The sequence below is a fragment of the Bemisia tabaci genome, chromosome 2, assembly GCF_918797505.1.
Source record: "Bemisia tabaci chromosome 2, PGI_BMITA_v3".
Taxonomy (NCBI): Eukaryota; Metazoa; Arthropoda; class Insecta; order Hemiptera; family Aleyrodidae; genus Bemisia; species Bemisia tabaci.
The window spans coordinates 15,123,299-15,192,290 of NC_092794.1; the positions used below are offsets into that span (position 1 = coordinate 15,123,299).

The 68,992-nt window shown below is 37.3% G+C and overlaps 5 protein-coding genes across 12 annotated transcripts; 2 read left to right on the forward strand and 3 right to left on the reverse strand.

Moving 5' to 3' along the window:
* Positions 1-392: 392 nt before the first annotated feature.
* On the reverse strand, positions 393-9,861 carry LOC109033774 (uncharacterized). 4 transcript variants are annotated; one of them, XM_072296746.1, is made up of 6 exons: positions 9,712-9,849; positions 6,958-7,060; positions 5,756-6,176; positions 3,729-4,175; positions 3,191-3,289; positions 393-2,277 (listed from the first exon to the last, which is right to left on the reverse strand). In XM_072296746.1, exons 3-6 carry the CDS (start codon positions 6,014-6,016, stop codon positions 1,864-1,866), a joined length of 1,221 nt encoding a protein of 406 aa, XP_072152847.1. In that variant the 5' UTR covers positions 6,017-6,176; positions 6,958-7,060; positions 9,712-9,849; the 3' UTR covers positions 393-1,863. The 4 variants fall into 4 exon arrangements, with proteins under 4 accessions (XP_072152847.1, XP_072152846.1, XP_072152848.1 ...); XM_072296745.1 differs by lacking the exon at positions 6,958-7,060 and having other exon boundaries at positions 9,712-9,861; XM_072296747.1 differs by lacking the exons at positions 6,958-7,060; positions 9,712-9,849 and adding an exon at positions 6,793-6,950.
* Positions 9,862-9,907: 46 nt separating this feature from the next.
* Positions 9,908-18,348, forward strand: LOC109033775 (uncharacterized). 4 transcript variants are annotated; one of them, XM_072296742.1, is made up of 5 exons: positions 9,908-10,052; positions 10,829-11,113; positions 11,985-12,446; positions 14,482-14,586; positions 16,168-18,348. In XM_072296742.1, the coding sequence occupies exons 2-5, from the start codon at positions 10,898-10,900 to the stop codon at positions 16,573-16,575; spliced, it is 1,191 nt and encodes a 396-aa protein (XP_072152843.1). In that variant the 5' UTR covers positions 9,908-10,052; positions 10,829-10,897; the 3' UTR covers positions 16,576-18,348. The 4 variants fall into 4 exon arrangements, with proteins under 4 accessions (XP_072152843.1, XP_072152844.1, XP_072152842.1 ...); XM_072296741.1 differs by having other exon boundaries at positions 9,947-10,144; XM_072296743.1 differs by lacking the exon at positions 14,482-14,586 and having other exon boundaries at positions 9,934-10,144.
* Positions 18,349-34,230: 15,882 nt separating this feature from the next.
* LOC109033722 (mitochondrial import inner membrane translocase subunit Tim22) lies at positions 34,231-37,855 on the reverse strand. Its single transcript, XM_019046457.2, has 4 exons — positions 37,532-37,855; positions 36,456-36,649; positions 35,970-36,042; positions 34,231-34,920 (listed from the first exon to the last, which is right to left on the reverse strand). Exons 1-4 carry the CDS (start codon positions 37,740-37,742, stop codon positions 34,841-34,843), a joined length of 558 nt encoding a protein of 185 aa, XP_018902002.1. The 5' UTR covers positions 37,743-37,855; the 3' UTR covers positions 34,231-34,840.
* A 151-nt stretch (positions 37,856-38,006) lies between these two features.
* Positions 38,007-46,821, forward strand: LOC109033721 (abasic site processing protein HMCES). 2 transcript variants are annotated; one of them, XM_019046456.2, is made up of 7 exons: positions 38,007-38,114; positions 40,403-40,637; positions 41,509-41,703; positions 42,715-42,831; positions 43,592-43,699; positions 44,481-44,635; positions 45,366-46,821. In XM_019046456.2, the coding sequence occupies exons 1-7, from the start codon at positions 38,095-38,097 to the stop codon at positions 45,484-45,486; spliced, it is 951 nt and encodes a 316-aa protein (XP_018902001.2). In that variant the 5' UTR covers positions 38,007-38,094; the 3' UTR covers positions 45,487-46,821. The 2 variants fall into 2 exon arrangements, with proteins under 2 accessions (XP_018902001.2, XP_072152850.1); XM_072296749.1 differs by lacking the exon at positions 38,007-38,114 and adding an exon at positions 38,193-38,383.
* An 8,819-nt stretch (positions 46,822-55,640) lies between these two features.
* On the reverse strand, positions 55,641-65,174 carry LOC109033720 (uncharacterized). The gene is given in 10 exon segments (XM_019046455.2): positions 55,641-56,068; positions 56,071-56,116; positions 56,119-56,209; positions 56,657-56,765; positions 57,604-57,832; positions 58,931-58,998; positions 59,907-60,728; positions 61,474-61,630; positions 63,213-63,373; positions 64,970-65,174. Coding segments are annotated over 10 exon segments (1,815 nt in total). The 5' UTR covers positions 65,031-65,174; the 3' UTR covers positions 55,641-55,997.
* Between the last annotated feature and the right edge of the window lie 3,818 nt (positions 65,175-68,992).

The window sequence follows — 68,992 nt, forward strand, 5'->3', positions numbered from 1 at the left end:
GGCCAAATTACGTGTTTGGTTTCTCTCTTAACTCAACTAATTAAAGGTGCGCACTCTTTTGTATCACCGAAATGCGACAAAATTAGAAATCAATGAACTCTCAGGAAGTGGGAGATTTTGTCACCTTTTCTTGTTTGTAATTTTATTCTGAATCCGATTTTTTTGTACCTGCATTTAAAAAAATTGCAAAATTTGCCGCCCCCTAATTTTGCCGCCATGGGCCGCGGCCCGTGTGGCTACCCCCTTAATCCGGCCCTGTATAACAGCTCATATACTTTTAATGGTTACTTATCTATGCATTGCTATGCTATTTTTTGTTTAAAAATATATTTAAGGAACTTAAGAACTTTCCCAACAAAACGGCATAGAGCAGACAAAAACAGGTTTGAGAATATTGTATCCAAGGTTTTTATTCTTGCGTAAGTAGCGATCGCTTTATGTGAAGTAACCGACAAACCATGCTATTTATTAAATATATCCTTGCAAATATATCTAGAGATACTCAAAACCAAAATATAAAATCAGATTTCTAGTTCGTAATATTTAATACGGGATTTTTGTAATATTATGCTTGATCAGGAAGAATGTGTCTTTGAGGGATACACTAAAAACGGTAAACAAAAAAAAAAAACTAGTTGATGTAAAGTACCTCTTATGGAGATTTTATAATAGTAAGAAAAGCAATAAAATGAAACAACATCAAAAAGTTTCGTAAAATCCTAGGAACAAAATAAAGAGTCTGTCTTGCTTGACTATACGTTAGCTAAACGAAACAGTACAGTCCTATACTTATTTTACACGCAGCCACAACCGGTATACAGTCTAAATCTGTAAAAATGCTATTTTGTGCTGTTTGTACTTTAGGTAGATTTCAGGGTCCTGTGAACTAAAGTCAAACAATCGGCTCATCATCTGTGGCGCGGATGTTCACCTAATATTACGTGATACGACGGGAAGAGAGTTCGCGACTTGTGGATGCAGATAAATGCAACGATATGATAAGCAACCGTCTCCTGTGATAATATCCGTGCGTGCATCGATTTGCAGGGTTCGATGTTGAATGAACGGGAAGCATCGCGAAAGAATAAGTTTTTCGGATGGGTTTTAAATTTATTTATGGAAATTTCATACCTCGTCCCTTTACTTCATCACCCAAATTATTCACAGGGGTTATATATACTGCCGCGCTAACGCAGAGTGCCGTATGAGCCTTTAGACGTTCCCAACTTTCCTTAGATAAAACATGAATCTTTAGAGAAATATTTGAATGTCTCTTTTTGAATTTTTCATAGAATTTCGTTCGGAACTAGATCTAAATGGACGTATTTCTATCAAACGGACCTAAGCGCCATAGGGTGAGGAAGGTAAAGGGGGGCTTGGATTGGCGGCGGAATCGGGCGTCCGGCTTATTCCGTCCTATGCTCGCAATGCTTTTCAATGGCGCTTAGGTCCGTTTGACAGAACGCGCTATCCGGGATTCTAAATACCTCATAAGGAACTCAAATTTGCGCTTAGTTCCGTTTGATAGAAATACGTCCAAATTATCTGAACATTTCAAGAGAGAATATTCATGGCTCTTATGGAAAATGAAAATTTCATCGTAGGAAATTTGGCAACTCTTGAATGTGCATTCGATGTTTTTCCTCAGTACGGTAAAGTATCGTCGCTCTACTGATGTAAGAGCAAATCTCAATTTCTGCAGGAGAACTGACCTACATTTTGCAATAAGGAGCTACTATTTTTGACTCGTTTTAGAAACAAAGGCACGTGCCACAAAAGTTTCGTGGTTCACATAGGTTCTTTTATGAGTGAGCCAAAAATAGTGGTTCCTTTTTGCAGAATGTAGTCAAAGTCAGTCCAGAATCAGGTTATTGGACGGCAGGCATGCGTATCATTGTACTGCTGCATGTTGAACACGTTGACACAGTAGCGAAGCGAGAAGGAGAGACGGTAAGAGGTGGTTTTCCTGAGGCAGTAGCACCTATCTCCACGGCATTGTCCGCCGTGTATTTTGTTGCCGGCGTCCATAAAATAGCAGATCTTGGAAGCGGAGTCTTGGTAGAGGTTGGCGACGGCGTGCGAGAAGCGGCAGAAGACGGCGCAGAGCATATCCTCCGGTCGACCGAGGAACTGCTCATCCCTGAACACGACTTTGTTCGGGAAGAAACTTGCGACGTCCTGCAGGAAACACGGGTCGATCATCTTGCTCATCAGAACGGGGATCATTTTCCGAAACCGCGACTCAAGCAACGGATCCAACAGCCATAACCCATGCATCTGCAGCGAAAGAGTAAAGCGGTATAGAAGGGCTTGCCAAGGGTAGTTTGCACAAATTATGTATGTGCTAGGGGGTACGCCACCTGGCCGCCACGTGGCTCAATTCTGGTTGGCGTTTCGTGGGTCTCCATGAGTAAATCTAAATAGAACTGGCTCAGGGCTCATCTAAGAAATATCTCCTATCAATAGCTGCAAAATAAATGAAAATTTGCTCGGTATATATTTGGACGCACTTCTGCCAAACGGAACTATAGACGAGTGGGAACAATGGGACGCGTTTGCTACAGCGCCTTGATACAACTATACAACTTCGACGGATGTCCGTATTGCGTTCAAAAAATTGAAGGCGTTTTGACTCCCTGCTCATACTACCTGTAGTTGATTCGATCGACAGACGCGTTGGTCGGCGGTGACGGGGACTTGATGCAACCATTTGAACTTGATGGATGTCCGTATCGCACCGACTGAAGTGCGAAACCACGCATCTCCATTGCGGTGTTTAAAAATTTCCGTTCTTATTTCATGAGAAACAATCCGAATTTACGACTATAGATTTTGAACCATTTCTTCTGCTATCGAATACAAAAAAAATTTTGGCGAAAACCAGTCGCCATCTTGCAATCAATGAGTATTTGATGGGTTCATTTGATCATGGGACATAGGCTTCAGCGCGTCGTCAAAGAAGACATTCTTTTCAAGCCTTACCTTCCATTCACATGTCTAGAAAGCAACTTAGCCTGTTTTACCCCCTGAAATGCAATTTATTTTTCATAAAAGTGCGGAGGAAAACAATTTGCAGGCCACGCACAGTTGATCGAGTCGATCAGGAAGGTTGGACACGTTGGACGAAGGTTTGACTGTTCTGTGGACTTAAGCAACTGAACTCTGAAACATTCACGAGTTTTAGATTTACCTTATCTGTTTTCTTCCGGTACAAGCTGTACACTTTCTTTGCGGGCTTTAAAAGTTTCCAGTCGAGCCAAGCTGGTCCCCTCCAGTCCAATGAAACATCCTGGTAAATGAAAGTATGTGCATAATAATTGATAACTTGTTATGAAACTGATCATTAATTTCCTATGAACCATTGACGTCAAAGGCTACAATGCCGTATGAGGCAGATTCTCGCCTTGTTTACCTAATAATTTGAGCATTTCACTATTTTATAAAATTTGCCAGGCTTCCTGATACGAAGGATGGTAGTAACTATTGATGGCATACGCCCTCAGATGCAAGCCAGTCCAATCCTGATCAAATGATCAAAACAAAATTTAATAAATAAAAGCAATGAAAAGGCTAACGATGAGTTCAAAACTGTCAAAATATACACTGCACTTTTAAAGCTACTATATCGATATATGTAAATCCAGATATCATCATCATCGAGATGAGAGCATAATATTAATCATAGTACAATAATCGAGCACTGTTTTACTTTTTGGATACATACTAACCGGAATTTTCATTGGCCGATCTTTAACTAGCATGTAGACATCGTACTCCGTAACAACTACGCCTAGATAAGCTACGTAGGCGTGGATGTAGGCGGCGGTGACGTTCGGCCTTCCGAAAGCCCAACTGAGATCCGGGGTGGCCAGATAGTCGACCAGGTTCTCTTGCACTGCCTTGTCCGGGATCATAGACAACCAATCTTCCGTCTTTTTTCTGTAAAACTCCAGCTTCTCTGGCGCGCATTCAAACTGAGGGACTTGGACCACATGTTCAGATCCGACCCACAACTCAGCTGGTAGTTCGTCCCTTTTCATGTCCGAAAACTCATAGTGGCCTCCGTCGCTGTCCAGAGGCCGGTGCGTTGCGTAGAAAGTATTTTCCGAGTAAAAATTAAATCGGTCGATGAATTTTGGAAAGCTGAAAGTAAACCGCATGCATTGGACAACCGCCTAAAAAAGATAGAAACAGAGTCGGACTGTATAAGTGCGCAAAAAAGCTGGGTTCCCTTTGCAGCTAACTAAGAAAAATAGCTCGATCATATAAACCTGGTGGAAGGCACAATGTTCAATATCGGCAGTACTGTTCGGTTCATGTACCCGCACTTTTGGTTCTAAGAAACGTATCCTCGGTTCGTGCAACCGAGCTTATTGTAATGTTTGGTTTGGTTTTGTTTAAAGCTCAGTTATAGGATAACCGAATGTACGGTTCTTAAAACCGAGAGAGAGCGATTAGATGAACTGAACAGTGCGGCCGATATTGAACGCCGTACTTACGGTACATGTGACCAAAATTTTTTGTCTTTATGTAGTGTCTGGGATACCACGATAAAATTAATACTGATTTAGGTATTATTTTCTCACTCAATTTCACGGATGAGAGTCGTGATGCATGCTACAAGCTCCTAGTGCAGGATACTCGAGGTTAAGAAAGAGCCAAGCACGTTAAGTTGCATATCTCGACGTTTGAAGGGACTTGGTGACGAGTTGTACATGCACAACGGTACACACTGAGAAAAAACTATGGCTTATAAACCTATTAGAGGTAAATATGGAACACCACTAATAGTAGTACCTCTACATATAATAATAGCACATATACCTTAGTTATGGTACGGGGTACCTTAATTAGGTACAGAGACCTTAGTATGGTTCACAGACCGAGAATCATTAGTTTATTTACGACTATTATAGGTGTTCCATATTTACCTCTAATACGTTTATAAACCATAGTTTTTTCTCAGTGCATGTCAGTGATGGGTATAACTCTATCCCAGTTATTCCTATTATTTTTAACTTTGAGTAAAATCAATGGAAGGAATATGCGACTTATGTGCTCCCGTAAAAATCAAGAAGTCTTGGCGGAGGAAATTAGCTACGCATGGTCATGAAGTGACTTTTTTAGACATTTTATGAACAACTGTGAAATGAGACTTTCCCCCGTAATTTCTTTTTCTACTCTTTCTGATTGACATTGAAAATTGATCATTGCATGATTAACTCTATATATATATATATATATATATATATATATATATATATATATATATATATATACACTTATGTATATTCGCTTAAATTTTGAAATATTGGATGAACAACGGGTAATGACGGAATTTGCTTGAATGTCTTTATATGCATCCTACAAAAATAAAAACTTGTGGAAAAGATGTGAAAAGTGACTTTTACAAGTGCGTTTTGACGATGAGACCTCATTATCTAAAACATTAACGAGAACACACGTAATTTTTGGCAAAAACTCACTATAGAACGTAACTAAATTTCAATGTTGCCAAATTTTTCCTCCCAAAATGCATTTTTACGAAGAAGAACATGAATATCTTTAACTGCAAATTTCACTGATTTTCCTTCTGATCTCATACAAAAATCAGACAAATTTCGAAGAAAAATTGCTCAAGTTCATTTTCGTAAAAATCTGAATTGTGTGAGTCAATTTGGCAACCTTGGGATAGAGTTACGTTTCTTCGTCTGGGAAACGCCGAGATTGGTTACTCAAAATGAATGATTCTCACAGTATTATTAAGGGATGCTCGGCGCTTATCTCCACGATCTCCACGATCTCCACGATCTCCACGATCTCCATGATCCTCGGAATCCCGGCAAGAGTATATTCGCCATTCAGGATGATCGTAGTAATCGTTGCCCAGGATTTTTCCGACGAGAGACTTATTCCGATCGAGCCTGAACTGGATGTAGAACTCGGTGAGAACGTGGACTAGAAAATTAGCCAGGAGGACCCAGATGCAGGCGGCCATCCGCCACCCACGAGGCATCGTGGATGACCCTTGCCCTTCCACGATTCAGAAAAAGTGGCTCGAATTCAGGGTTCCGTGAAAAAGTCCCAACTCGATCGCGCTTCAGAAATTCCACGATGCATTGCATGTTGCGCCAACAGAGCAGGTCAAGCCGGCCATTCTCCACCAATTGATAACACTGTAAAACATGAAAATTGCGGATCAAAATGCGTATGAACCTGTTGCATACTGGCAGAAACAAGGCAATGATCTCTTCGCATCAAAACTCAAAAGGAAACTCCACTTTCAGGATTCAACATTTCCTCGTGGACTTTTATGGAAACTGCCCCTCGGCGTGGAAAATTTGATAAAACGTGTCCTGGATCAGAAATAGAGCGTTAAAGAGTAGATTTAAGACTCTTTAAAGTAACCACCATGATTTTCATGCCAAATTAACGTGCAAATGAGGAGCTTGGAGGGCAAGTGTAGTTTTTGCTTCTCCAAGAAATACGTGTTTGAAGTTTCAAAATTACACGGATCATTCTGGAGGGAAAAAAGTTGAAACTGACTTTTTGATGCTTAAAAGCTGCAATTTTGAAGCGAATGTTTGACAAATAATACACTAAGATTAGCCATACTTGAAATCATTAATATCTCACTTTTATCAATGACTGCACTTATGCGCCTTATCCTTTAAGCCCCTCAAATGTCTATTCGCGTGGGTGAATATCTTGCGTGCAACAGAACCATTGACTTATTAATTTTCTTTCAATTTTAATTTTTTTGACTAAAAAATTAACTATTTGACTGGATACCCTGGTTCATGAAGAGAATACTCGTAAATTTCAGAGTTTCCGTGTTGATTTGTTTATTTAAAAAAATTGAACACGACAGGAAACTAGGCATAGTTCGTGTAGTTCGGTTGAATCTAGTTAAATCCACTTGCGTTTTACATGATTTGAACTTTCACTTGATTTTACTTTCCTGGAATGAAGGTCGTGCGCGATTCTATTTTTGAGTAATGCTTTTTGACAGAACAGATAAACAAGGACCGACGCGCACACAACTGACAGTTACTCCAGTCTGAAAATCCAAAATGTCATGTTCATTACATACAACGCTCTTAGGCTTGAGGCAAATTCAAAATTATGAATAAAAAAGAACATGAAAAAAAATTGGGAAAAAAGGGGGAAAGTCCTCATACAAGTTGCTGCTGTCAGTTCGGTTTTTTTTTCTTCCTTTCTTTGCATATTTTCATGAGGACTAATGTTCAATGCACTTAGAGGCAATCTGATGGTGAAAAAGAGTCTATCGTCGTTGCAATCCCATGGATTTTTTCAGCATTCAACCAGTAACACTGATTAATAATACTCCTAACGACAAGATTTTCTTGGAATGTAAAGTATTTTTTTGTTCGTTTTTACAATTCAGCACCCTTCTATTCAAGTACGATGCACATTGCACATTGTTAGGCATGTGATGCAAGCTTGTTAGGCGTTAGTGCTTATGATCGTAGAAATTTCACGGAATTCTGAAGCGAATATTGGTTTGATCAAATATAATCTGAATTTTGGACATTCTAAACATTTTTTCTTCCAAGTTTTCAAACTGAGGGGAATATCAACTGACTCATGGTATTACTTTCTTATATAAGGCTTTAAAATGATAGTCTGAATGATAATCGAATCTTAGGCCAGCATTTGAATATATTCCTCTAAAACATCACTTTAGAATTTTTTTAACAGTCCCCTACGGGACTAATGGGTCTCTTATGGGTTCCTTATGCACCTATTGCATGAGTGGAGCATGAAGCTAAGCTAGGAGGTTCCAAAGGGACCAGGAGCCGGGCCTCTTTCTCAAAGAACTGGTTGCCATCTAGAAAAGTCGAGACCGTGTGTGATCACTCAATGATACCAGGACCTCGCACATGAAGGGCATATGGGCCTTGCCTCCTTTCCGAACATAAAAACCTCCAAGCCATTGATTTTAAGCGTGCCAGTAGGGCTCGCTTTTTGAAATCACTCGGATGTACCATAGTACAGCACACAGATCAACCAATGCTATTCAACGGGTCGTCCAAATACTTTTTTCCTCGCACCCGTTTCTTTGTCTTTGAACCATTACACTGTCAAGCCCTGATGGTCTTTTACCAAAAAATCTAATGAACTGCTAATTGGAAACCCTTGAGAACATTTTTCTGTCAAAACCGTATTATTCAATTTGACAGAAACCTCATAGGAGCTTTCTTACGCTCGGAGGACTCAACTCTAGAGCCTTCTTTCCCGCCAAAACTCTATAGCCAATGAGCGTTTTGCACTGTAAGTGCAATCTGTGATGAGCCTCGTGACTCATTATACTATGTACTAACCATGGCCCCTGCCGAAATCCGCTTAAACCACTACAGTTATCTGGCGATATAGCGCTTTGGGTGTCCGGTTTCGAGCAAGGCAATAAAAGACGGCGAGGCGATTAACCGATTAACCATTCACCGTGATGCCAGGATCCACCAAATTTTCTCAAAAATGGTTTCCGTCTATTTAGCGAGTTTTTCTTTACTTTCTGTTGAAGTACAAATAAAAAGAGACCTCATTTGTACAAATCGGCCGTATAGGAGAGAAGTTACAGTTCGAAATCCAAAGAGATTAACTGAACGCGATTTCGATGCACGGCAGTTCGCCCAAATCACGGTCGTGCGCAAATGCCGCATATCAGCTTAAAATCAAGATAATTGGACGGAATCTTTAAAATTCATTTACATTCAACGTTCATGAATCAATATTTTCTCCCAAATTTAGCAAAAAGTACCAATTGATGCAAAAAGCAAAGACGTGAAAATTTGAGGTAAAAAAACAAAGAGGTATTTGTCCAACATTTCAGTTATTCGGCACGCTTTTCCAACATACTCATGTTGGATTTTTTCTTCTTGTTTTATTAATCCAACGGCTGAATATTGGTTGCTGGGACGAGACCGATCAAAGCCCCCAAGGAAGTCTCGAATGGAGAATTTGCATGCAAATTTTTTATCGCTTCATATGAAAGTGCGCTTATAGAGCTGATTTCACAGTATTTTTTATAATTTTTTTCTGATATGGGAAGTATAATGAAAATAGATTTTAAAGTGAGAAAATGTACCGCCTAGTGACGTCATCTGGCGGCATTTTTCATTTAAACAAACGTATTTTCGCAGATTAGATAATTTTGTCATATCTTCTCCAAAAATTGTTCAATTCATGAACCTAGGGTATCTTCGTGTTCACTTTACTCGGTAGTTTCCACTTGAACACGAAATTTATCAAATTTCAGACACCTGCGAATTCTCTATTCTGATTTGTAGAATTTTGTCACCGACTGATAAATTTAAGATAGAAGAAATTACGACACCTAAGTAGTGGCAAAGAGATCACGAGTGTTTCCTGTATTTAATGTACGGTTTGTAAGACGAGTTCCTTCGACGGGGCGTGACGTCACATTCGGTTGCCAACTTGCGCGCCTTAAATCTCAGCATTTAAGAAGCATGTTCAAGGGATCCAGAGATTATCCCTACCTGATTATTCAGGAAAGCGTAAAAAGAGGGGCAGAGAGGGTTCAATAAATCAGAGAAAAAGTTTTTTTTTTTTTTTTTCTAGGTTAAAGAAGTAGCTCGCCCTACCCGTGCGAACGGCTAGATCCGACTGTGTTAAGACTAACAAGACTGAATCCTTATATTGATAAATGTATAAACAGATGAACCTTACTTTTTATCACAGCAATCTGAGTCCCACAAGAAGACATTTTCCTTATGTTTTAAGTTTTACGGGGTAAATATAGATACACTGTAAACATGGCCCCTTAAAAAGTACGACTACTGCCTATCAATGCGTCGTCTTGCCTATTGATTATTAGTTGGTGATTTGAAACGATAACACCCGAAAGTCAGATTACTCGCTCTGTTTTAGAGGTTAACTATATACGTTATTTTGTGCCTTCTTTTACAAATAAAACAAAACCATTAATCGTGTTACTTCACTTAAGATTTTATTTTTCGCAGATTTATGACCCAAAAAAATAATCTTTGTCAAGATTCAAAAGCAGCAAAGTAAATTATTATTATTCTAAATTCTAAGTAGTGAATGTTCAAAAGTAGATTGGCTACCAAAATTAATCATGCATGCGTCCAAAAATATCGAGGTACGTGTTTATGGTGATGTTTCAACTTTTTGAACAGTTAATTAAAGAAATAACCGTGTGAAGATAGTTTTTTTGCAGCTACTGTACTTACTTCACTTTTTTTCCATTTCATGATTATTATTTATTTTTAAACGGTTGTATGAGCATGTCGCGATTCATTTTGTATCCAACGTCAAGTAAATATATAATAGACATCATTGCCAGAATCACCGTCATAAGTGTGGTAAAGTTTTCCTTGCTGACCTTTTGATGTCATAAATCGCATGCACCAAATTAACTCTTTTCAATAATTTCTTTCTACCGTCTGAAATATTGGAGAAAAAAAGTGGACTTTTTTGCATTTGAGCCACCATTGTAGTTATGTGCAACCTTAAGTCGCTTTGGATAAAAATCAAAAGGATAGGTTGTTTCTTAAAAAGACTAACACTTCCCGAGAAGGACTTACAATAGGTCAAGAAATCCGTGATAAAATGTCTGAAAAAATTGTTCGGGCCTTGAGGAAATAATATATTGAATTTGTTGCTCTTTTGGAGGTCTTCTGACCTACAATATTATACACCACCGGTAATTTTTTGATTGAAATGGGCTAGGTAACGGGTTAATTCTCAACAAATTTTGCGTTTATCATATTCATTTTTCTCTCTAATGCATGACTTGAGTGACCTGTTTGATTGTATTGGATAGATTAGAAAAAATTGGTTTTCATTTGACCAAAAAGAGCAGCCACAGCCTTGCTCAAACAAATTTTGGCTCATGGCGACAATACGATTTTTCATATTAACAACTTATGTCATTGCTGGAATCTCACCCAAAGAGGCCAGCAAAAAATTTTACATACAATTCAAAACTGATCGGCCGACGAACATAATCAGTGAGATCGTCGATTTCGACAACTACGGGAAGCCCGAATGGCGTCTATATTCTTGCTGTCAATACGACGTTGGAGATGGAGACTCCTCCAATTTTTCCGTAAGTAAGTAGTACGTTACCTAATGATACAGGCTTCTTACAATAAATATATGGTCTTGATAATTTTACGCTTTTGTTGTTGTACATGTCCTCTATCAAGCTGATCAAATATGAAATAATGAAATCTCTTCTTAGAGAAAATATCGCCCTAGACAGCACACAGTGTGTGTATTTATTCATACGAGCTCGGCTCACGCATATCTAACTTTAAGACCTTATAGCATATGTTTTACATCTTAATAGGGGAACAAATTGGAATAAAAACTGAATGGATGAGAAACGTACTCGACAGCATCCAGCACGCTAGGCATCAGGGTTGTTTCATCCCCCCCCCCCCCCCCCTGAAAAATTACTGGAACTGTAAATATATATCGACGGTGTAAGTTGGCAATCACATACCTCAGTTTGCGACGTCACAGACTTTTTGTCATACTTTACGCTTACGGAAAACCACTCAACGGCACTTCGTTAAAACTGCCGTGATTTTTCTTCTCTGTGCGAAGAAAATTCTGCATAAACTTCAAGAAATGATGTCACTTCGTTCCCTTTTTCAAAAAATAACATGGAGACGGAGATTTTCAGACACCGCAAACGAGGTATGTAATTGCGGACTTACCGCGTCGATACACTGCTTTTTCCACGGAAAAAAAAGAGGTAGGGGTTCAGTTGCATTACATTTTTAAAACTTTTTATGCATAAAAATTAGTGAATCGTACGGCTCGCAAACTCCTCGTCAAAAACAGACACAACTTCGTTAACTATCAACACTTGAACCTATCATAAAACTATGAGAATTTGATGAAATGCCTGATTTGACTATTTTCCTGCAAAATATTGATACTTTTCAAAATGAGTGAACTTCTGTTTTCAGGTTAGTGGCATCCATTGCGAGCGATTACGTCTGCGGTTTCCTCGCCTTCTGTGGCGAAGGTGGAAGTTCTACAAAAACGTTAGCTTCTTCCAAACACATCGAAGCAGCTTCGGCGAGAATCTGACGTTTCCAGACACAGCCCCGGAGCGTGTACCTCAAGAGCTGTGGCTAGGCGTCGTGCATACCGACGACTGTCCACGAACCCCATCGAAGCCCAGCGCCGCAATGGAGGAACTCGTCAAGAACCGGAGCGATGCCTGGATCACCGCCGTGACGACACAAGCCACTCAGCAGAACCTTCGCGCCTACTTGGCCGCCCCTGGCCTGGCCTGGCACACTCATGACGACCTGAAAACCGCCTATCTAAAGGCTTACGTCGCCTACCTCACCAGGATTATCAAAGACTATGATCAGTATATGTCCCACAGAGCTCAGTTCAAAGCGGCACAAACTAATAGATCGGTGAGTTTCGCATATACATGAAACATAAAACACAAACTCATATCGCGACTATCGACGGCGATTTATTGAAATAATAGAGAGAGGGAGAGAGAGGGGGGGGAGAGGGGGGGAGAGAGAGAGAGAGAGAGACACACAATAGCCCGAATGCAGACAACAATAAATTTATTGAAATATTATTGAGCAAAAAATCGTGATAAGTTGAGATAAAATTTCTATTTTATAAAACTCAATTTTATGGGGGTAAAATTGTAACAAGATTGAGGTTAATCGTTCCGATGTTCATAAACCTAGAGATTTAATCGTCAAAAGATAGTGGAAAAATCTCAACTTAGTTTCATAATAGCCAGGGCCGAATTAAGGCGGTGGCCATGGGCCGCGGCCCATGGCGGCAAAATTAGGGGTCGGCAAATTGTCCAATTTTTTTAAAAGCAGGTACAAAAAAATCGGATTCAGAAAAAATTACAAACAAGAAAAGGTGACAAAATCTCTCATTTTCTGAGAGTTCATTAATTTCTAATTTTGTCGCATTTCGGTGATACAAAAGAGTGCGCACTTTTAATTAGTTGAGTCAAGAGAGAAACCAAACACGTACGAGTAATTGGGCCTGGAGCAGCGCGGCGCAAAGAGAAATGATGACGAGGACTTGAGATGAAAAGGAGAAGCCCTCAACGCGGCGATCGGCATGTAACACATAATAGCGCCTACGAGACTGCATGAATACTTCACGCATTGCGTCAAACACAGTACGGTCAACAGCGGTTGGCGCGGCGCGGCGCGGCGTGAATCGCACAGTGCCCACGAGACTACATGAATACTTCACGCATTGCGCCAAACACAGTGTGGTTAGCGCGGCACAGCGGCGGAAGTTAAAATTATCAAACCACATTTATGTTTGTTCTTTCTTAATTCTGTAGTTCATTTCTTACAAATAAAAGGCCTTGTCCCCACAGAGATAGGTTTACGGAACTGAACTTTCGCGCGAACTCCGTGAGATTTTGCTAGTAGTGTTGACAGGGCTTACGCAAGAAATGTGTCCAACACGAGTGAACACGTCTTATGCACCCCTTCCCCTCCGGCACGTTCACTTGATGGTTTTTATTGATGTTTCAAAATGAATGGGAAGAGAGCAGCAAAATACAGGCGGCCCATGGGCGGCAAGAAGGTAAATCCGGCCATGATAAGAGCGCAATTTTTCCCTTGAAAAATGCAACTTACGTAACTGTGCCTTGATCCTTGGAAAAATACTTGCAAAGCATGCAATCAATAGAAAAAAATATTGTGATAAGGATGATTTTTGACCATACGTTCAAGCACGCCAATGATCATTTGAAATTTTTAGAGCAAGGGTACTTTTCGCGTTAAGTGAACGTTCTTTCCCTTAGGCAAATGAGTTCTTTCGGATAACTAAGTTATTTAAGTTAGTGACTATGTTATCATTTGGTGTTATGGTGGGGAAACTGCAAAAACGCGTAACTCGGTTTGTGACGCTGCAGACCTGTCGAATACCTAATTTTCTGAACAGAAGTCTCCTCAACATAATTTTTTTAGAACTTTGACGATTTTTCTTCGCTGGATAGAGAATTGGTTAAGTCTCTTTTAAAAACATAAAATAACATCAGATATTTTTGAGCATCGCGATCGATATTCGCATTTGCGCATTTTATACCAACTTATGATGAGATCTAATCGTCTCATAAAAAATTCGAAATGTCAATCATAAAGATATTTTTAGCTTGCGGGTGTTTGGACGATGGATTTTCTCTTGACAACTCTCATACACACGGTTTTCTTGCAGTACGGTGGAAGCTCTTAAACAGTCTGAACGCTTTATATCTTAGTTTTTGGCAGTAAAAACGAATCGAGCACATTCAAGAATCGTCCATCTAAAAATTGTCGGTAGACTGAATTTACTATTCTAGACAACTAATTTTTCTGCGAGCTTGATATTAAAGAAAATACCGAGAGACGCTTTTGCATTCATTTTTTGAGTATGTGAGCTCATACTCAGTTTTTTTTCTTTTATGTATTTGAGTAGTACGACGCTCCAATTGACTGGCGGGGACCGGCATGGCTGGACTGGAGAGGTTTCAAACGAGTCAGATATTTTTACAACAAATACTGGAGAGGATGCTGGGACCAGGTATATACAGGGTGAGCGAAAAGTCCCCGACCCCCCCTCTAACTTTTGAACGAATTGAGCTAAGGAAATGAAACTTTGGGAATGTTCCTATCTCAAAGGGGACCATCTTTTGAGGGGGTCAAAATTTTGGTCCCCCCCTCAGGGGGGGACAGGGGCCCCCCAACTTTTTTTTTTCAAATAGCAACCCCTATCTTGTGATACCTCATTCGAAAGAACATAAAAAACTAAGAATTTTGGCGCAAACCGCAGATCAATATCTCAATTTTTGACCGAGTTATGATAGGTCAAAGGTCAAATTTGACCTATTTTCAAAAAATCATAACTCCGGTTCAAATTATCGTAAAGAAAAAAATAAAACGGGAAAATTTACCAAATTGTGTTCGCTTTTACGTAAAAATTGCAGAAATCACTTCGATTTAATTTTAAGGGGGGGCTCGGACCCCCAAATACGTCAATTCAAAGGTCATTCAATTTTCCTGCGAAATAAGCCAATTTCCTCTGGATTTGCCTCCACATTATCTCAGTAAGGTCAAAATCAGTTCAACATTACGTTGGCAAGTCCCCAAATTTCGGGAAAAGTTAAAAAAACGAAATTTAAGCGGTCAAATTTAATCACCTTAAATTTCGTTTTTTTAACTTTTCCCGAAATTTGGGGACTTGCCAACGTAATGTTGAACTGATTTTGACCTTACTGAGATAATGTGGAGGCAAATCCAGAGGAAATTGGCTTATTTCGCAGGAAAATTGAATGACCTTTGAATTGACGTATTTGGGGGTCCGAGCCCCCCCTTAAAATTAAATCGAAGTGATTTCTGCAATTTTTACGTAAAAGCGAACACAATTTGGTAAATTTTCCCGTTTTATTTTTTTCTTTACGATAATTTGAACCGGAGTTATGATTTTTTGAAAATAGGTCAAATTTGACCTTTGACCTATCATAACTCGGTCAAAAATTGAGATATTGATCTGCGGTTTGCGCCAAAATTCTTAGTTTTTTATGCTCTTTCGAATGAGGTATCACAAGATAGGGGTTGCTATTTGAAAAAAAAAAGTTGGGGGGCCCCTGTCCCCCCCTGAGGGGGGGACCAAAATTTTGACCCCCTCAAAAGATGGTCCCCTTTGAGATAGGAACATTCCCAAAGTTTCATTTCCTTAGCTCAATTCGTTCAAAAGTTAGAGGGGGGGTCGGGGACTTTTCGCTCACCCTGTATACATGAATCTGTTGAAAACTGTTAGAGATGCATTTTTCAAAGAAGACAATTTAATTTGGTGAAAATGAGGCACTTTTCACTCGTAAATGGAGATTCGAATTCTAACAATAAAACCTGCTAGTTGCCATTAGGTGTTTCTGAGATTGGGATTGGGCAGCTTTTTATTTTAAAGGAAAAATTAAAGTGTTACAAGGTTTGAAAGTGTTAAAAAACCTGATCTAAGCTTGTGCCTTATGTTCTTGCTTCTACGAGAGTCGGGTGTTTTCATGTGGATAGTAGTGACGCAAAAACGCTTTCAAACCGAAAGCAAACAACCGTCAACTTAGCTGACGACACCTCTATCAGATCTTCCTGCTTGTTTCGTCTGCAGATGCACAGGATGTGGCTGTGGAACCCGTCGATGGAGTCCCGGTTGCGGAAGATGATCCCAGTGCTGGCAGGAAAGATGATCGACCCTTGTCTCCTGGGCCCTACCAACGACATCGGCGAAAGATCTAAAGTCCGCGGCAACTTCATCTGGGACTCGAACAATAGTATGTGCGCTATCTATTGCCGCTTCCAGCAAGCCATCAACTTCCTTTACCCGAAGTCTCACTCCTTCCTCTGCTCCGCCGTCGGAGTCGAGTACAACCAGGGACGCTGCCAAGGGGATCAGTGTCTTTGCTTCAAGGGAAACAAATTATCACCGCACAATAAGGTCGGCTACTCCGTCCATCTCCGATACTGCATAAACAGCTTCAACTTGAAACGATACAACGAGACACATCCAATGGACTAATTCTAAACTGGATCGCATTTAGCGAAAAGGCACCAACGCGATTATAGTGTTTTCAAAATCGTGCAAATTCTCCTCTTCTTTTAAAAATACTTAATATATATACAATATCAACATTTACACAATTTTCCTTTAGAATTAACAATTTTTTTGGAGGTACCTAAGCAAAGACTATGTGCTATTCTGGGAGATTTTATTAGATAATTTTGAAGAAGCAACATTTCGACAACACTGCAATCGCGTTGGTTCCTTTTTGCTAAATGCGATCTAACTTGCAATTGAGTAGATCGCAGGAAGGAAAGATGGGAGAGACAGTTGATGAAATAGGATAGTCGTCACAACCATCGGCTGGTTGTGACATGGTTGTGACGACCATCCTATCTTTTTTCCGTGACTCTTAGTCTGCTCGGATACAACTATCCGTACTCGGTGGCTTTCCGTAATGAGCGTGCATAAAAAAGACACTCTTTCTGGCTCTCCTGGTGCGACATTCATCATTTTACTGAATTCCCCAGAGAGACACACTTGTGCCACATTTATCAGAATTGAACCTCGCGACATTTCAAAATTTCCACCGCCATTTTAATTTTTTACAGAAAAATTGTTCAACAGAGCTGTCCGAAAGTTTCATTGAATTTTTTTTTATGCTGCTGTTAAAATTCAGTAAGATTTTCAAACAGATACAACGAACAATTCCTCTGTAATTAAATAAAATGGCGGCAAAAATTTTGAAACGTCGCATGGCGCTCGTGACATTTCGATCGTAAGGTGGCAAAGTCTGTAACGTCGCAAACCGTGATATTACGTGCGTGTCTGCAGTTCATCGTCCACATGCCCTTTAGAATCCTGGGATAGGTAAACAACAGGTTTAATGGAGGAGAGCGCAGTTTCCATTTTTTTTATCGAACAAACAGGGTTTCGTAGACCAGAGGTAACATTTTATCCTCTGACTTTTATAAGAAAAAAAGGAGGTTGAAATTTTTTTGCTGTTTTAGAAAAAAACTTAAGAACGAGGTGTGAGCAAGTGAAATTAACCATACAGACGGGAAAAAATACTTTGGTCTCGCTTTTTCGAGCATACCTATGCGTGTTGATTTTTATCTTATTTTCGAGTGATGTTGATGCATATCGTCCCTATTTTAGGTGCGGGAATATGTAATGATTAAAATGGTGAATTAGATAAATGTTCATTTAGAATTACAATTCTATAAAACGACAAGATTTAATAAATAATTGAATGTTATAAATGCTGAAAGGAGCTGTGGGTAAATACTTAGATTAAAAACTGTACCTACAATAGAACATCGGAAAACATAATTTGTTTTAAAACTTTTCACTTTCGTTTGTAAAGAAACAATTTGTAAGATTAAATCAAAAATATTTAAGAGAGCAACTTGAGCATTTTTAATTTTGGAAAAAAGTTTTAGATGTTGAATTTTTTTCGCTTTTCAGGATAGAAAATACAGGAATTTAAAAAACAGCTTTTAAACGACCCATATATTGAACAACAATCATATTGGAATGAAATATTTATTAATTATTTTCACACACATATCAAACAGGCTTTTACAAGACTTTTTGCACATTTTTTTTCAAAATAATTAAAAAATGACTCACAAACTTAGAATATCTTTTACTAACTTAACTTTTAAATTGATCAAATAATGAATTTAAGCCGTCTTGAAAACTTACCAACGTCGCTGTAATTTATCTCATCATTCATTAAGATATATTAATTTGTTTACCGTTTAATAAAAAAATCTTTACAATACCTACTATTTTTAGAGATATTTAAAAACATATTTCCAGTGTGATTTTTCTATTACTTGCTAGTACTTAAAATTTACATGCTGGGTGGTTCCTTTTGATCACTTTCATTAGCACGTAGTTCCCACCGGTATAAATATGCCAAATTCTACTTTCACCGTGGCTTTTCCTATAGAAACCATGCAACTTGACTAAATGGGAGAGGACCTAGAAAACTAACAACCTTCATTCAAGACTTATGGATATGGATCCACGATAAATCCGTCACTTAGTGCATTCTCTATATTTTCTATTTCCTCTGGAGCTAAAGCATTGATACAGTCATGCATTTTGTACGAGTATCCGGGCATTGGAAGGTTGTATGATAGACTAGTTTTGAAGAAGAAGGAGCATTTCCATCCGGCCGTGCCCCAATTTTGACACCAGCCTAGGAACACGTGTTCACACGGACCGCGCCAATTTCGACTGATTTTCTGAAATTCCTTGACCGCAAGTGCGCATTGATTCCCGGCTCTCTTCCTGGCTTCCTTATCCCCTTCGTTGCACTTTCTATCATTTTGAGCAGCTAAGTTGAGCAGATTTGTCTTCAGTTTTTTGAAGTCTCTCGACTGAAAATGAAATGTACAAGAAACATCAAATTTAGTTAAAATGGGTCAAAGTTCTTGCTAGTGCAGAGTGGAGAACGCACAAAATGAAGCATCCCAAGTAGCAGTGATCGCGCAAAGTTGCGATTTGATCGAGGAATGTACCGCGATGACGTCATTGACGTCAATTTATTGCAATGTTATCGGTTGAAAAATCGCGAATCCATCTCATAAATTTTCAATAAAATCGCGATTTTATCGATGGCGGTACTGCAATATTATCGATAAAAAATCGCGAAAAATTGAAATAAAATTTCGATTATATCGAATGCAATTGTATTGAGATAAAATAGCGACAAGATCGAGGATAATCGCTTATGTGATGATCCTATCGATTTTATCGCCAAAATATCGTAAAAAAATCGCAACTCAATTTCAAGATATCGCGATTTTTCCGTTGAAAAATGCTACTTGGGATGTCTGCATTATAAACATTTTTTAAAAGAGTCTATTGAAAATAAATGAATTTCCGGTATGACTTTTTGCTATGAATCCTGCCGCCCCTATGATGGTTGCCGGGGGAAAAATTACATATCATGAGGGGGGGGAGGGCTCAGGAGCATATCCTGGAATATGCGTTTAAAAAAAAAATGAGTAAAAAAATGAATAAATAAATGATTATTGATAAACGTGAGTTACTAAAGAGGGGGGAGAGAAAGGGGGGAGGGAGTTCTGAGTGTGTCAAGGATATGGTCGTCAAGCGTCAGATTGAAAATAATAATAATACTATTTTCCGATGAAAAAAAATTTTCCCAGCTTTTATTCAGGCTTTCTCCGTTTTTATAATCAGTTGTGCTGTTCTCAGAATAGTATTTTGAAGGTTAATTTTAAGGATGAGCAAAAAATAAAAAGATCTGCAAATGCCTAGTTTCTCTGATATATTCCTTCATTAAAAAACACGGTGTATTACGTCATCCCCGGCAGTAGTGCATTCCCGACAATCCAGGATTGCGCGAAAGATCTAAAAAAAATACATGAGTATTGCGCGAAAGAGGCATAAAGGGTCGCGCAAAAAAGGCACCGGGGTTGCGCGAATAGAAACCTCAACATCTGCTACAGGAATGCGCGAATTTAAAATGAAGTTAATTTGAGGTAGAAGTTTGGCAAATCAGGAAACAGCTGAAAAATAAATGCATTTTTACATTAACACTAGTTTAGGTTAGTTTGTCGACAAGTCATCGATGTCTTACCATCTGATGATAAATGAAGTGAAAATATTAAATAATGATCATGGGTTTAAAGAACTTTCCTAACTTTCCTCGGTAAAAATATTTAATTGGAAGAAACGAGGCAACGTCGGAATGCTCACACGACGTCGAAACGCAGAATGGGCCTTATAAGCTCTATTATTCGATGCCGCCATCATTATCCTAACACGAGTTCGAATATTCGCGCCAAAAACAGTGCGGCCGATGTTAAGCGTAAATTAGCGCCTGCAAGACCATAGGAATACTTCACGCATTGCGCCAAACAGCGCGGTCGACGTAAGCCCATATTAGCACCTACAAGACCGCATGAATACTTCTCGCATTGCGCCAAACGCAGTGCAATCCGTCAGGAGACGTGAAACGCATATTGGTGCCTACAAGATGGTAGGAATGCTGTAGGACTGCCTGTCACTCTCTGACTTTCTGCTAAGGAAAAATGTATCCTCATTGTAACGATTCAGAAACTCGGATGGTATTTATTTATTTTTCGTTACATTAAAAGAAAAAAGAACGAACGAGATTTTCGCGTCGAAACTTTTGATACTTTTATTTGAGATCATTTAAGTGAATTCGCGGAAACTTTTCAGAAAAACTGTGCTCAGCTTTCTAAACACATTTACTAAAAATAAACTTTATAAGTGGGTGCATAACTCTGAGATCAGAGATAAATATACGCTTTCTTTCTGGTGTACCCGTCAGGTTTTGAATCCATCATCTTTTAAAAAAACTTGAACATGGTCGTTCTACAATTTTTTACGTGTAGTTTTTTTCAAGGGTCGGCGACTGCGTAGCAGCCACAGGCCCCTATTTCACTTTTTAAATGTCTATGAAAGCTCTTTATGCCATTAGTGCAGCCAGGGTTATCAATCGAAGAGAGACATGCCCGCAAGTGAGGAGGTAGCCAACAGTCTTTCGCGGTGTAGTTATCTACCACAAACTACCAAGGTTGCCAGATTAACGCTTTCTCGTTGAATATTGAATATCCACGCAAACATATGAGTTTCCAGTGGAAAAGAGGGCATTCACGCATTCCTATCGCAGCCTACATCCTGTGGTTTCTGTCTGTTTGGATCCATCAATAGATAAATTGCAGGTGTCTGAAATTTTGTGAATTTCATATTTAAAATGGTACCGCTATGGAAACTGAGCCTGCACGAGGATATCCTTGGTTTCTAAATTGAACAATTATTGGAGGAAATAATTATGACGAAATAACCTAATCTGCTAAAATACACGTGTTTAAATGGAAAATGCCACCAGATAACGTCATCAGGTGGCACATTTTTTCACTTTTAAATCTATTTTTCTCCAATTTCCCATGTCAGCAAAAAAGTATGAAAAATACTGCGAGCTCAGCTCATTAAGCACTCTCAGATGAAGCAATAAAATTTTTGTGTGCAAATTCTCCATTAGTAATACACATGTTTGCACTGGTTGCTCGACATAAGACACGGATGAAACCAAGATGGAAGAAATCGTGGTATGCATCATGCACCATGGCGGTGAATGACGTCATGCACCGTACTGGTATTCCTTGATGGACGATACTTCTGTCACAAAATTGTTTTGTTTTCACATTCTCTTCCTGATTTCCCGCTTATTTTTCTCTTTTTAAATGACAATGGTCATTTCGGGATCTATAAGTATCCCATCATTGGGTCTTCCGATCACTATGTGTGAAATACGGGATGAAATACGGGTTCTATATTTTCGTCGATATTTGACATGAAAACTTGGGGACCGTTCAAATATTACGTAACGAACTTGGGGGGGGGGGGGGGTAGAGCGAGCGTTACGATGTGTTACAAGAAGAGGGGAAGAGGGTCAAGCCCATCGCCTTTAAACAAATTCGAGCCGGGGGAAAAAAACTTTGGAAAAGAACGTGCAAACAATAAAAATCCTGCCCTTCCCAAATGTATCTTTTCGGCGCATAGCCCAGCCTACGCAATGCTTGTCGCTCTTATTCACCCTCTCTTCTATACTCCGTATTTCAGCGAAATATCTAAAGTCCCTCCTCCCCCTGAACTTTTTTCAAGCTGTTTTTCAGCATTTTCTTTATTTTTTGAAAATTGAGGGGAAGTCAGGCAAGCGTTACGTAATTCAAAAAGGGAGAGGGTTTAGGGATACGTTACGGTTGCGTTACAAGGGGAGGAGAGAGGGTTAAAAAATCTGAAAAAGTGCGTTACGTGATACTTGAACAACCCCTGGTGTTTGAAAAATTCGTATTACTTTTTTACCGGTCTACGCTTTGAAATTGCCAAAACACGACTCTGTGACTGCAACTGCAACTGACCTATACTTGTACTTGTACAACCCGGGGTCGTCGACCCCTCTAGTTGAAACGCTGGGTGCTGAGAGGGCATTTCTCGGTTGCGGTGTCTCAGAATGTCCGTTAACGTTTCATCCATTATCATTAAAGCAAATTGTATAGAATTCGTTAAAAGTTCTACTGAATTTTCTTCATGATTTTAAAATAAAACTTACTTAGTACTTACTAAAACTTAATAAAACTTACTTAAATAAACAGCTCTTTTAACGTACGTTGGCAAAAAAACTCCAACATACCGAAAAACGAAATATTTAAAAAAAAATCATCTGGTTTCCCCCTGGTAAAAATTGGCGATAGGAGCTCAGGAGCTGCGTTTCAAAATACCATAGGAGTTCTTATAGCCGACTGAAGAGGGCGATAGAAAATTATATAGCTGGCTGTAGAAAGTGGAAAAAAAAATCATACGGCCGGGCTACACGAAGAGATAAAAAAATTATACATCCGGGCTATAGTTCCTATCGCCGGGCTTTACACTTTACACTTATTATATTTTCTTTTATACTACATATTCTTTTTCATCAATTAAAATCAGAATAATCCATACAGAGTGTGCAAACGTTTCAAAGTCATGAGTTGAAAAACGCTGACTCCGCGAGATTATATATTAGAGCCTAACACAAAGCGGAGCAGCGGCGCACTGGCGCCTACAAACCTTACAGGGATACTTCACGCATTGCGCAATGCGTGAAGTATCCCTGTTAGGTTTGTAGGCGCAAATGCGCGTTCAGCGCTGGCTGCCCGCCCGCCGCGCCGCGCCGCAGCGTACCGCGGCGCTTGAAGCAACTATTTCACACCAGAGGTATTGCACAGTATCATACGAAATTGAAGGCGCTCCAACATATTAGGAATGGCAGGCATCCTTCAAAAGTACGGAGCTTTCCTCGCAAATTAAATCAAGATACTGCGGCCCAAAAAGAGAGCGGTGGTCCAAAAACTCACAAAGTCCTAGCATCCGTAATTTGTAACGTTTAGCATACACTCTATCGCTAGGCTGTTGCTTAATCGCCATCGGCTATAAAAGGCTATAAGAAATTTTGTTGCCGGCTATAGAAGCTATTGGAAATCTTCAGTCGGCTGTAGGTCTATGGTATTTTGGAACAGAGATTCTACTGCCAATTTTTACCAGGGCCTCTCTGAAATGGACGTCTTTCTGCCAAACGGTATTATGTGCATTATGACGTGAGTTACACATATACCCATGGATCTCAGGTCTCAGGGCTCATGTCTTAATGCACATATCTCCGGTTGATAGAAATACTTCGAAATATAAAAAAGCAGTAACGATTTTGAAAGACCGCAACCAAGAAATGCCCCTTGCGCACCCAACGCCTGAATTCTGAGGAGATGGCGTTACCGTCATTTCTGATAGTCCCGGTTCGTAGTGGAGCCCCTTGAAAATTTCGATTATTCTGAGAAAGCGATGATCTTCGCTCTGCCCGATCGTGCCCTCGATGTACGGGAAGGGTCTCGACGCAGATGGTCGCCGGATGGACGTGGAGGACAAGATCTGTAGATCCGGGGCTGTGTTCGATCGCTGGCGAAGAAAGTTAGATGGGGCCGATGGCAGGATTTCCAGATCCGGCGGGGATCCGCTCCGACTACGACGTCCGGAGGAGGACGAGGGGCCTGCTCCATCGCCGTTGTTACGCCGCTGCACGGGACTCCGAGAATGAAACATGCCCGAGAGCCCTTTCCGCACCCCCAGGGAACCAAGCGACTTACTGCGGTTTTTGCGGGACCCACGAAGCGTCCTGGGGACACCCCGAATACCATCCATCACCGCCAGGTAAATGATGAGATAGCACAACAATTTCATCGTGGATCCTATAACAAGTGAGGGGGAAAAAACTACTAAGAAGTGGCCCGAGCTGTATGTAACGAGGAGGAGAAATGCTGGAGGGTCCACATTATTTCGCGGGTAAATCAAAGCCGAGAAGTTCCACAAATGATATTGGACCACTAGACAAGGTACGAATTTCAGCATTCTGATACATGTTTCTTAACCAAAATTTCACGTAGAACACGATACGCACAACGAAAATTACCGAAATTAACTCCGTACGAAGATATTTGATGATTCTTGATGCGAGAATTGAAACAACCCGCTCATGAAAACTCAATGCTCTACGTGATTCACATCATGACATCTAAACGTTATCATGAACGTCTCAGCGATGTAAAAATCTGGCGACCACAATTTTGACGCTTTGGCTGAGCTATAGCAAATTGCTTGTAGTTTGAACAACACATGGTGGGAAATGAACATTGCTCGATTGAGAAGCTTGCTGTAGTGCGCGATTTGACTCACGTAGAGCTTTGAGTTTCTTGTGAGCGGCCAGTTCTAATTCCTCGTAACCAATGTGAAATAAAAAGGTTAATATCTTCGCTAAGAGTTGGTTTCAGTAACTTTTGTTGCGCGAATCGTGTTCTACGTGAAATTTTGGTTAAGAAACATGTATTAGAATGCTTAAGTTCGTACCCTGTCTGGTGGTCCATTAAAGTAAAAAAAAATGTTTTTAACTCTAATGAGCACTAGTATATACAAAACTGAGGGGGGAGAGTGCTCACTGACGGGCGTGATCTGCTGATGAGGTCTAAAAAGACCCAAACCGGTATGGAATCTCGCCGTGGCTCCAACTTAATATTCCGATGCAAAGTGCCTGAGCTGAACACTCTCCCCCCTCAGTTCTGTATACTGATGACTGATGCTCATTAGAGTTAAAAAAAAAAGTTGACTCTAATTGTAATTTTTGGAACTTCTTGGCTTTGATTTTCCCGCGAAATGATGTGGACCCAGCACCATTTTTCCACCTTGTTATCCTATAACGAATAAATCTTCAACTATAAAATGGATCGCATTTAGCAAAAAGGAACCAGTGCGATTAGTGTTGTAAAAATGTTGCCTCTTCATAGTTACCTATCTAAAAAATCTCTCAGAATAGCAAATAGTTTTTGCTCCCGACCAAAAACTTGTTAATTTCAAAAGAAAATAATTGTGTACATTTTAATACTGTACAATTGTACATATATTGAGTATGAGATAGTACAATAATTTCATCGTGGATCCTATAACAGGAAAGACTTCGATTCTAAAATGGATCATCGCATTTAGCGAAAAGGAACCAGCGCGATTACCTAGTGATGTAAAAATATTGTCCCCTCATGGCCATCTAAAAAGTCTCTCAGGATAGTTTTTGCACCCCACCAAAAAGTGTTAATTTTAAAGAAAAATAATTGTGTAAATTTTAATCTCGTATGCGTATTGATTATTTTTGAAACGAAAGAAGAAGTTGCATGATTTTGAAAACACTAGGATCGCGCTGGTTCTTCTGTGCTAAATACGATCCAAATCTTCAACTATAAAATGGATCGCATTTAGCAAAAAGGAACCAGCGCGATTACAGTGTTTTAAAAATGTTGCTTCTTCATGGTTATCTAAAACATCTCTCAAAATAGCAAATAGTTTTTGCTCTCCATCAAAAAATTGTTAATTTCGAAGGTAAATAATTTTGTAAATTTGAATATCGTATTAATATTGAGTATTTTTAAAAGGAAAGAAGAATTTCATGATTTTGAAAACACTGTAATCGTGCTGGTTCCTTTTTGCTCAATCCGATCCAAATAAGGATAATGTATCGTCATAAGATCGCAATAAACCTTAGGGATTGTTAGACCCAAACTCATGAAGAAAAAATGAATGAAGTAAACGTGATTACCTAGTAGGCTAATCAATAAAAGAAAAATAAAGTGAAAAGGAAAAATCGATTTATCGTTGCATCACTACCAGAAAATATCTCTCAGATCCCTTTGATAACTAGGCCTTAGTGAAATTAAAAGTGTGAATAATCGGTGCTCAGTTAACTTTAAGAGCCGTACTATTATGAGTCTCCTTGTCATCCTTGGGACAAAGATCCCCAAAGATGCTGAAAAAAGTCTTGCAGTAACATGCGATGAAAAACTTTGCACGTAGGTAATTTATGCGAAAAGCCATTTTGCCAATAACTGTGTCTTTTTAGCCTACCTGAAATCTGTTACGGCGGCTTTACTCGAGATTAAAAGCACATGCTGGAACGTCTCAAGATAGACACAACTTAAACGTCAAAGTATTTTGTTTTGGATAACAGCAATAAAATAAACGGTTAATTTTATAAACAAAGCATCTGAGCAAATCAACCGTGACTACAGGTATGATCCATCAAGAGCATTATTCTAGCTAGCCGCGGCATTGACTGAAATGTTCGCTAACAAGAGGACTGCTGATTTAGGGGACTGACGCAAAAGGGCAAAGTGCTTAACTCGAGCGGAGGTACGATGAGTGGCAATGTGTTATGGAAGAATTTTTAGCGGCTCTAGTGCTTGCACTAGAGCTGCTATTCCGGACGGTCCCAGCTGGGGAGTATCAATGCAGCATGTTACATTGTAGAGACCGCGCGTTGGTTGATGGGAATCGGCGCCATTTTCGGCTATGTTCCTTGTCATGACTTTATTTTATTGCATACTGTTTTATTGTTAGTCAATGCTATGTTGTGTATTGTATTTTTGGAATCATGGTGATACAGTCAATAATTCAAAACTTGTTTGTGCTTTTATCTCGTGATGGAAAAAATGTACTTTACGTTCAAAATTTGAAAATTTGAATTTTAAAGTTTTCGCGGTTAAGGAAGCTTTAACCACTGGGTTGGAGCTTCCTAGTTAATTACTCGATATCAGCTGATAGCAAACAAAGGTTACCAGGGAAACCGTAAACGTCTAACAACTATCGTGGCCATTGGGGCGATTATTGAAATGATATCGACTGTATGTCGCCGCTTACGACAGGACATAGCCCTATCTTAACTGTGTAATATATCGCAATTCGATATTGTTTTGATTTTTAAAAGGAGCAATTCATTCATACAGTTCCGATTAGTTTTGGCGAACGGGCCCTTAACCTACGGCACTCGGCTCATGGGAATTTTTTAACTTGTCCTGGACGGACTCGTCTGTAGCGCCTCGTTCTTCGTTGTGTGTGTGATTTCGTGAAGAAGTTTCTATGGCAATTTGCTTTTATTTGTGAGCTGTTTTTTCCATTCCGGGAACATATTTATTGAAAACGGCGACTTTTTCAACAGTCCTATTTTTATCTACAACATCTAAGTGGCCCTTCATAATCATTTAATTTTGGCCCCTGGCCAGAAAAAGGTTCGGAAATTGCAGTGATTTTGCCGAAAATGCTGAAGTAAGTAAATTTGGGCATTTTTTTTCCTTCTTCAAACTCTGTGGAGAAGCACTTCTCCTCCAGTACATCTATTTTTTTACTTATCTCTCGCAAGGTACATTTACAGAAGGTGTGTTCCAGTATTAACAGTTCAGATTCGTGGTTTTTTTATTATAACGCTTATTTCGGAAAGCAATTATTACATTGTTCAATTCTACTGACTTTCAACACTCGATTATACTCCCGGCAAATTCTGCAGCAGCGTTTCAAATGTTGACTCTAATGCTTCCAACAGCCATCCGATGTCTAAGGGTTTATCCCTAGATTTAGGGATTTTCCGGAATTTCCAGGGATTTAGGGATTTTTCAGGAAATCTAGGGATTTTTTTTTGATGAGGTAAAGTTACCAAAAATCAACTTTTTAACCTCAATTCTAGCTTCGACAATCGAAAACATTTTTTCATCTATATTTTGTAGGCCTTTTTGGCAACACTATTTTCCCCGCAAATAAGCCGGAAATTAAAACGATTGCGTCCTTCGATGTACTTGACATTCAACTGCATTCAACCTGTTAATAATAAGAAATCAACTAATATTCTTTCATTTTATTGGTCTGGATTAGCACTGCTTTCAGAGAGCGCCAAAATTCAAACGAGCCAATCAGATTTAAATATTGCAAATCGCTACATCGAATGACATCATGATTCTTCGTTAAAAATGGCGCTTTTTGCAAAATCTAGGGATTTTTTAAGTATATTTGAGCAAATCTGGGGATTTAGGGATTTTTAGCGAAATCTAGGCATTTTTTTTCTTCCCCGCTAGGGATTTAATATCGGAAGACTGGCTTCCAGTATCGTAGCGTTGATCGTCGCTGATGTCGAAATGGAACCTAATGCCGGACTTACTGTAACACCTCCATTCCTCAATTCCGGTGAGGAATACGTCTCTACCCTTAACTCAATATAAATATACAAATTGATAAGTGAGTGCTTTAGTCTCCTGAAAACAGAATTGCGAAACTTAAAATTGGAGAAAAATGATGAGTAAATGAAAAAATGGAACCAATTGATGGGATATGTCGCATGCCATTCTGACACAAAATATGGCGTCTATCGAATCACCTTAACTAAATAAAATAACCAAATTTTCAACTCTCAAACTATCAACTATCAACTATCAAATTTCAAACTATCAAAATTTCCAACAATGACAAAAATGATTGTAATATACCTATAATGTAATGAAATATACACGCTCTAATCATTTAATTTGTATTACCTTTATGTTATGTACCTACATGTTATACTATTTTTATAATAAATTTTGCCAACATGCTTTTCAATTCAGTCTACAACATTTCATTCCGACGTGGCAATAATGATTTATAATGCCCCTAATCCATTAAAATGAATTACAATAGTAATGCCGCATTATAATGTCGTATTATACATCGCAACGATTCATGTCCTACTGATTATTGATTATTGTAAGATGAATTCTGTTTTCTCTGATTGTATGTTTCATACGTGCGAAGCAAGTACGGGTCACTAGAAACGTGGTTCGTACGGGTGGCTGATGAAATTGATCTTCGAATACCTTTTGATGAGCTAGGGAAATGGAACCATCTGCATCTCATGGACAATAAATAGTTGCCGTAATTAAGGTCATCCCGTGATTAAGGTGCCGTGATTTAAGTCATAAATTCTTCATCTAATTCTTGATTCATCTCCAAAATGTCTGCTAAAGCTTTCATGCGCTTCTCCTTGTATGCATGAATGAGCAAATTGGGTATCGAACAAGCGGACACTTTTTGAAAATTCAGATGATTCTGGACAATATCGTACAGAAGTCCACGAGCTGCAGATAGAACCATTACCTCTAGCTCATCAAAAGTTATTCGAAGATCATTCAACAACCTCTTTGACAAGTTGCAAAAACTTTTCGTTAACAATAGTGTCACACGGTACTAGGAATATTTACTATTTAACGAACCTTATATTTCCCTGACTCAGTCCTAAATTATAGAAGTATGCGTTACTTTTCCAGCAATCCAAAAAAACAATTATACAAAAAACCAATACCTACACTTTCAGATATAAAAATGCAAATTTTTTGCAGCCTCGCTAAACGACTTATCAACCAGAGATTTTTTAGGAAGCGGACCTCCAAAGAGCTTTCAAAATTAAAAGTATACAACAAGTGATAATGCCATGTATTCGCCATATCAAAGCCCAATACACATTTATACACCGGCTACGTAAATCTGCTAAGTTACAAAACATGAATCGACAGTTGTCGGATTGTACATCAATGACAAAATGTGTCTAGGCCCTCATTCTTGACTACAACTACTGCCCCCAGAGCCGCTCTCCGACGCCAATGCGTTGGAGCTTCCTGCTTGTTTTGTATTTTTCTCAGAATTAGATGGAAAGCACTGCAGGAAACTTGCAGAGTGTAGGCAAATTTCGTGGTTTGAAAAAAATGTTCGGGGAAAAAATGTGCATGAGGTAGGGGATATGAACATCAAAAAGTTCATACGTACGTACGTAGACGCGCAAAGTGTGGGGGCAAAAAAAGTCTGCAGTTCGCATGTTGGATCAAACTGACATTTGCTTTATTCCTAGACTTCCTTTAATGGAAAAAGTGCGTTTCCAACACAATAATGGTTCGTTGGTCGGTGAATACATTTATTTGAAGGTAAAAAACCGTGCTAATGACGTTAATTTCAGAGACGACGCCAGAACATGCTCCCAATAAAAGGGAGGGGGTCCAATTTTTATTCGACTCAAACTGCCATAACTTCGTCAATTTTTGACCGAATGAGTCGCCTTACACTGAAAAAAACAATATGCTGTTTTACCGCCTAGGATGTCAAACATGTGTCTGGTGATCCCGTGATGCTGCCTTCACTGGCCCCGCAGTTAACTTTACATCCTGTGAATGCAAAGTCAATTGCGTGCGCAAACAAGGCAGCATCTTAGGATCACTGGACACATTTCTGACATCCTAGGTACTGAAACAGCATACCTTGTTTTTCAATCGAGAGCTTTTGAGTTGATCGTCAAAATAAGACCAACATCAAGTCTGTAGCTGGTGTGGTTTTTGAATTGCAGAACCAGTCCGGGTACTTGTTGGACATCCTAATGTATAATGCTGCTTGTTTTAAAGAATGAGAAATATTTCTCACAAGAGCTTTCAGACCTCATTCTTAAATTTTCTCTCAAATCTGAGCGACACCTCCTTGGCAGCGCAGAAAAGAAAAATGCGCGTTCACGCCTCGCGTCATCGCGCCTTCAATTTTGCAGATGCAACACGGACATCCATCTAGCACGAATAGTTGTATCTCTGCGCCGTCATCAATGTGCGCCGTTTTCCTTTCCTGTACTTCCAGACCATGTTGTGTTGTTTCCGTTTCTTAAATGAGTTAGTTGCGCTGGTAACAGAAATGTGTTCCGATGCTTGAGTCTTGTAGATTATCTTAAAATAATCAGATCTGCCCGAACAGCAACTTCATACGTTGGATATTAACCGAGATATAGCACCTCGGAACATTCGGTTCATGGTGTCATCCACCGCGGTAGTGAATCTTTGGTTTTTTCCACCTTGCTTTCATCCGAGTTTCACCTTCACTTTGAGTAACCAGTGCAAATGTGTGTTTCCATGACTGATGAAAGCAAGGTGGAAGAAACCAAGGGTGTCACTGCCGCGATGGATGACGTCAACGTCATAAACCGAACTTTTCAAAGCGCGATATCTCGGTTAATATTGAACGTAAAAAGTTGCTGTCTGGACGGATCTTATTACTTTTAGCTGTTCGTTAAGAGTCAAGCATCAAAACATGATTCTATGACCAACTATACATATAATCGCAATTACCAACCGATAAAATCGCTATTTATCGCAATCATTGCTACTTGGGATCGGGCCTCGCTTCTTAACTAGATACCTTATACTTTAAAACTATGAAAATCAATGTATTTAAATACAGGTCAATTCGACTCGACTTGGGACTTCGCATATAAAAAAAATAGATTAAAAAAAAGTCAATTTGACGGTTCAATTGCAATGATTTCATTCTGAACTTGCCTAGCGGTCCATCGTGATCCAATTAGATTTTTATAAAAATCATTGACTTTGTTCTGTTGTCGTTATAGGAGTTGTGTGGCTGAAAACTCTGTTCTCGGTAGAAGTGATTGAACAAAATTGCCATGAAAGCGATTTTATAATAAGACCCATTTTATTTATCAGGCATTTTAACTTATCTACTTGCATGCATGTTAGGTGAGGTTACTTAAATGGGAGTTACAAGAAATTTGTACCTACTTTTTTGCTTTGCGGCCATGCTTACGATCAAAAAATGCGATTGCACACATTTCGTGCGAAACTGTCGCGCTGCATGATGGCATTGTCATGAAGTCAAGTTTAGATCGAGCAACTATTTTTAACTCCTCGGAGAACAAAGATCAGATTGCATATCCAACGAATTGAAGGAGATTTTAAAGGATCAGTCGTTGGTGCCTTGGAAATGCATTGAGTCCATGTTAATGCATGTTTTTGAACGTGAACCATCGATGTATTTTTCGGTTGGAGTGATGTCCTAAGATGTTAAAATCTGATCGACTCAATCGATGGGTTAATGCATCCACAAAGTTTTTGATTAAAAAATCTTATGAAGTCAGAAAATCGTTTTTGAAATGATGAAAAATCTTGATTAGACTCTTTGTTTTTTTTTTTCCTTTTTTATTTTTAACTGCATGAGAAAAGTTGGAATATTTATATCTAGTGACCATGACCGGATTTACCTACTTGCCGCCCATGGCCGCTTGTATTTTACCGCACTCTTCTCATTCATTTTGAAACATCAATAAAAACCATCAAGTGAACGTGCCGGAGGGAGAAGGGTGCATAAGACGCGTTCACTCGTGTTGGAGACATTTTTTGCGTACCTAAGCCCTGTCAACACTACAAGCAAAAGTTCACGGAACTTCGCGCGAAAGTTCAGTTCCGTAAACCTATCTCTGTGGGGACAAGGCCATTTATTTGTAAGAAATGAACTAAAAAATTAAGAAAGAACAAACATAAATGTGGTTTAATAATTTGAACCTCCGCCGCCCTGACCGGTTGGCGCAATGCGTGAAGTATTCATGTAGTCTTGTAGGCACTGTGCGTTTCACGCCGCGCCGACCGCTGTTGACCGTACTGTGTTTGACGCAATGCGTGAAGTATTCATGCAGTCTCGTAGGCGCTATTATGTGTTACATGCCGATCGCCGCGTCGAGGGCTTCTCCTTTTCATCTCAAGTCCTCATCATCATTTCTCTTTGCGCCGCGCCGCTCCAGGCCAAATTACGTGTTCGGTTTCTCTCTCAACTCAACTACTTAAAGGTGCGCAGTCTTTTGTATCACCGAAATATGACAAAATTAGAAATTAATGAACTCTCAGGAAGTGAGAGATTTTGTCACCTTTTCTTGTTTGTAATTTTATTCTGAATCCGATTTTTTTGTACCTGCATTTAAAAAAACTGCAAATTTTGCCACCCCCTAATTTTGCCGCCATGGGCCGCGGCCCATGTGGCCACCCCCTTAATCCGGCCCTGCTAGTGACCCTGAAATGGGATGATTAAAATGAATAAAATGATGATTATAATATTTTCTATTAGCTGTCGAGAAAATATTATATGTACGATGTACAAAGCGTGTTTTGGAATTGGATCATTGGTTTCATAGACTGAGAAGCCTTTTGTCACAATCTGCGACTACATTCATAAGTGGGCATGAAAAAAAGGGCCCATCTAGTGTTGACTGCTGACTATCAAAACCAGAATTGACGGGCTTGGAGGACAAGGCGCATACTTGCAGTGTTTGCAATATCGAGTAATATGTGTTTAAAGTTTCGAAATTACATGGATTCTTGTGGCGGAGAGAAAGTTCAAACTGACTTTTTTATGCTTAAAATTTAGAATTTGGTGGCAAATTTTTCACAGAAAAATTAATAATAAATAAATTTCATGCGTTAATACTAGTTTCACTTGAAACCATTATTATCTTAATTTTTTCAAAAACTGCACTAATGCCCCTTATCCTCCAGGCTTTTCAATTGTGATTGTAACATGGTTATTGAGAGCAAACTGATGATGATCAAACATACCATCTTGATTTTAAGGATGACATCATCATTGTCCTCACTGATCATACCACTCGTAAACTCACTGATAAAACTGATGACAATACAGAGCAAATTCCTCAGTGTCTACAGGTTCTTCACAACCTAATTAACAACCACATATAACCAATGACAACAGAGTCCTCACAAAAATGTGAGCGAGGACCACAAAAGTTGAAAATACCTACCCATAAGAACCGAAAAAAGACGAGCAGCCAAATTCTGGTTTCTAATTAGCTGAAAAGCATGTGGCTACTTAAAGATGGGATGAAATTGCTGATATATCGGGACTATCAGGAAAATGGGCAAAAAATAGTTCTAAGTAAATAAGGGTAAAAATTTAGAAAATTACTTAACTGATGAATAAGTATAATAACTTTATATTCAACAATAAACTTCAAATCACAGAAATATTTACAACAATATACATTTACTATTTGGATGGATGATGCTTCGTAACCATCAAGAGACCAATTTCATGGAATTCAGAGAAACTTACAAAGTTCAGAGAAACTTATAAATGTATGACGAGTTGAATAAATAGCCAAGGTCTTAGGTATTTACTTTTATTTTTTTTATAATTTTGAAGCTGAAGCTTTCCAGCTTTTCAGCTTCAAACTTATCAAATAGAATAAAAGTGAATACCTAACACCTCAGCTATTTATTCAACTCATCATACATGGATAAAATGGTGCTCATCAAAACTTAAGAAGTTCAGAGATTATGAAACTGACTAAAAAAAATAATAAAAATAAATAAAATAGAACACCTGACTGCAGTCAGACTGGTATGCCTCACCATTTTTCTTCATTCTGATATGGAAAATGCTGAGGGTGTTATCAGTCATGGAAGTAATGTGGAGGGCAGACTGAGCAGAAACATAGTTTAAACGTGACTGTACATATCGACCATATTTATCTTAGATGTTGTGGTTGACTAAGTGTGTATTTCGACTAACTAGGTCACGAATGCATGTAATAGTCAATTGCAGTTGAGAATGCAGCAAATCCTGCTGCCCCAAGTACGCCTGCTTTCACACCAGCTGAAAAATATTAAAGATAACAAAACATTACAAGACAAATAAAGTGCTATACTTACTCTTTAACACTTACAAAATGTGATTACTGCTTGTCCCAGCCTCATCATAGAGGATTGTGCAGTCTCAGCACAAAGTGCTGCCTCAATCTTAGAGGAAATCACACAGACTACGAAGGAATTCAATGCCTAAACTGTGTTACTTCCAGAGATGTTGCACTGCTGCTACTGTTAAGTCAAATTTTTAGACCAGGCTTCGTGCATAAACTGCCACCATGCAGCAATGCTCCACAAGTTATCACTTGGAAAAATGCTGCTACTTTTCTCTGAGAAACACAGAAATGTGAGAACTCGTATCTGTCATACCTGCCACACTGACAAGGGCATTCTGGTGTTGCAACATTTCTACCTGAAATTACATAGAAGTGCTGGAAATTCACTTTTCAGCCCTACTTTTCTTGCAAAGAGTATATGAAGAGTGGACTTTGTATAGCTTCTTATGACTCGTTAAGTTAAGTAAGTTGATGCCTCTTGGAAAAGGAAGTAAGTCACATATTTCTAAAAATTGATGTTTTGGTGATTACTTGAACAAAAATTGTTTCAAAGTTTGCGACCTTCAATAACTCAATTTTCATCTTTGTATAATTGCTTTGAACTTTTTGAGCCTTAGGACCAGATGTGACTTTAAACTTTTAACCTACGTCTTTTCCTTTCATATCAATGGCCGAAGTGTAAAATCATGTAACTCCATTTGCAACATTGCAGACTTCTTGATGTACTTTATTTGGAAAACTGGTCAAAGTAATTTCTTGAAAACTTTCTCGATTTATCTTCTGTGTGAATTTTAAGCTATAACATTGCCTTGCTTAACTTTGAAAATATGAAATAGTAACGGGAATTCGGAACATCACAATAGAGATTCGTTCAAAGTTGTCTTTAAAGCAAGGAAACGAAACTAATTTAACTATCCATGGTTCATCACCTTTTTGTAAGTACTATACCATTATTAAACATATAAAAAAGTCATACACAGAGATGAGATTTCATTCATATTACCTCTCAGTCCAATTACTCCACCAGTCACTGCTCCAGCATAAGTTCCATTCTTCCAATCAGTTTTGCCTCGATACTAAACATGGTGGGAAAAAAAAATGATAAGTGCTATTACTGAGGAAACTTCTTCATTGTATCTAAGATTTTTATCCTCTGACAAGAATACATTCTTCGATATCACTATCATGCAAAGATCACTGACAACTTTATTTTGAGAATTGGACACGAGAGTAAAAAAATCATATTGAATTAAGAATCCGATCTTCGATGGATTTAATGAAAATCAAAGATCAATTTAGCAGCACTAATGCTGAAAAATGCACAAAAGGTTCTCTTTGTTAAATAACCAGGCACCAGATAAATGTGCTACGGCTAAATTCTTAAAATTCTGAAGATGAAATATACTTTCACTATACAGCTTTAAGTGGGGGAGTAAGAGTGTATAGCTAGATAGGTAGGAATAAGATTTCTAAAATAGAGATAACTTACACTTTCAATTGTGCACTCAACTGCTGAAAACATAGCTCCAACCATTGCAAAATTTTTAGCATATCCTAAAGTTGTCACTTTCATTTCTTTCAAGATCTCCTTGACTGTTTGTTCTTTCCCATCAATTGGAGAAACTGCCATTGAGGGCCCGACACTCGAGGAAAACAAACCTATGGCAGCTCCAAGCCCATAACCTGAAATAAAAGGACAGTAGTTTTAAGGAACGTTTGAAGGAATGTGAAATCTTCACACATCATCAGTTATACCTGCTTAAAACTATGATCCCGATCAAGTTGTTACAAACTTTCTGCTCCTCATAATTTTTCTGAGGGTAAATGAGCCATATTCATTTCTGAAAATTTTCAGAGCACATTCCAGAGTATGCATGGCTGCCATCCCAAAACATCCGTCAATTGATTTGAAAAACCTATGCGACTATTCAGTTATGGTTTTCGGGAGGTTGTAGATCATAATTGAAACTTTAAAATGAGGCTTTGATGGCTTAATTGGTCAAAAATTTAGGGAGTTACACTAATTTGATGAATACAAGTTAAGGAGAACCCTCCAGGATTAGAAGGATTAAAAACGAAAAATCTTGGATCTTGGACTCTTTGTTGTAAATCTGGATTAAATCCAAGATTTTACAAACTTGACATTATTACATGTCACACAATAATTATACAAATCCATAAGTCAGAATAGGTTATAAATCACAAAAAAATCTCTGGAATATATGGCTGATGTAGCCAAGGGAGCATCCTGTTTCCCATTTATGAAACATCGCTTTCCTTCATATAGTTCGGACGACAACAAATCGCAACAGACCCAGAATACAAAAAACTTTGCATGAGCAGACAATGTTTCGATCATCCTTCTTGCCTAAAATATGGAAAGAGACATTGAAAAAAACTATTTTAGGATCAGGACAGAACCTGACAGAACTAAGCTAAAAATAACTAAAAATGATAGATAGACGGATAGATTTTTTATTTCGCCAATTAATTAACATTACAAACAACTAGCAAAACAAAGAGGTAAGCATAGGATACATTAGAGTTAAATTTCATTGTACTCACCAACAACACAGCTCATTAGAGTTTTAAAAGGACAACTTTCGAAAAATGCCTCTATCATTTTTTCTTCATTTGATTTGATGACGGTAGGAGCAACAGACCGCGGAATGATGATGTTCTCTCGATACCTGTAATTGTTTCCGATGAAGTATCGTGCTAAAGTATCCAGAGTAGGATTGCCGGAGATGCTACTTTTATTACTATCGTCACCCATTGCTATTTAAACTGAACAACTAAATACGAATCAACCGCATATGTACTTTGATTTACACCTGATTTATACTGGGTTCAAACAATCTGCACTAGAATACTAGAATACTTGATCTGCATGACATAACCTCACTTTTCTCTCGTACACATTGATTGCCGAAAATCACCGTGGAACAAAAGTATTATCCATCATTCATCGGAAGTTTGTTAGTAAACATCGCCACATGATTTTGAAAGTTTTGAAATTTTGAAATCATTCTGTTCGAGCCGAGCAAAAATTAGTTTCAGTACATTATTCTGTTTAAAATTAAAAAGTTTAAGTGAATCCATTTCATTTTTTGCGGAAATTCTGTAGAATGTGTGGAAGAACTGCATGGTATCATTTCCTTTTTCTTTTTCTTCGTTTCTTTTTATTTAGTATACCTGGAATTCTGGATTACCAAGAGCATGGGGGATTTCCGGAGCACATTGTTTAATAATTTTCATACCTTTGAAGGGGAAGAAAAATTTTCATCGCTGTGTTTGAAGTCATCTTGCTTTCAGCCTCTGCAACCCTTGATATTTATCGTATGGACGGAAGAAGTAAACTTGCCCTCTCAAGTGATAAATTGTTAATTATCACTACAGCGTAATCTATACATTTTTGTAAGGTTCCTCATTTTTAGAGCCCGTTTAAAATTACTTTGCCTCTTTTGCTGTTAGTGCAGGATAGGGAATCTAGGATCCTGTGTATACTTTGGAAGAGGAAAAGTAATCTGAAACAAGCTCTAGTCATTCTTAAGTACCTATTCCTCTCACTAAGAGCGAATGAACACTAACTGTGATTATTTCCAAAGACTCTTCTTTATCCTTTCTAGCATAGGTATTCTGCAAAAACTTTGAATTCTGATAACAGGTGGTTTCCATGTGTAGAAATGAACCATGAAAATAAATCGTGACATCGCACTGCAACATAGTAATTTCAGACCGGGATAATTTTTACATACATACTTTGTAGGTTTACCACCCAGGTATACTAAATTCTGTCAGAAGGAGACCTGTCAAGCGTAAATTTCTTGTTGCAAATTAAATCCCCTCTACCACAGACACATGGCAAGAAACCAAATTGAGAAACAGAAGGAGCAAGAGCGATTGTCTTTGATGAGTTTTTCCACTATGTAATGAGTACCTATTTCTGTCCTATGAAGAAAAGCTTGAATAGCTATGACACAATGTCAACATCTTTAACAGTAAGAGAGCTGAAATCTGTGGTTGCTCTAATGGGCAACAAGAAAAACACATACATACATACAAGTCGCTTTACAGCACTCCCTCGCGCTCTACGACTCCTAACCTCCACTGCTCTCTTTCAAACCACAAATCTTGGGGGATTGAGCACCTCAACATTTCTGCTTCAATCCCGTCCCTCCAACCTTTCATTGGGCGCCCTCTGCGTCTTCTCCCAGGAGGAACCCAGTCAAGGACCTTCTTCGGCAACCTGTCTCCTGCCATTCTCTGGACATGACCATACCAGATGAGTTGTTTTGTCATAATGTCATGCACGATGGTCTGCTTGGCATCCATGATATCCCGTACCGTCTCATTCCTGACGCGATCCTTTCTGGAAATACCAGCAGATCTACGCCAGAAGTCCATCTCTGTTGCCTCTAAAACCTCCCGGGTCCGCTGTTTCATCGGCCATACTTCACACCCGTAGGTTACTATGCTCTTGACAATCGCGTTATAAATCCTCCTTTTGTTCTCTTTGGAGATCCTTTGGTCCCAAAGGACTCCATTTAACATAGCGATTGCCCTCCTACCCAGCATATTCCTCTTCTTGATGGCCTGGTCCAATCTTCCATCCTGGGTTAAAAACACTCCTAAATATTTGTAAATATCACAGCTTCCAATTTGCCGCCCATCCTCTAATTCTATACTTTGCTGATTCCCGCCAACGGTCAACTTCTCGGTTTTGCTGACATTCACCTCGAGGCCCCATTTCCGATACTCAGCCACCAACTTTCGAGTCATGTACTCAGCATCATCTTGATCTTGGGCGATAAGTACTTGGTCATCAGCAAAGCATAACGTGTAAAGAGTTTCTTCATTATTTAACTTAATTTTTAATTAATTAAGTAACTTCATTAAGTAACTTCATTATATTAACAATAAAAACACACTAAGTAAAATACAAAAAACAAATGGGTATACAAGGCTAGGTTTTATGTGAGTTTGCACTGATTCCTACCTCGGTCAGTTGCATGCTCATTTTCTCGTTTTAACTTTTACATTTTTTAGCTGCTGTTCCAGTTGAGAATGGGCATGCAAGTAATTGGCCCGAAACGTCCTGGTTGTTTTATGTCTCCTCTAGCCTTCTATACCCATTTGTTTTTTGTATTCATGTGTGTTTTTATTGTTGTCTGCATTTGGGCTATTGTGTGTGTCTCTCTCTCTCTCTCCTATCACTATAATGGGCATACACTTCGTTCCTAATTACAGGACTCCTGTCCATGATTGGAAAACCCAATTAGAGTTCACTCAGCATAAATGTAGCTTGAGCTCTGCGTACCCTCTTTCTACGATATTTACCTCCCCTTCACTCAGGTCATCTTTTTCAATCTCATTGTCTTTGTCCAAATATTTTATTTCTTTAATACCAACCTTAATTTTTGTGTTAATACTCAGTAACCTGTGCCGTGAAGATTATCAAAAAGCGACCGCATACAAAGATGGAGGAAAATATCAAAAACCAGTTTGGAATGACGTCGGAAACGATGGACTCACATTCAAGCCATCGAATAACATTGCACCCACAGATGTTACTCCCATCCTTCTCTCTGGAAATCATTTTGATGAGCTGAGCAATCATTCACGAGTGTTAACACCAATGGTGTGGGGCATGATTCCTCCATGGCACAAAGTATGAATAACGTACACCCGCTTACTCTTTTTTTTTTTCATGGAAGCCTTTTTTACATGGAAAGGGCTACTTACTCACACAATGGAATCCTATTCATATAGAGGGAGCTCTGACAGGCAACAAAAAGAAGACTTCTCAATAATATAATATTGAGGAAGAAAATGTTTGTACGGATGTTAAACCAGGACAGTGAAACTTTAAAATCCAGTTTCTGTTACTTTTCATAGCTTTGTAAAAGTTAGCTTTGCCTGGTGAAATTTTAGAAATGCGTTTTTCTATTTGTGGCCTTGTAGACTTTCTGTCATACTTTATTTTCTACGCTGGAACCTACCAAAGGTCATTTCTCGAAAACTTTGGTAACTAATCTTCTCAACAAGAAAGATATTCTGTACAAATTTCAAGCCACGTTGTTGATTCGGTCTCTTTTTAAAAAAAAAGATTAGGAGCGGGTATTTTGAAACACCCCACTAAGATACGCAGTTCAGCAGTGCCACAGTCTAAATGCTACTTATTAGATATTGAATTACAGATTTTATTTTTGTTTGCTGTCTGAAATTTCCTAATTTAAGCAATGAAAATAACAAATATTAAGAAAATGATTATTGTTAGGGGTCAGTTCATTATTTTCAAGGCAAAATTTTCTTACAAATTAGAATTTATAATTTTAACTGCACATCTATTGCTTATTCTTGCTCAAAATGTTCAAGTCCCATTTGATAGTAACAGCCCGCTAATTACATCTCCCTCTCAGTGTTTCACTCATTAAAAAAATATTCAGACTCGAGTAACTTTTTCATAATTTTTTTGTCAAAACCTGCCTCCTCTTTTTTATTTCTTTTTTATTTATAGCTGTAATTCTTTTTTTCTTCAGGGTTCGTTCAAATCTCACGGCCTTTCAACAAACAACTGCAGGATAGAAACATTATTGTCCTCAAAATTATACAATGCACCTCTCCGAAGCGGAAAGCGTTGCGTTGTTTTGTGTGAAGGATTCTACGAGTGGCAAACCACCAAGGGAAAAAGCAATAAACAGCCATATTTCATTTATATGCCCCAGAACGATAGTGTAAGTTACATGATTTCTCTTCTATCCTCAATCTCAACATTCTTTGGGCATAAATTAACATACTCCCTGTTTAGTGGTACATTGAGTTAATTTGGTCATAAATGGTTATGTATGGTTGAGTTAATTGGTCATAACTAATTCCGGACCTCTGAAAGTTGTAAAAAAAATAATGGAGTTATTTGAAGCTTAAGCCTTTACGTACATCAAATTGCTTAACTTATTGTTAGTGAAAAAAAAAAAAAAAACACTAAGAAGCAGCCCGAACTGTATGTAACAAGGTGGAGGAATGGTGCTGGGTCCACACCAATTCATGGGGAAAACAGAGCCAAGAAGTTCCAAAAGTTATATTATAATTAATTGGTTCGGACCCAGCACCATTTCTCCACCTTCTTAACATTAATCTCAACCTCTTTTCATACTCAAAAATATTTATGTGAATATAGGAATCGTTAAAATATTCTTAAATTTACTCTCAATTTTCGCAAGGAAAGAGGAAGATCCTAAAGTTTCCGTACGAGTTAGTAGAGTTTTTGATCATTCACTTGGATAGAGGTATGGCCTTATCTGTTGAGACATTGTGAGTCGCTATCCACCTCTAGGTTCATCCATAGCAATAAAGAAAGGACAGTGTTTAACTGAGTTGTTAAGGAGGCCTTTTTAACTAAAACATTTACCCCCAAAAATTGAAAACAAAAATAGTAATTGAAAATATATGATCGCGAAATTATTGTCCTTTTCATGCATGAGGCCATGCTTTTTAAATTTGCCATGCTTGAAAGTGATATTTTTCAAGTATGTATCTTCAATATCAAAATTATTTATTTTGAATTTTAGACACTATGTATCAATATTTTACCACAGTGCTAATTACATTCATTGTTACTTTATTTGTTTATAAACCCACCATAAAAATTGCTTGAAATCAAATTTGTAGTGAGGTACCTAATTACTTTACAATTTGTCCCTTTTCTTCACCGATTATATCAAATACCTATGTATGCAATGCAACAGGTCAAAGTTGAACTACGTCAAAATTGGACTCATGCTAACTGGAATGAAGAAGAAGGCTGGACAGGTCCACGACTAGTTCATTTTGCAGGGCTTTTTAACAAATGGACAGCAGAATCGGTATGTCAATCTATATAAATAATTGAGAGAATAAAAATACATACAAACTGATGTAGAATACCAGTTTTGGTTTGCTTTTCAATAGAAGAGTCTCTCTAGTGTGCCATCTGTTCTTGATAAATTCATGCAGAATGCACCATGGAGAAAAAAAATCTTGCAAAACTTGACTGGTTCCACTGCCAGGAGGTACCTTTAAATTTATTCTTAATGGTCCATTTATTCTCATTTCTTGTAATATTTCGTTAGGATGGAAGTCTGACTTGACTGACTCTGTCCCTTTAATATTTATCTACATTGTTAGTGTTATGCCTGATTTTGTATAAAAATTACTCAGTTCAAGGCGCGCTGAGATTTGAATAAGCGCTGCTGGTGCAGATTTTTGCAAAAAGTCTGATTTCTAGCTGATAAGTTAATGATAAATGTCGGCCATTATATCTAATAAAAGGGGTTTTTTAGACAAAATTGGGTGACTTAGATGCGATCCACTTGTGTGCAAGCTGGTAGTCTCTGTTAATTTTTACTTTCTCTCATCAAATTTTCAATACCTTGGGCTTGTTTTAAAGCCGAGAGTATGCCCTTTACATACCTATTAACTGGTTTGATTTATCTTTCTTTAGCTTGGAAGGTATATCACAAGGAAAATTTATTTTTTGGATGACCCTGGTATATCAGTTTGAAATAAAAATTTCCTCAACTTTTCTTCTTCTTTTTTTTGGATTGGAAAGCAATTTGACGTCAGACAATTTTTTTTCTGCTTTAGGGTGAATCAGTTTATAGCTACACCATCATCACAATGGAATCAAATAAAACTCTCTCTTGGTTGCATCACCGAATGCCTGCAATCTTAGATACAGAACAAGCAGTCAAAGTAAGAAATCCTCAATTTATTCCAAATTTCCCATCACCAAGAAAATGTTGAATTTCCTCCAATTGAAACAATTAACAGAAATATGGAGAAAATTCAAGGGGGAGGGGGGCGTTATTGAATTGAGCTCTTTTGTATAACATTGAGTAGCTAAGATTGATGCATATGGCAGTACAGACCGCTCTGATACTTGGACTCACCAACCGACAGGTCAACTTCCTCAATTCTATTAAAGTGACTTTTATTTTGTTTTTTCCTCCTTATAGAGTATCGTGCTCTACAGCCTTTGATGAAAAGAAGGCAAGAATTGTTGAGGGCAACTGAAATGGATTTTTGGCGGTGATCTGCCAGCATTTTGAGGCGGGACTGTGTCCGTAATGAGAGAATTCGCCTGATGCTGAAGGTTGAAAAAGATATTGTGCATGACTTCATGTCCAGGCAGTTATGCTAGTATGGACATGTGCAAAGAATGTCGGAGGAAAGGTTGCCTAAACAAGTTTTAGATTGGGTACCACCTGGAAAGAGGCATCGGGGAGGTCCCGTAAAGGGATGGTAGCAGGGCATCGACAAAGAGATGTTGCGGTGTCAGTTGCCCTATAACCTCTGGGAGGACGGGCATATGTGGCATTTGAACGTTGCAGAACGCCAGAGTATGTTGTGGGAGCGACTTCACATTTAATTATTCCTCCTTATTTCTGTTCTAATTTTATGCCAACAAAATGTTATTATCAACTTTGTTCTCTCTAAATTCCATCAGTACTCATTATGCCTATATTCTATTTAGGACTGGCTGGATTTTGAAAATGTGTCAACAGAAGAAGCAATGCAAATCTTGAAACCCATTCAAAAATTAGTTTGGCATCCTGTATCAACTATTGTCAACAATTCGCGGAACAAAGATGAAGAATGTAACAAACCTCTTTCTACTAAGTCATCCAGGTATCGTATAATATGTTGAATTGATGACTGTTGATAAAGCTCAATTTGTAGTAACTATCCTACATTTCAAAAAAATTTAGTCAAGAGTAGTTTTGGGCACAACTAAACTGGGTTACAGAATGGGAACAGGCACAGACATGGGTCTGTACTGGGTCTTGTCATAGAATTGTGTGTTTATGATCAAGTAAATTGTCATAAACATACTATCCTTCTTTAAGTAGTACATTCAATGAAAGTTTCTCAAAAAAATTTCTCATGGGAAGATTTTGAAGGAGAGTGCAATGGTCAAGATTGAGAATCAGAGATTGACTCCGAATTTGAAACTTTGATATATTTTTTTAAGGTAATGATGGTCATAGTTGTTGCCACCAAGTGTTTTTTTTTTAAGAATTGCTTGGAAGCAGAGAGATTTCGGATTTTTTGTCTTGAGGCTTCTTCACAATTACGTTTTCAAAAGAAACACCTTCCTCCTGTAGATTCAATTGCAAAGCGTGATTGAATCAAGCATTAGGTATTGATTTATCCCATTTGAAGCTATGGTAAGGTGCTCATTGCTAACACACTGATAATCGATCCTTTTCCGTAGGTTAAAATAATTTATCAATCGATTCATTGCAAAGCTTAAAAAGCTGATTTTTCTCTCTCTCTCTCTCTAAAAAATTATTCAAGCAAACATAAGAAACGATTTAAAACTTGTGTAATTTTTTTTTTCTTTTCTTTTTTTTTTCAGTGAAAAATCCAAAGGAGCAACTTTAATGAGCAATTGGCTGAAAAGAGGGCAAAAAAAAGAAGACAAGGAAGAGAAGCATGATGGATCAGATGGAGAAACTCCGGAGAAGAAAAAAAAATAAGTGGAGAAAGGGACTGATTTAAAAATCTTAGCCTGAAAGCTAATGTCTTGTGAAAATTCGCAAATGTCACTACATTCATCACTTGCAAAATTTTCTGTCACTCAGCTCACCGATGAACTATGCATAATTTTCGAACATTCACTTTGATCCCTTTTTTTTTGTGAATTTTTTTGATTTTCCTAGCTTTTTAAATGCTATCGATTGTCTTCAAAACAAATCTTATCTTATTATCATTATATGTACCCGTAAACGTATAAGCCCTTATACACATTGAAAATACTATTTTTAATTCTTCTTAGATGTTCTCAGACACTTGGGTCTCTTAGATATAACAAATATACATGTTTTAAGTTCTCTTAAATCTATGATGACCACCAAGAATATGTTTTTAAACCAGTTCATATGAAATTTCTTATTTTTAAAGTTACCTTCCCTGTCTTGAAAAGAAATTTCTTCTTTCAAACTCCACTTGTGATGATTGTTATATTTTTCTTTTTGCCCAGAACTTTGTACATTGGTTTCCTCTTGTTTTTATGCCAACAAATGATCTTTTGCTGTCACAAAAATTTTAAGATCACATTACATATATAAGAATATAATGTGATCCTAGATTTTTTTTCAAACTCCATTGTAAGGATTAAGGGCAAGTGTTTTAACATGTTTTAACATATAGCTGCATTTAATAGATTTAAGCACTGCTGTTTTCTTTAGTGCTTGTTTAATCTTAAAGTTTCTCAGGTATTTTAACATTCAATGTCTTAATGCAAAAAATGCGCATCTCAATGAAAATAGGTGAAAATCTATTTCCTTTTATTTCTTCAAAGACAGCTAATTAAAATCATTCCCTGCAATCATGTGTGATTTTCATAAGGACAAAGCAAAAAAAATGTATCAAAAAGTAGAATAGAGGCTGATGGTTGTCTTTCCTTTGAAAAAATGAAGTATGCTTGGGGGCTCTCAATGCTGCAATCAGATATGCGCATTTTTTACATTAGCCATTGATATTGATTAATATGTAGGTATATGTATACCATGTTTCAGTATTAATTATTTTTTAGTATTTACATAAACTAGTTTTTATAATTTAAGTGAACTAAGATGCATTCCAAAATCATGCCTTAAATTTGCTTACTGTTTTTACTCTTTAATGTTTGAGCAATAGTACAAACACGGTCTTTTACCATCCAGTTGTGTTTCAATCTTTGTACCTGATCAACTCACTCTGAAAACAATGTGTAGATAAAAAGTCAGCTCTGTTTAATCTGAATATTATTTCTATGACAGAACTTGCCATTTTTGTACCTGGTTTTTTTTTTTTTTTTTTTTTTTTTTTTTTTTTCAAAACACCTTTGTCTATGGTGGAACTAGAAACATACGCACAGTTAGAAAAATCAAACTAACGGCTGGATTATTGAATCTACGTCGATACAGCAAGACAAGACAAGACCCCATCATAACCATGCAATTTCTCACATTTCAACTGTTTTGTTGTATAGACGTAGAGCCAATAATTGAGTCATTAAAGGCACTTTTATTGATTCTTTTCCGTGCATGAACTCTTATCGTTTGATTTACAACTACTTATCAGGAATAGCTATATTTGTGGACCATGCCACGTTACTGAATAAGATCTAGTCTCTTGCTCATATTTACTTCTACCCTGCTTGATTTTTTCCTCCATGTAACTTGTAACTTAAATGAAAAATCTAAAATACAGTGATGCAGGTAAATAAATTATCATTCACAAATGCCCCCAATTTGAATGATAATTTCAAACAGTTCTGAAAATTCTTTCCTGTTCCTCTTAATTTCAACTTGTCAGGACTCTTCTGTTGTTAGTAACTAATTTAATATCGAACAAAATTATACTATTCATATAATCACTGAAACTTTTGAAGTACACTAATATATGTTTAGAGATGTAATAAAAAGCTCTCATAGTCAATGGATACATCAAAGCATTATTTAAAGTGAGCTGAATAACACAATAGTGATACATTTCAACCATTAAGCACAATGTGTGTAACTTAGTGTCAAATTGGATACATCTGTGAAAACTTTGAGACACTGCTATAAGATAACAGATGTGCATGTATTTTCAGTTCCACCATCTGAGACACAGACATTGGATGTCTTTCTCCTGATCAACTTCATTTAACTGTTTTAAATGTTCTTTTTTTTTTTAAATTAGCTTTTACTTTGGAAAATAATAATTTTTAAGCACTTGTTAATTCAAATGACCACCCACAAATTTAAATTATTTTGAGCTTCCCATGTATTATGAACTTTTTTCTTTCTCTTTCCCTCCTTTTTTCTCAATTAAAATTTACCCTATTTTTAAATTATTCCTCTGATGTTTACATTTTATGCATACCTACCTACTTTTCCTTCACAGCATCTGATTTTACTGATACATTTCTTGTTTTTGCTTTTAAAAGTCTAAAATCAGTACCAACTCTAAGATACTTAAAGTTTCATTACTCAAAACATGATGTAGCCCTTAAGAAAGGGTACAACATTCAAAATGCATCAGAATAAAGACACACTAATGAGACTTTCCTTGTCTTTTTTGCATGTCAGCGGTGAGCTCTTTCTTCACTTCAAGAGCTGCAAACTGAAATTTCGAACATTTGAGCTTAATATTTGCATTCTCCAACAAACGCTCAATGTGTGTTAATGGCATTCATATTCAATCTTTCAAAAACAGAATGCCAGAAAAGCTAACAACATGACAGAATTTGTCATTAAAACTCATCACATTATAGTCCACTTTTTAGTGGGGTCAAGGTACACACATATTTGTTTGGACAATGGGCTTCTTTACAAGGTACGAATTCAAGCACTTTGCAACATATTTTCCCTTTAAAATCTTTCGCAGAAATGAATTTACACAAGTAATGAGTTGAATGTTGTCAACTCCTAGACAAGATATAAGTATTTTAAGCATTCACAATCAACTTTATTTAAATGACAAAGTACAAATGACATCATCAGTATTATCTATCTTCCACTTGATCTACATTAAAATACTTGTGAATGTCTCGTTCAGGATTTTATTCCTAAACTTCTTGTTATGAAAATCACTTTCTATGAAAGGTTTTGAAGAAAAATAATGTGTCGTTTCTCTCCAATTTACACTTTGTCCAGTGGCCCATTGATCAGAAACCAAGGGAGTTCATGAGCTTTGCCGCAGAAAATAAGATGAGACAAAAATTTGAAAGTATGTACAGAGAATAGTTTAATTGTCATTTTAACAAATTTAAAGAAAAAATAAGAGTAAATGGCGAAATTTAAATGATTCACAGCTAAAACAACAGAACATACAGAAACTTTGATACATCACAAGCAGTAGGTAATGGGCCTGTTGCAAACTTTTGCTAGAGCAGAATGAAGAGTTGTTTCCCATAGATAATGCCTCAAAAATCACGATGAGCGCATCGGCAAAGTCTGAAATGCACTCATAAATTCACAATCTGCGTAAGAAATTTGCGTTATTTTGAGCTTCCCGCTTCAAAAACGATACTACTGCACAGGTGAACATTTTGTTAGAGGAGTCCGCTCCATCGTCGGCAATATTCATCATGGCCGACGCTTGCGCAGTTCCTCGCGTAATTCGAGGAGAGCTCAAGGTCAATTAAGGCGGGCGAGGAAAATATGAACGTAAACACGCCGATTGTTATCTGGTTTAATCCTGTTCAAGGTGTTATCTCGTCCCATCACACGTGTTTTGGCGGACTGGCGTCGGCCATGATTAGTATTGCCGCCAATGGAACGACTCCTCTAACAAAATGTTCACCTGTACCGTAGTATCGTTTTCGAAGCGGGAAGCTCAAAAAATCGCAAATTTCTTACGCAGATTGTGAAGTTATGAGTGCATTTCAGACTTTGCCGATGCGCTCATCGTGATTTTTGAGGCATTATCTGTAGGAAACCACTCTTAGTTTGCTCTAGCAAAAGTTTGCAACAGGCCCATTGAAAGTTGTAAAGATGAATTAGGAAGCTGAGGATTTTAACTGAACTAATATGAATTTTCCTGAGTTAATAGCATCCTTAAAATGAGTGGGCAGCAGAAAATATCCCCTACGCTTTTTGGCTATTTAAATCCCCGTCAGTGAAATAAAGAATTCTTATAGGAAATTAAAAACTCAATCATCCAGACATTGATAAAATAAATTTGGAAAACTGAAAATGGGTACGCTGAACTGCTGATTTTAAAATAAAAAAAGGAAAATTATGGACTATCTAAGCCTAAAATATCGCACTGGGGATTCCCCTCCGCAAATATACATAAGAAAAATTACCTATCATGTTCTTATAAGCTGTATTATACATATAAAGCACAGCATCTTTCGAGGAAAATTCAGTAAAAGAGTACGTTCTTGTGTGTATAAACGCACTGAGAGCAAAATAAATTATTCAACTTTTTATAATACCTTTAAGTGTGTACAAAAGTTAAAAAATTATGTTGACAGGGATAAAAATAGCCTTTTACAAACTCATTTTTCAAATTTCTGCGAGTTTCCCTTGACAAAGATACATTCATCACTTATGAGTGATTCAAAGAGGGCTTAACATTAAGAAAAATTCACATCTATTCAGGAGAGTTTGAGGCACAGTTCTGACAGAAAGTGACCCGACAATCTGTTAAAGCAAATCTGATCGAGTTCTTGTAACAGATTGTCGTATCAATGTCAGTGACCAACTTGCGCAATAGACTAGCACGCGTTAAAAGCCATACCTTCATCATGACATTCAAAAGACAATAAAATTTAGAAGGTATTTTTGCCCGATGGTGCTACATATTTGTTGCCTAACTTACAATCATGCACTCATATTTTTATTTCAATGAACTTGGTAGAACTTACAGACTTAACACAAAGATCACATTCATATCTTTTATACATTTTCATTATTTTTATTACTTTTTGTCAAAATCCATTGGCTTCACAGAAACGCCGTTTCATGAATTATTTCAAATCCAAACCTACTATACTTAGTGTTTGTTGAGTATAGTCGATCCTAAAATAAAAGGTTGAAAATAAGAAATGAAAATTGGTAACTTTCACTCTGAAAAAGTTGTACCATTACCTTAATAGGAAGCATTATTTGGATTCACTTCAGAAAGTGTTGCTTACAAAGTTTCTAACATAAACCATTGCAAAGAATAAACTTCGATTTTTCTACTCACAATTCAAACCACACGTGTATTAAGTATTCACCCCACTTGCTTTTAATGCGGTAAGGAGGAGGAAAAAATACAGAGAATATTTCAGTTGAGATATCTTCAGATATTTCATAACTACTCAGTAGAATTAACCTGACAACAGGAAATTTTTAATTTCAGCAACTATAAAGCATCAAACTTTAGGTTTTGATTTTACACTTTGACCCATCCGAATAAAAGCAGAGTCCTGCAATTTTGATTTTTATATGAAGTAGATAAGAAATGCACGAACTGGTGGTTTCATACATTTATCTACAGAACTATTTGACATTCTGTGCAATACGTTTAGTTTAAAAAAACTTTCATTAAAAATGCTACATTACTCAAAAGGTACCGTGTACATTGTCAGAATTTTCAATGTAAAACTTCATGCATGCATTAGTATCGATAAATGCATTTCCTGGCATCTTTTAACAAAACGTGGTATGATTCTTTCTCTAAAAGTAATGGTTTTTATGATCAAGACTACAAATTATCAAAAAATGTGGTTCTGTGGACAAAACATGCACATCTCTGAATAAGAAAAATCTGACACAACTTCAGAACAGCTCCTAAACAGCTTCAGAATTCTGAATATGGTTCCAAAAAAACCAGAAGAACTCAATTCAAGATTTAGAGACAAAAATAGTGGGGTTGATTTTACCAACATCTTAGGCAGTTTCAAATGTTGATTTGACTTTTTCACATTCATCAGGCATTCTTACAGAAAAATGCTTTTGTGTTGTCTAAAAAGGGTATTTAACAATTTTTTGAGAATCTTTACACTATGGTCATCCTCTCAGGTCATGCTCAGCAGAAATCAATCTAGTAGAATGCCTAATTGGCCAGAGATCTTGATTTTTTTTAAAACCATTTTATTAAAGCAGATGTCCCCAAAGGAAGGAGTAAAAATCATTGTAGATGAACAACGCTTCGCTTCTGAGAAAGCAACTATTTTTCATAAAATTTTCTTTGGAAATGGATGATCAGAAAGTAAACGCAAAGAGATTAAGCTGGAGAGATATACGATGCTACTGATGTCTTGATTGATTTGGCAGGCATCCTATTATCCCTCCAGATGAATCATTTCACCACAGCCCGATATGCAGATTTACTTTGATTAGTAACACTAAATTAACAAAGAGTATAAAATTCCTTTCACAATACCTACTTCTAATTTTTTATTATTGATAATTTTCAATTCTAAGGAGAATTTTGATACACATTTGAATGTAACCTTAAGAATTAAACCTTAACCTTCCTCAAGCATCTAAGGAGTCGATAGATGATGCTAAATCAGTCACAGATCAAAAGCCTTCTTCCATTCATGAAGCTTCGCTAAATCGTTTTTTGGCCTGGGTCGTTAGATACATTGGTCAAAGAGATTCAAAATTCTATCTAAAAGTTTTTAAGCATCAAATAAAATTGGAGTCCATTTTGCAATAAGGAACAACTATTTCCAGCTCATTTTAGAAACAATGTATAGGTCATTAGTTTCTTTATGTAAATAGATGCTTTTATGGATGAGCCAGAAATAGTACACAATTCCTAATTGCAAAATGCTATCCAGATTTTGTAAGCACAGTATTCAATCCCCATAATGGCAGTTATTACAACAAAAATTCCCAGATTAAAGGAATTTTTTGACTTCTTGAACTTCTCGTGTTTGTGGAGCACAGCTCTTTTTAAAGAAAATTTCTTTACAAGTAAATATCGTTTGGTCCTCACTGATTCATTCCAGAGAAAGATAGAGGACTGTATAGATCGTATTCGATATATCAAGCAGGTGAGATTGTATCGATGTTGATTGGTTCAAAACATAAACATGGCCTCAAAATCAATTGAGTAATCTGATGGAACGCGTTTTTTATGATAGATTTTTGATGCGTAAGAGTACTGATTGGCCAAAAGAAGTAAAATTGCTGCGTGATTTCTCATTTTTAGCTTCTCTGACGAATATACTAACAGTTAGGTTTGAGGTTATGTTCTATTGTTTTGAACCAAATGATACATCAAACCGCTATCGAATACGATCCATTTTAATTCTATGATAAAAGAGGTCAATAACAGCAAACACCTAAAAATACAACCAATGCTGAAGTGCTTGAATGCTCTGTGACATCATCTAACAAGTTCTTGGCAATAGATCCACCGAATAAAAATCAAAGGGCAGCTGATAAATATTAAAATATTGAGCAAGACTATGATAAAAGACACTAAAAGAAGTGACTAAAAGCTGTGATTCTTTTCTTAGTATTCCTACTAGCTGCAAAAGAATGGAGAAGAAGCTGAAAAGGGTTTCCATTTGAATTTTGCCATCTTCGTTTTTTCAGAAGTAGCTGTTGCTCTGTGCATGAACGAGGAAAAAATGTAAAATGTCACACCAGACTTTCCTCAAACAGAAAAAAAATAAATAAAAATATATATCCTGTACATTCAAAAGTTACTTACTGTAGAGACCTCATATTTTTTTTCTTTTTTACAACTAATTCATACAAAGGGAGAAAAAGCCATACTTGACCGTAAGCCTCATCTTACATTTCATGTATATTTTAAAAATAAGATAAGTATTTAAACTGCAAAGAAAAAGAGAAAAACTTACAAGACGTAAAAATAAACTACAAAAACAGTAACAAACATATACATTACATTAACTACAGATTGATGGTGAAACTGCAGGAACGCATGTATGTATTGATTACGGTGTTTCAAAATCGCCCACTCTCATTCTATTTGACAAAAGGAGAACAATCCAATTTTATTGCTTGAAATTTTCAACGATTATTCTCCACATAGAGATGAAATCAGAGACATTTTTAAGAAATGACGTTGAGTTTTTATATGGTTAAAAAATAAAGCATGACAGGAAGTCTGCAACGTAAACCGAGATACTTGTTCCGGCATTTTCACCATCAAAATACAAGAGCATTTTCAAACTGAAACTGACGACTTAAACTTAATGTATGTATTCAGTCATCATGTTTTATCACTCCTACAAAGTGATTAACTTACTTTCCTCCTTTCTTAAAATATAAAGATAATTTTTGCAATCGAAATGCAGGCAAGTGTAAATTCGAAAAGACATTTCCTGCAACAGAGGATTCAATATTTATCCTCTTGGCAGCAGTCTTTTTCTCTGTTTATGGAATCACCATTGAGGCACAGAGGTAACTCTTAACCCCAGAAGATGAATGAATGTGTTTTATGTTTTAATTTTTGACGACTGTTTAACAGGACAAACACGAATTTTTATCAATTTGATCAATTTTTATCAATTTGTTTCCTTTCACATGTGCCTGATACAATAATGACTTGACAAACAGAGCTTCACGCCATTGTCAGAGGAAGAAGAAGAGGACCTTGGAGGTGAATCTAAAACTAAATTGAGGTAATCAATGACCAAGAAGTAGCGACCAGTATAATCTGTAGAATCAAACAACAGTCGACTCTTGTTAGCTGTTTGGTACTTAAAGGTTGGTATCAGTCGAATTCCATTGTAAACAGAGAAAAACATTTGATTGCAAAAAATTACTCACCATCACCTAATAGTTCAAGAGATTTTATCTATTCCATACAGGCAAAAAACATCTTGTAGCTAGTGTTTTGTTAGAGTTATCATTACAATATTTTGTGGCAAGAACTGTCAGGAGGGATTGTAAGGAGCCTTTTGGGCAATTGAATTGACAAGGATATGCTTGTTATGAATAATCAAGAAAACAAATTATTCCATTGATAGACAATCCAAACCACTATTTAAAGCAAGGAGGAAAAAATAAACATATCTCGCAGTATCCTTTGAGTTCGGAAAAATCTTAAAGGGCTGCCTTTACAGCCTTTTGCAATGAAAAGTATTTTTCTTTCCTTAAATAGCCCGGAAGATAAATTAATTTCGAAAAACTGCTGTATTGAGAGATGAAACATTATAGACATGCTTCACTACTGTGACTTCTGATCTAAGTTTCATTTGGTGCTCTTCCACACCATTTGTTTCAAAAAGCGTACATTAAAATGGACGTTTAATAGTTTTGAGCTATCACATTATATTCTAATTTTGTTGATTGAGCATATTTTTTTTAACAGCGACTTGACACAATACTTCATTCAAAAGGTCGTTCTTGAGAAGAAGTGGGTAAGTAAATGCGATCAATAAAATCAGTAGCTAAATCCAGAAAACTCACACACTTTTGCGAGGAAACTTCCAGTGGTAGAGGAAATCAAATCCAGAAATGATATGACATTTTGTGACTAAAGACTCTTAAATATGAGGTATACTAATGTCTACTTTTATGAGGATTGACTCTCATTACACTGTTTTGCCAAGCAATATTTTTACGGACAGAGCATTTGGATTTTCAATCCCCTTTAGGAACATTGTAATGAGAGTCAACTATATTGGTGAACAAAAAAAAAAAAACATCATGCATCATGCATACATTCAGAGTGACACAATGAACTTTGGGACAAATAAAATTTTTCAAATTTTGCAGTAACTTCTGCGAGGGAGTAACCGGAGAGCAAACTTTATAACAGAAAAATATTAACTAGGACTCCTCCAGACCACTAGCTGTGACAAGAAAGAATAAAAATTAATGCCCTCCTAACTACATCATTAAAGATGTGCATGGGATTCTACCAGTGGATTTGACTTACAGGGGTAGGTCACAATGGGTCCGCCTCGAATTCTGATGTTTGTAAAAAAATTCAAGAATCACCAAGATGGATATTGAACCCTTTGCTATCCAAATGCAAATGCATTTTAGAGGCTCTGTGCGTAGGCTACTACACTAACAGCCGTTTACGCTGAAGCAGCCAGATCGATATCGAGGCATAATCAGCATAATCGATCAGTGTATCACGCAGTACTGTTTTCTTCAGTTATAAAACCCTCTGGGCCACTTTCCAAAGGCTCATGACAAAAATACTAAAACAAATTTTCCCCCCAATGTTAAAGTTTACAAAGGCTTCCATCTGAGACAAAAACCATCAAAATTAGAGGCAGATTCATTGTGACTTCTCTTACTGAGTTTAACTTGTCGGACTTACATTATTATCATTGCTTTAAAAAAAGGAAGAAGACTGATTCTTGGAACTAGATGAGGTTCTAAAAATGGTTTTCCAAGGTCAAATAGTGTTAAAACAAAAAAGAGTGATAAAAAAAGAAGAAAATCATGAGTTCATTTCTTAGAAATACCATTATAATACAAAAGGAACGAGCATCCTTATGAAAGTCAGTCAAGTTTAGAATCAATTAAGATTTCATAGAAAATATTCTGTACACTTACATATAAGTTGAAGCCAAAAAATCTAATTAAGATGGATTTTCAGGTTCTGGCATACTTCCGTACTTACGACTCGGACACTCGGAGGAGGCCAACTTGAGGTAGAGCTATCCTGATCACTGAAGTCTTGCGTTCGGTTGATTGCAGTACAGTTATTGCTTCTCGCAACCTTTCTCGGAATGTCTTATACTCCATATCACTTGCATGCGAAAAGTCAAAATCTGCAACTTCAATTTGATACCTGAAACAATCAAAAGATTAAATCAACAAAGCCCTCAAATCACAAGATTGTTTCAAGGTTCCACTTTACATTTAGACTCATTATGGTCGAAACAATCGAAAAATTAAGTCAACAAAACCATTACATGCAGCCTCTGATTATTCAGACGTCACTTTACATTTGGACCCCCTTCCAATTGCGTGAAGACCATTGGTTTCACTTCATATTTACGAAAAAGAACAGTTTTTGAGACCAAAATCCACTCAGGCGCGAAGATGGAGAAATATGACTTAAATGTTGCTAGATGAAAAATGAAGGACGGGAGAGGCGTCTTCTGTAAGAAATAGTTAATTTACAGTCTGAAGTTGAAAAATAAATAAAATACACTGAGTAAGTATTACATTATATAATATGACAATTTAACTTTACTACGAGACTAATAAAAGGATAAAATTGAAAAATGCATACCTTTGTTTACTCTGAATGTAGTAAGAGATACCAAACACAATGATAATTACAGCAACGGCACTAGCAACGATAGGAACAACGATCACAGAGAGTTGTGGTTGCTTGACGGCTGGAACACACAGAAAATATACCCTTGTAGAGCTGATGAAAGGTGTTATCATGAATTGATAAATAGACTGAGAAATTTTCATGTACATTACCTATTATTAACTATGTTCATTTAATTTTTCAACTGCATAGCTGTAAGAAAATATTATTTTTTATGAGTAGCAGCAGCATCATACTCAAATTTTCAAAAGAAAACTAAGCCCACTTTGCCACACCTGTGTACAGATTTCCCAGAAAATCAAATTTTTCCTAAACTAGCTTCATTTTTAGGGGAAACTCTCATTTTCCTGCGGAAAACCAAACTAGTCCAGAAAGAAGGAGGTCATTATAAAATCTATTCAGAATCAGATATCAACTTTTTGGAATACCGCCCAGTGTTGAAAATCTGGTTTTGAGCTTCCATCGATTGCCCAAACTATGAAGAATATGACCTCAGTTCAAAATATTTCTATTTTCTATCATACTTCATCTGTCAAAGAATGTCTGCTTTACACTTCTGAAATTTATAAGAATTCTCATGTCGCCTATATGAAGAAACTTGAGTAAAAATTTCAGGGCATGAAGCTGGTTGGATCTCCTTTAAATAGGAGCAGAAAATTTGCGATGCCACAATCCTAGGGTGATTTTATACAAGTTGGCAATTGTTCTTCCTCTAGTTAAATTCATTGTAGGTACTGCATCAAACAACCAGCCTCACTTAGAACTGTACGTTAAAAAACATTTAAGACGCAAAAGACCATTGTTGCTGACATACAAATTCACCACTTTGTTCCAAATTATATGTTTTCGTATGGTTCTACTTATATGTCTTTTACAACTAACAAAATGATAAGATTTACCGTGATACATGTTGATTGCAACAGGCTTCACTTGCTTCGTAACCTCATTTTCAATGATGATTAAAAGCGTGTGCACAGGAGAAGGGTTTTGACCAAACCAGTGCGTGAAAAGGAAGTGACATGTCGGCAATGTTTTATATGAGTAACAAGACTCATTTCCTGTCACGTTATACAGCCCATTCACGATTTGAATGCAGTACTTTATCACAGCAGATCCATTGCAAAGCACCTGAAAAAGGTAAATTTAAACATTGAAAAGTGCATGTTCGATTAAAGGTCACCATCTATTTCAGGTTAAAGCCTCAAGCAAGGTAAATGCAAACCCTCACATCATCTCAGATATTGAATGAATAATTTAAAAACTAGGTTGAGTAGATATTTTTTCCAATTTTAGACAACTTTTTCTCTTGTTTAAAACAAAAATCGAATGTAAGCTGAGAGCAAATTCACTTCAAGGCATTAGACTGCTGGACCAAAGTATCACTTTTTATGGTACTTACTTATGGTTCTTATGGTATTGGTGAGGCACTGCTTTACCTACTTTTGAGAATCTCGGTTAAGTAGAGTTCGGTGTGAGATGGTCTTGATTTTTTTGCTCACATTGAACTCTCCTCAACTAGGATTCTCTAAATAAAGCAGCCCTTTGCCAAAGAATATAAAAATGGCATAAAAAAGTCAAAAATATTGGTTAAAAAATCGAATGAACAGATCCCTCTTTGTTCCTTTCAATTTTCCACATTTCACTAAACCTTGGATTGTTCTTACTCCAAATAATTCAAACTGATTTTGGGTTTAGACACTTATAGAATTTCCTCTCAGCAGATGGAGCAAATCTTTTGTTATGACTTCCTTCACCCCTCCTCTTGTTTACTTTCCCAATGTGATCTCATATTTTTTCTCTACCAGATCTGTTTTACTGTATATTTTACTTGTAAATATTTAATACAACATTTTACCACAAATTTGAACTCGTTTCATCATGTTTTATGAATACAAAGCGCCTTCAATTAAGCATGTTACAGTGACCTAAGCATTATCTAAACTTTCTGTTTTCTTAACCGGCCGACTACTACAGAAGGTTCAGATAATCCGATGTTTAGTGTATTTCGTTTCCAGTCAAACACTGACTGTAAGAGGGGAGATCAGAGTGGGTAAAAATACAGAATCATCTGGGAAAATCTTAACATTTTAATTAATAGACGTAGCTCCCATCTTCTGAGAATAATAAAAAGATACTACATTGACCACTTTTTGATTTGCCTTTGATTAGACTTAAATGAAACTCAATATATTGGCAGTAGATTTGGAAAGTTAAAATTAAACATACCGTTATATTTAAGACTTCCTGCTCTTGCAACCATTTGGCTCCAGTTACTTCAATGTTTGAAATAGGAGCTGAAAAGTAAACATAAAAGCATTACGTAGTGTTACTACAGCAAAAATTAATAATTAAATAATAGAACTAATAATCTCAGTTCTTAAAGAGGGCAGAGAATAGTTCATCCGAGATCTGAAAGAAGCGATAAACAGCTTTTTTGTCGCCACAAGTTACGCTGACTAAAAACATTAACAACGTAGAAAGGAATTTCGAACTTACGTCTAGGTACTGTCTGGTTGAAGTGTTTCAAAATCTCCGCTTCTACTTCACTTCATGAAAGGAGACAGTGCCAACATAATGTCCTTAAATTTTTGTGAGAAATTTTTCACATGGAGTTAAAAAATCACCGAAGTTTTAAAAAAATGACATTATGTAGTTTCCTATGTAGAAAATAAAATATGATATGCAGTCTGCAACGCCGCAAACTAGGATTTCTGCAATTTCACTATCGATAAGTAGAATGATCCACCAAACAAACAGGTTAAGGTGTTTTAATTCTGCATTGAGTATCAGGATGGCTATGTTTGAAGACTCAAGGAGAAAAATTCTCTGACTTTCGGAGGTTTCCCGTGACCAAAGAGATCAAAATTTCCTGATTTTTCACATTGACAATTCAGTACATGTGTAACTGAAAAAGAACGATTTTTAGCATTATTCCCATATTATAGTGATAGCTCATTATTTTCTTGTTTTTTATTTTTACTTAATTTTCTTGACACCTTAAAAGATCTTCATTTTGTGAGTTTCCTGTTTTGCGACCTTTTTGGAGACCAAGTTGTTTGTTGCTGGTCTTTGGCACCTTAAACTTCTCATATTTTGAATATGACTCAGAATTTTGATGATCATATATTTCCACAAGAATCTTATGATTGATCTTCGGTAACCATTTCACTTTTAAAAATAATAAGAAACAATATTAACTTACCTACAGTCTTAAAGGTCTGAGATGTGAAAGCGTAAGTTTTATTAAGTCCTACTATCACATCCGATGGCTTGATACAACTATTTGTGAGACTGATGTTTGGGAAGTAGTTTCTTAACTCCTTGTATCTAATTGGAATAGCAGTAGCTGAGCCATTGGCTGCACTAGGAGCAACAGTCGAGGTAACATTACTTGAAGTGGGATTGATGTTTTCACTCAAATCAATTTTTTGAGACGGACTGAAAGTACTGTGTGGTAATTCAGCTATTTCATTGGTATTTATTTCTATGATTGTTCTGTTGGAGCCAGAAGAGGAATTGATAGCAACATAAGAGTCTGCATGGTTTATCGCAGTTGGATCAGGATAATGAGAAGCATCATCTGATGACCTTCTCCTAACTTCATGAACTATTTTAGATGTGGTTGTCTTTTCAGTTGTTACGGGAGTCGTTACAGGTGGAACTGTAGGCACTGTTACAGTTGTTGTGGTAGTTGACGTTGTTGTGGACGTAGTTGGTGAAGGAGTCGTAGTGGGGGGCGCTACAGTTGTGGGTGGCAATGGCGAGAAATCAGCTATTGTTATTGTCTCTAGATGGTGTTTGGTATCTGGTTTAGTATAGTTGAAACTGAAAGGCTCCAAGTTAGAGGTCATGCCATAATAAATGCAGTCAATGAACCAGAAAGTCAGCAATGATGTGGCATTTTTAATGAAGTTGTGGTCGGGGGCGGTAAGTTCCACGTGGTGATCAACAGCAACTGCAGTTGACACAAACTTCTGTCGATGTGTTCCATTCTGTGCCAGGTCAATGTTTCCATTCAATTGCCCTGAAAGTTGAACATAAAACATGAATGTCAAAAGGAAGGTAGCAAACACTTTAACTGATACCTACCCTCTTCAATGAAAAGCAAAAATTGTTTCAAAATTTGATGGTTGTAGCTTGAAGAGAATGTCACACTCAACAGTTGTCTCAAGGTGCTTTTTTTTATTATTTAAATTTGTAGATCCTTAGAATTTATTTTTAAAAGGATTCATTATTCAGTCTTCGATGTTAAAGAGACTAACAGTCTCACTTTAATTTATGGTTTTTCTTGTATTACAAGAATGCAGAGTGCTTCAAGTGTTTTGACAAATCAAATTAAAAGTCTTCCGTTCTTACCCAAAATCATGATAACTCTCCCCCTAAAAAAACTTCAAAGGAAAAAAAAATTGAAGATATTGCATGGGCCATTTACAGAGCTACTTAAACATCATGTAAGTTATAATACCTACAAAAATATATCTTACAGCCTTCCTCAATTTTTTCCGGTTCTCCTAGGATGTGTCCCCATTCCATATGACCGGGCCAGCTGCGTAGCCAAGAGGTCACTCTCTTGGAATAGCATTCCCTTTTCATTATGATGGTGTTGCATTCCAACATCCTCCCAGAGGAGATGGACAGTTAAAAGACCCTGTACAAAGAAGTTTCATACTTCTTCGAAATGACTGACCTGTGATAATTGCTCTAGTTTAAGATGAAGGAAACTTTTGACTAGAAAAGAGAGGATGAGGTGTCTGGAAAACAACACTTACTGGTTATTTCAAAAGTAGTCTCATTAGTGCAAATTTTCCTCTTGATTGCTCCGAAAATGATTGAGCTTTCCACAATTACCGTGGCTGTGTAATTTCCCACTCTTTCCCTTCCACTGTAAGTTATGTTCCAGTGAACTGTTGTGCTTGTCGTTTCATTCTGCAAAAAAAAGAAGAAAAAAATAGAAGAGTTTCATTATTTTTATATTTGATGATTTGCTTTCTACATTCTTCATCACACAATCACACAAAGAGATTGCCTGTCATTCACAAGAAAGTATTAAACATGTTGTTTCATGTATGATTCCTAACACATATACACTGAATTTGATCAGGATTTCACAAATTAGCGCCAAATTGTAGGAATGTCCTCACGATCTTTGCTAAAAACACTGGCTATACTCTGTATTGTGAATTTTTTTTCTTGGAGTAAGATGGAATAAATCAAGCTAAAAGAATATTAAAGGTAAAAACCTGTGTCAACTTTTTGCTTTGGAAATATTTTTGTTTTCCACTACCTAGTTGGTAAGATCAAAATGTCATACTTAATCTCCTAGTAATACTAGAAAGAGGGAAAAGAGCAAGAAGGGAGGTCACGAGCTGACCAGGTAAGCGATAACCTTGGTTATACAAAGCAATAAAATCATTCTCTGACACTACAGAGCAACCAACGGACTCTCATCTCCCACTCTTTTATTTTTGAATTTTCCAAGGCCTGATGTATGATTCTTCATTTTTCTTTCTTTTTCAGCTTTGAAAAGTTTAAATTTTTCTATTCAAGCAAATCAAGTCAGGTAATTATGGCCCCAAATGCTTGCTAAGGTATTCTGCGGGTACATAAATCATATTTCAATGAATTAACCATTAGTTTTTCAAAGGAAGATAATGGTAAGGGATGTTGTAGCTGTTCAGTATTTTTATTTAGCATTTTTACATACAGGTGATCAACTAAAAAAATTTTCTAGGATTTTGTAAAGGCATTAACTTGCATTGGGAGGCATTTTAAGGTTTCCATTATTATTTAATATTTAAAATTCACCTTTTAAGCAGAGGGTAAAACTTAGAGTAGATTATTTTTTCAGTTAACTTAGAGGTACTAAAAAATGTTACTCTTATGATCATCCTAAAAAAAATCCTGTTGAGCTGTCAGAGATTCTGCCATAACAAGATATTTGATTCTGAACATTAGCCAAAATCAGGCAAACCTAACAGCAATAGATAGATATAAAGAAAAAAAATATGAGTGGAAAAATTTGATGTAAAGAGGGATTCAGTTAAGATGCACCGATCAAAAAATATTTAGTGCGCACACTGAGTGAATGAAACCCTTCAGGAGGTGAGGGTTAGATAGGAAGCTTCAAGGATCTTGCCTTGAACAAATAATGCATTAATCAAGCTTGGACAGAGGTAAACTTGATTTTGGCTATTGTTCAGAGGTGGTTATCTTAAAAACAGCACATGTAATCTCCACTGATTTTGTTCTCTGGACTTTGTTCGCTTTCACTCTTGGGCTTTTGCTCAGGATGATAAAGAGCAAAACATATTTAAGTTTCATCTCAGTTTATCATGTATCGCAACTGTCTTCAGATCAATTTCAGAATGGTATTGTTGCATTTAAGAGATATTTCATATTTCACAGATGTTAATATATGAGCAACAGATAATCTACCTAGAGGTCATGTTGTTACCTGATCATGATGTTGCTCATGTATGATAATCCTGATATATGAATTGGAACTTACGCGAAACGAATTTGGAGGATGGAAGTTGTCAAAAAAATGATAGTAGAACTTTCCGGAGGGGCGTTCATTATTCTTGAACAGATCGGCGGTAAACGTCACTGTAGATCCAACAATAGCGGGCGCATTACTCGAGAAAATTACTTGATACTCACTGGCGTAACCTTCAAAAGAGGAACAAAGGAAGAAATTAACTGCTGGAATGAGATCAAAGATCAGCTGTCTTCAATTGAGAATTGATAGTAAATAAAAAAGTCGCAATAGCCAACCACCTGTCTAACTCAAAAAGTGCATGAACTGATTTGGCAAGAACCCTGCAGGAGTAGTTGCATTTACCTAACGAGGCAATCATAATTACCGACCGTACGTTGAAATAAAATATAGCTTCTCTCTGTGTTTCTTATACAACATATTGTGTTTTGTGAATCAACATAGTCATCATTATGAGCTTGTTAAAAATTATTTTAGATATAAGTACAGGAGATTTGGAATTCACTAGCCAAAAGATATGAATTTACCTAAACTAGCTGCAGGCAAAAGGTTGCAAAATGCAACGTTTTGATTACAAAATACCAAAGTCTACTCGAATCAAACTGGCTACTTCTTAGATGAATTATATTATGCTTGGCGGTAATATAATTTTATCATTGTGCTGAATTCTTCAGAGAAGATTGTAAGTACAAAATGTACGTCAGAGGAAAAGGAGGATTTTAGTGAAACTAGCATTAAATCATGGAGAAAATGATGAGCTGATTTTTGATAGTCCATTTTGCTTCCTTGAGTACCTACTTTCATTATGGATTTGAAGCTGATGAGCGGCTTAGAGGCATTGATTCTTACGTCCACAATCAACGCATATCTCTCAATTATGGATTTATTATAAAAACCCTTGACATGATCAGAGTATTTTACGCGAAATTATGATGAGGATACTTATTTTAAGAAGCTTTCATTCTTATCATTCTTAATGGCCCCTTGTCTATAGGTACTATCCTGGCATGATACGAAGACAGGCAAACTAGGAATGATTCTAAAGTCATCATTGCCCCTGGTTCATATACATTAGGTCTTCTAATCTATTAGTGATTTCTACATCATAAACCTAGAATAGAGGACTTCATTTATAATTGCTAGGTATGTCTAAGGATTGCTTGCACTTAAGTCATGTACCAGACTTACACTCAGCACAGATCGAATTCAAGTATATCCCTAGAATAGTAGTAATACAAAATGCCTCTACACACAGGAGCCCCAGAGATACAATTACCTGGCAATCATCTGGTAATTTACTAATAAGGTGTCAACTCGATAAGACTATGGCTTTAACCTAAAAAACTAACAAGCTAGTTGTGGATTTGTGGATTTAAGGAGGTGAAGACGATGATCATGAACAAGGGTTGAGGTAATAAGGCTTATAGGAACCTTGACAGCTCACATCAACTTATATACGTTCTAGAGAGCATATTTTAGCTGTTTCATAAGTTACATTGTCTTAATCGTGAAGAGAGAACAACTTGGAAAATCGGAACAGAGGTTGATAGACAGGGGAGGGACGATGAAATCTGGTAAGGTTGGGGGCATCAGAGGCCAAGGTCCAGCAAACCCCTAAAAGTGTATTTGAAAATTAATGAAGAATTTATAAGAATGAGATTAGAAACAATGCAAGAACGGAGATGTAGAGACAAATTAGAAGCATGGTATTGTACAAGGCCAAGTTGAACATAAATAAACAAACCTTGAAAGTAAAGGTTATACTATACCTGTTAAAAACTGCTGCAGCAAATAAACGTATACAAGCCAACCTTTAAACTTAACATTCATTATAAAACAAAAACGAAAAACTTTTGAAGCTAAAAGCAAACTGAAACCATTGCATCCGTTCAAATTTGAGAAAATGAAGAGAAAGGATCTTCATGTCATGATAACACTTGTTTAAAAACACTTGGATGCATGCATAGGCATAAACCACTGCAGAGAGAGATTGCTGCAACACAATTTGAGGAAAAACAACATTTAGACAATGCTAGTTCTCAGTAACACCACGAGAGTGCGGTTGAGGAGGGAGACCCGCGAAATACAAATTTTCTCAGAGTCAGAATGCGAATGCTTGGATTCTCTATTGTGTCATATAATAATATAATAAGAAGAGAGAAAACATTAATTATGGTCTAAGTGTTGTTTTGATTTTTAAACAGGGGGGTTTCAAAGGAAATCATCTCCCTAAAAGCAAGGTAATGAACTTAACCGGTCGGAACTTATTCTTAAGAACCATGTACGAAGTTTACGTACCATATTGAAAAATCTGAGTGAGATTTATTTTGATTCCTCAACTAAAGTCGAGTTGCATCGCTCTACTTGCGCAAAATTTTGTGGACTGAATTATTTCCCCGTGGTTGGACAAAATTGAGTTTCGCAATACTGAATATCCTTTATGCTTACTTTTGTGTCGAAGCAGTCTTGCGGGTTGAAAATCGACACGATTGATAGCTGGCATATGGTACTTATCACTTTTTTCCAGTACCGAGAGACCAGATTTTACGTATATTCAAGTATGCACAAGTATTGTTACCTAACACCTTAAAATAGGACGTATTTCTATCAAACGGAACTAAGCGCCATCGGGGAAGGAAGGGAGAGGGAGCTTGGATTGGCGGGTGTTGCGGAACGCAATGCTCGTTCCGTCCTATACTCGCAATGCTTTTCCATGGCGCTTAGTTCCGTTTGACAGAACGCGCTATCCGGGATTCTAAAATCCTCAAAAGGAACTCAATTTGGCGCTTAAACGTCCAATTGGACGTATTTCTATCAAACGGAACTATGTGCATTATTACGTGAGCCCTGTTATGCACATATTCTGTTGGGTCTCAGGGCTCATGTCTTAATGCACATAGTTCCGTTTGATAGAAATACGTCCAATTGTAACCTCAATTTTTTTTTTTTTTTTTTTTTTTTTTTTTATTATTTTTTTTTTTAGCGCGTCACGCGATTTTTTCTGTGACACGATGACCTTAATTATACTATATCTGACTAGCAGGGGGGCGGACTGGCTCCAAATTTTTCGGCGGGCGAGCTCCTCCTCCTGGAAGGGACTTCTAGGGGTCCTCCCCAGATAATTTTGAAAATTACGCCCCCCCCCCCTTAATTCGCATTATTGACTGTTTTTTTAATTCATTCATTTCCAAAATTACCAGAACAAAAATGAAACGAGTTGAAATATTTTTATAAAAAACATTGTGCATATTGATAATACAATACCTCGTAGTAATTCAAGTAGTAAACAACAAGTATTTCAAACACGTATTTCTCGACATAGCAAAAACTGCACTCATGCGCCCTGTCCTCCAAGCCCCTCAAATTATGCAAACAGTTTCCACTACGGTAATTTTCTAACTAAGTGCGAGACAATACTTCATGAATGTTCGATAGCAAATTGAAAGATCCTATGAGATTGTATCAATATGCAACATGTTTATGATACAAAAATGTTAACTTCAGTGTGGGCGGTGAAGTATCACATGAAAGTGAAGGTGTTCCCGAATGGCGAACACAGTTTGTCGTGGCTCACAACAAGTAACACGCGCAAGTATAACGCGTAAAATGAAGCCACATCTCCTCGTCATTTATTCAAAGACTCAAAGCAGAAGCAGCCAAAAAACAAAACAATCACAAGAACATTTGCAAATCAGGCAAGCAAGTTCCATGAAGATTTTTCCACGCCGAATAAGTGACGTTAATTCAACATTCTGGATGTAAAAAAAGTGTGCGCGAACTTCTAAATTGCTGAATTGCGCGCCACAGCAGTTACTTTTACATATTGGCATTTCGTGTAAGTCGGCAACCACATACCTAACTCGGTTTGTGACATCGCAGACTTCCTGTCATACTTTATTTTTTAAACGGATAACCAGGCCCGCCACAAGGGGGGGGGGGGGATACTGGGTCCCTGGTACCGGGGCCCGAGCCCCAGAGGAGGCCCGTGTTACCCGTGAAAAACCACTATGAATTCACGTGCAACACTTGTTTCGTAAGAAAAAGTGAAAATTTTACCCTAAAAATTTCGCAAAAGGTGAATAGATTTGGGGCACTGTATAATTCTTTTTACATTTTCAAATAAGTATACTTATTGGAAAATTTCTATCTATTTTCAAGATTTTCAGTACAGAGGGATATTTTTAGTAACTGCGTTTCATTTTCTTCCGTCGTCAGATGCTAAGAGTCTCCAGTCTGGGCATCCACGACTTCAATGGCTCATGGCTCAACACCCTTGCCATAGACAAACGAAGGGGGAGTCCAGGGGGCCCCGGCCCTCATAGAACTGAAAATAATATCATATGCCCCCCCCCCCCCAAAAAAAAAAAAAAATCAATAAAAATTTTCCAGATGTTTTGAATGCAACAATTCGCAAGTATTTTGTGCTGAAAGTAGAAAAAAAAAACACAATTATTCCGCAGAAATTGATGGAAAAATTCATTATGGAAGCTTCAAAATGCGTCCGATTAGTCGTATAAATTCTAAAATTTCTCGGGGGATGCCCCTCGGAAACCGCCCCCCCCCCCCCCCTACGTGCTTGGGGCCCGGACCATAAAACTGGTACCAGGGCTCGAGATGGGATGTGGCCGGCCTGCATGAAGGCTATTTCAGTTTAAATCTTCCGTCACATTCATACGGCGCAATGATACAACTATTTGAACTCTCCGGAATGCGTGAGGTATCACGCCGCATTTGAAGGCGTTTTCAAAACAGCCAAGTTCCGATACCCGGATTATCGTTTTGCATAGTTCATATTCTTTTGTTATATTCCGTACCACTTGTTTATTTTTAATCCTCGTAGAAAAACCACACATTTGCTAAATACAATTCTAGCTAAAGCGCACTTAAGCGCATTCATGACTGCAAAAATGTTAACGGAAATCAAAAAGGCCAGCGTGCATGAAGGCTATTTCAATTGTAATCTTCCGTCGCATTTCTAGGGCGCAATGATACAACTATTTGAACTCTCCGGAATGTGTGAGGTATCACACCGCATTTGAAGGCGTTTTCAAATCAGCCAAGTTCCGATACCCGGATCATCGTTTTGCACAGCTCATATTCTTTTGTAATATTCTGTGCCACTTGTTTATTTTTAATCCTCGTAGAAAAACTTCCTCGTAGATGATACTTCCGCTGTAATTACAGATTGCGATGTTAAGCTAAAAGCTCGTGAAGTCTATGAGCAGGCCTGTATGTGATTTGAGGCAAATGGCCTCGTTGTCAATCAAAAGAAAACTCATCTTGGCATTTATATTGATGCAGGTCTAACGTGACAACGACAGACCGACATGGTTGTGTAGTAACTATCAAGGGCCTCTTGGGCTGTCTGGCCTTTTATCACGCTCACAAAGTGTCTCATATGCGATATGGGCTTCTTCTGTGGGGGCGAGGCTCTAGTGTTGATCAAGTGTTTTTCATGCAGGTAAAAATTACCAGAACCATTTTCAATCTTCCTCATAACTCACACTGCCGCCCGATCTTTGTTGAATATAAATTGTTCACCCTAACCTCCCTTTACATCTGGGATTGCCTGAAATTTGTCATCTCCAGTGCTCTTATTTTGCCTTCTGACCTCCTGCCTAATCATCATTACATCAGTAGGCATAAGAACGTCCCTCGTAAAATGATTAGATTGAGACGGACTGAGCAGGATGTCAAGTTTTCGGCAATACAGATGTTCAACGCACTGCCTCGGAGTGTGAAGCTACACTTTCGAAATGCTAACCTAACGTCGTTCTTTAAAGGGCTGCGTG

Bases quoted from the DNA above. Each gene is read 5' to 3' on its own strand.
- LOC109033774 (XM_072296745.1), bottom strand. From the start codon at position 6,016: ATGCCTCGTGGGTGGCGGATGGCCGCCTGCATCTGGGTCCTCCTGGCT. The intron at 4,176-5,755 runs GTGAGAATCATT...TATCTTTTTTAG, and splicing joins GAGCATCCCTTAATAATACT to GCGGTTGTCCAATGCATGCG. The intron at 3,290-3,728 runs GTTAGTATGTAT...TTCATTTACCAG, and splicing joins ATCGGCCAATGAAAATTCCG to GATGTTTCATTGGACTGGAG.
- LOC109033775 (XM_072296741.1), top strand. From the start codon at position 10,121: ATGCATGCGTCCAAAAATATCGAG. The intron at 11,114-11,984 runs GTAAGTAAGTAG...TTCTGTTTTCAG, and splicing joins GAGACTCCTCCAATTTTTCC to GTTAGTGGCATCCATTGCGA. The intron at 12,447-14,481 runs GTGAGTTTCGCA...GTATTTGAGTAG, and splicing joins CGGCACAAACTAATAGATCG to TACGACGCTCCAATTGACTG.
- LOC109033722 (XM_019046457.2), bottom strand. From the start codon at position 37,742: ATGGGTGACGATAGTAATAAAAGTAGCATCTCCGGCAATCCTACTCTG. The intron at 36,650-37,531 runs GTGAGTACAATG...CTTTTATTTCAG, and splicing joins TCTAATGAGCTGTGTTGTTG to GTTATGGGCTTGGAGCTGCC. The intron at 36,043-36,455 runs GTAAGTTATCTC...CACCATGTTTAG, and splicing joins TTGAGTGCACAATTGAAAGT to TATCGAGGCAAAACTGATTG.
- LOC109033721 (XM_019046456.2), top strand. From the start codon at position 38,095: ATGTGTGGAAGAACTGCATG. The intron at 38,115-40,402 runs GTATCATTTCCT...GTTAATACTCAG, and splicing joins ATGTGTGGAAGAACTGCATG to TAACCTGTGCCGTGAAGATT. The intron at 42,832-43,591 runs GTATGTCAATCT...TTTCTGCTTTAG, and splicing joins ACAAATGGACAGCAGAATCG to GGTGAATCAGTTTATAGCTA.